Here is a 72,089-nt window from a genome sequence, read left to right on the forward strand (position 1 = left end):
AGAGATAATAAAGATTATCCACAAAGAAAAAGAAAATAAATAAGTAAACTAGAAATCTATACCTTGCTAAAGATTGAGGCTAAATACACTTTTAGACAAAGATAGCAATTTTTTTAAAAGATTTTATTTAGTTGTCAGAGAGAGAGCATGAACAGAGGAGAGAGGCAGAGGCAGAGGGAGAAGCAGACTCCCCGCTGAGCAGGAAGCCCCAGGCAGGGCTCCATCCCAGGACCCTGGGATCATGACCAGAGTTGAAGGCAGATGCTTAACCAACTGAGCCACTCAGGTGCTCCTATTTTATTTTTTTAATATTTATTTATTTATTTATTTATTTATTTATTTATTTATTTATTTGGGAGAGAGCGTGAGCACAAGCCAGGGAAGGGCAGAGGGAGAAACAGACGCCCTGTGGAGCAAGGAACCTGATGTGGGACTCTATCCCAGGACCCTGGGATCATGACCTGAGCTGAAGGCAGACGCTTATCCAACTGAGCCACCAAAGGCACCCCAAAGATAGCATTTTAGACAAACAAGGATATTCTTTAAAAACTTTCAGTAAAGAGTGAACTTTAAAATGAAGTGGGATGCAAGAGGTAAAGATGACTTAAATATGTGTTGGTAGCAGAGAGGTTATATAAACAAGATCTAACTAACATAAGGTATATTGGGAGATAATTATAGTCGATGGATTGGAATTATTTCAAATAATATGTTAAGTCAATATGATTATATTCAGTAAAATAGAATTCGAATGTGTTACATTTTATATTGTTTGGAAAGAGGATAGAAATATTAGCATTAGATTTTATTGGGTCAAATATAAAGTTAAAATTTTAAGGTAACTACACACATACAAATCAAATGTGCACAAAGGCAATAGAAGTTGGATGCATCACTTTCAAATCAGAAGATGAGAAAAATTCAATTAAAAATATTTCAAACAATTCGGGACGCCTGGGTGGCTCAGTTGGTTAAGCAGCTGCCTTCGGCTCAGGTCATGATCCCGGGATCCTGGGATCGAGTCCCGCGTCGGGCTCCCTGCTCAGCAGGGAGCCTGCTTCTCCCTCTGCCTGCCACTCCTCCTGCTTGTGCTCTTTCTCTCTCTCTCTCTCTCTTTCTCTCTCTGACAAATAAATAAATAAAATCTTTAAAAAAATAAAAATATTTCAAACAATTCAATGAAATTAAGATAGAGCAATAACTGCAAATACATTAGTAATAGTAATAGTCATAAAAATAATAAGAAATGTAAAAAGCTCAAATCAATCAGATTTGAAAAAGAACCAAATATAAATATGTGAAAAAGAACTACAAGATTAACAAATTGAATAAAAGCTGAAATTCAATTAAATACTGTTTGCAAAAGACATAAAGAAAGGTTTAAGGAAGCGTTGCAATTGAAAGCAAAAGAAAGTTACTCCAAGCAAATACTAAATATAAGAAAGCTGGTGGAGTTACAGACCTCTTGATAAAATGAATAAAGAGAAAAAAATACATATATATATTTACTTATAGTTATATATGTAAACATATACAAATTCCTAATAATATATAAATAGATGGTATATGTTAGACTTGTAAAGAATGAATTGAGAAAGTGTCTAAACAGGTTTCACTGGGAAAATACAGTAATTCAAATCATGTGAGCTCCTGAGAACAGAGTAAACAACTTATAAAGCCAAACTGACACAATTATAAGAAGATAATAACAAATCTATGATCACAGAGGGTGAATGTTACTCACTTTTCTCAATAATTGGTTTATTAAGGAAAAAGAGGGAAAGGTAGAAAGAGAGAGGAAAGGAGATAGAGAGCTAGGATGTAGATAAGAAAGACCCATATAACCTTCTTGACATGTTAAAAGTATATAAAGCATGGAAAAACTGGGGTTCTTGATGAAACTATTAAACTGGCACAAAATTCTAAAACTGCCCACTGAAAAAATCCTTCCTTATCAAGATAATCAATGATTTAACTCACTGTTAATTGGATTTTCTCACTTCCAAAATGACAAGGCATCCAAACAGATCTTAGAAAAAGATCCACTGAGTAGATCCAAAGAGAGAGAAGTAAATGATAAAAAAGAGAAGAAAATTATGTAAGAGAAAATGAAAAAATAAGAGCAATGAGATATAAGACTAGTAAACTAAAAAATTAATGTAAGAGACAAAATCTTAGAAAATTCAGTGAATTCTATCTATACTCCAATTAGAATAACAAACGTGTTCAGCAAGTTACTTGAACAAGATCAACCTACAAAAATCAACTGCATTCCTGCACATCAGCAAGAAATAGTCAGTAAAATGTCCTTATATGCAATGTCAAGAAATAATATGAAGTACTAAGTAATAAAACTAGCAAAACATGGACAAAGACCTTTCATGGAGAATAGTACAAAATGTGATTGCAAGACGTAAAAGTCAACAGAGAAATGTATAGATACATCACTTTTATATACGGGAAGTTTCAACACCATAAGGATGTCAAATCTCTATAAATTCAAAGCTGTCTCATCAAAATCACAAAAAGATTGTCTGTATAATACGAAAAACTGATTCAGTCATTCATATTGAAAAATAAAGGCCTAAAGTGCTAGTTATTCTCTTAATTTTAATCAAAGATATGACTTCTAAAATGTATATTTTCTGGTAATTACTGAAGTTTCTTGTAAATCCATATATAAGCTATTTTTTGTTAAAAATCATCAGGTATTTTAAAAGAATATGCTTTCTCTCAGCAGCATAAATTGCTTATTTATCATTTAAATAAAACAATAGCTTACTTTGTCACAAAAAGCTTTAAGGATGGAGTTCATTTCCAGATTCACTGGGCCCAGAGGAAGATACTTGACGTGGTTGCTACGTAACAAAACTACTAGAGACAAATTATTCTTTTTTTTTTTAAAGATTTTATTTATTTATTTGACAGAGACAGCGAGAGCAGGAACACAAGCAGGAGGAGTGGGAGAGGGAGAGGCAGGCTTCCCACTGAGCAGGGAGCCCGATGTGGGGCTTGATCCCAGGACTCTGGGATCATGACCTGAGCTGAAGGCAGCCGCTTAACGACTGAGCCACCCAGGCGCCCAAGAGACAAATTATTCTTACATCTGTTTGTGGAGATCATCTCAGTCAAGACAATTTTGAAGAATAAGTGAGAAAATTTGCCTAACAAAATATCAAGATTCATTCTACAGTTAAATAAATGGAAACTAGTTTCAGAGCAGTTATGTACATAATGGCTAATGGAATTAAACAGAAATTCTAGAAACATATATAAACATAGATGTTTTATATATATCAGGAATGACATTGAAAATCAGGATAAAAGATGAAGTCATCAGTAAATGGCACAGGGAAAACTAGTGTCCCATATCCAAAAGAAAAATATAATTACTTCCTCATACCAGTTCTAAAATCCATTTCAGAGGAGTAATGACTCAAATGTTAAAAAAAAAAAAAAGTCTATAAAACTTCTAGAACAAAACATTGAAGACTCTCTGTCTCAGAGTAAAGCAAAATCTCTTAATTGAGACACAGAAGGCAAAAAAAGCACAAGATAAAGCACTGATACATTTGTTTCTGCTAGTCATCCCCTCTCCATCCCAGCTTTCCTTTTAGTTCTTCAAGTTCACACCTACATCCTGACCTCTGGACATGCTGATCTCATTGCCCATACGATCCATCTAAACCCTGTTCCCAGCTTTAGCCGCAATTAACTTCAACTCATCCTTCAGATCTTGGCTTAAATGCTCAATTTCCTCAAGAAAGCCTTTCATGACATCTCAGCGTAAGAGTAATTTAAGTCTCCCCACCAGGCTGTAAACTCCTAACATCTTCCTTACTTAATATTCATTGGTGTCCATCATATGTTTCTTTGTGTGCTTGTTCTATTAACAGTTGGCTCCATGTACTACACAGTAGCCCCATTCTCATCAGTTTGTCTCCAACATCTAAAAAAATGCCTTGGACAAAGAAAGCATCCCATAAATATTTGAAAATAAACAATAAAGGGATTGGTTTCAGTAAAAAGGTGAGGAGAGGGTGGAAAAGGCTCGATGCAACTTTTATGTAAAGGTCATCTGTATGCTGGAACTTTGTAAACTGGCAGAGTTTGGACATCTGAGAAGTGTTGACCACATTTCCAGAAAGTCAGAAAACTCTAGCGCTTTTCCTACCAACCCCAATTGTTGTAATCACTCTTTCCTTTAATACTTCCTTTAAACCATTATCCCTGCCCATTTGTAATTCACTTTGGCCAGATTCCATGCTCCATTTGTCTGTGTGTTGTTTATTTCTTCATTCATTTACTTGAGTCTGGCAGAAGAGGCTTCTTCTTTCCTGGAGATTTCATTCTTATTGAGGGGAATGAAGGGCAAAAATATAAAATTTGAATAAGAAAATGTCAAATTGCAGTTAGTGATTGAAATGTTCTTGAATAATACATAAATATAAAACATAGGATGATATCCTTGAAAGAGACTGGATTACATTGGATAACCACATGTGGCTTCACTGAAGGGGTGATATTAAAGCTAATATTTTAATATGTACCTCTAAGTTACTAATGCATTATAGTGATTTGTAATGTTAGTAGCTTCTTGACAATTGTGTGTTAGCTTTAATTGAATATTTATGCAATCACTTAAAATCCTGATAGCTCCTTGTAGCTTTCTGTCGCTAAACCAGGTCAACAGATAAAAAGTTATCTCAATAAAAGTTAAATAACTTTTTACTAGTCATTAAAATTAATCAAAGGGAGAAGAATGCCAACACTGCCCTACCTTTAAATGTCTGTTTTATGAAATATAACTAGTGACCCTTATTTCTACTCCCAGCCCCTTTGCTGAATTTTCTTTTGCTGGTCTATATCTATAAAGTATACCCTTAATAAAATTAATTTATCCTATTAACATTCTCAATCAAGAGCCTACACCCAGTTACTTTTATTGATTTTTTTGTATATTTTCTAGCTAACATACAAATATATAACTCTTCAAGTGTTAATGTTCATGACTGACAGAGCTAGAGAAAAATCAAAACAATCGTTAAAAGAGATATTCTCCAGTTCATCATAGAGAAGTGCTGCCTATGTTAGTTTTCTATCCTGCTTAAAAAATTTAATGACTTAAAAAGACACACATTGACTCTCTCAGTTTATGTGGGTAGGAAGTCTGAGCATTGCTTAACTGGGTTCCCTACAAGACTGCAAGAAAGGTGATGGCCAGGACTCGTGCTTATATGAAGGCTCAACTGGGACAGATCCAATTGCACACCCATTCAGATTTATTGGCAGAGTTCACACCCTTGAGGCTGGAAAGTTCATGGTAATTCACTTCGTTAAAGCCAGCATTGAAGAGAGTCTCTAGAGTGAGTCTGTTTGCTAGGCATTTTTAACATGACGCAATCCTAGAAGTTACATCCTACCACTTTTATGGTATTCCATTAATTAGAAGCAAGTCACAGCCCCCTCTCATGTTTCATGAAGAGGGTTGCAGGAAGGTATGGATATTAGGAGGTGAGGACCATGGGGAAAACTTCAAATCTGTCCACCACATTATTTCTTTAAGTTCCTTGCTTTTGGATAAATATTTCATATACCATAAATTTTGTGCTAAAGGTCTTCATCACATATGCTATCGTCAATAATTATAGCAATCGTAAGATAACCAGTATTTAGGTAGTCCTACTCATACTTCACCTAACATATCTTTTGAAAAACATAGTCAGGTAAGCAGTAGCAGCAACAGCATAACTACTTCATGCCTGAGGAAATAGAAGCTCAGAATTATCTACACTCAAGATCACATAACCTATAAGTAGCAGAGCTGGAATCCAAACATCGGTTTCCTAATAATAATTCCAGAGCTTCAATTTATCACTTTGCTTCACTGGGAAATGCAATCACAAAGCTTGGTTTCCTCAAACTCAGCAAAATAGATGTAACTCTAAGAGACAAAGAAAACCATTTACTGCCTTCAAAATCTAGTGTATCTGTTTACCACTTAATGATTGGAGGAAATTAATAACACTTTATTCCAGCCATACGGAGGAAAGAGAGTGCAATTATCTTCTTAGCATTTCAGTGCTAGGAGCTGCTTCCTGTCTTAGCCAGCTGTTATATCTCCCTCCCACAAGGAGTTGAATGAATCCTTTTCCTCAAAAAATGCTACAAAGCAATCTCTGTGTCCCTAGCTGACTCATAGTTTAGTGATTCAGCTCTCTTCTTTCCATTGTATAATCATTCTTAAAAGAAGACTTCTTTCTTTTGAAGATTTAAATTTACTCAACAAAGTAAATATGTTTTAAACAGTTCACATAGGCTTCTTCATAAAGAACAAAGAATGATCTTTATGCAAATAAATTAATTAAATTTTACTCAAGGTGAGAGAATGTGTGAATTTCTTATTTGATATTAAGGGTAAGTTGTTTGGCCTTTAATTTCCATTGTATTCCGTTTGTAGTCACTTGAAATCTCTGGTGTTTATCCATGTTTGTTTAATAGGCCCTGGTTGGAATGTTTGTCCAATTACCTTGAGTTGCCTTCACGAGCTTTACTAGAGCAAGGTACAGGACAAAGATTTGTTTTGGAGAGCATGGAGGAGTTGAGCTTATGGGAAAAGAAACTGATTTTATGAAAATAGGTAGCGTTTGAGAATATGAACTGAGCTGATAGAGACAGGTGAGCAGTAACTGTGTCAATAGGAAGGAAAGGAAAGAGGGACTGGAGTACATGACTTTACTAAAATTGTACGCTGTCCATTTTAAAATTTTGCTCTGGATAAGTAAAAAGAAATATATTGATAAAATATGGTTCTGAAAACACGTTGAGAATTTGATAAAGCTTAGGAATTCCCAAAAAGTTCAAAGGGATCTAGAGTAGAGGGCTATTTTTGAGGTTATTTGCTTTGTTCAAAGTAATCATAATTCACAGACATCTGAAAAGCACAGGTTAAATTTATTTCTTACTTGGGCGAGGAAGAATTGCCAACAAATGCGGTTTTCTTGTTAAATGAAGAAAGAAGGAAGGCTGTTACATGGTTTGAGGGAAGTGGGACTTTATGTTAAATGTAAAGGGAGCACCATTTTGATGAGTTATAAACAAAAGAAAAGAATTCTGAGCACATGATTAACATCAAGTCTGTCTTTAAAAACCTGATTTCTTGGAAGCTATAACATTAAGATAAATGTGCAAACTTGGGTCTGCTGTGTTTTCTGTGAAAGCTCGAAATCCCAGAAGTAAATCTGAGCTGGAGACGCAGAGAGCTTGCGGGCAGTACTTGACTCACATTACTAGATCAAAATTAAAGATAGGTGAGAATACAAAAAAAAAAAAAAAAGGTAGGTCAGAATACAATGTGATCTACAAGATCTACAGTTCTTTAGGTCAGCATGGAATGTTCCATTCTTAGATTTGAAAAGATCAATACTCTTAAATTGAAAATTTAGGGAAAAATGATCTTGCTTCCAATTAACATTCTTATGTCACTGACTAGGGATCACAGAGATTCAAGCAGGTTAAAGGGATAGGGGATGCGGAGGAAGCATTAAAGGAAAAAACAATATCTAAAATCTACCAGGAAGGAAAAAAGCATGTATTGTGTTTGTGTGTGTGTTTATTGTTTTTAATAAAGAAATGAGTTTCACGTTGACATCACAAATCCTAGGAGCCACCCGCTCCTCAACAAGAAATCACCTATAGTTTTTTTTTTTTTTTAAGATTATTTATTTATTTGACAGAGAGAGAGAGTGAGCACAGATAGAAGCAGAGGGAGAAGCAGGCTCCCCACCGAGGGGGGAGCCCGATGTGGGGTTCGATCCCAGGACTCCGGGATCAAGACCTGAGCCGAAGGCAGATGCTTAATGACTGAGCCACCCAGGCACCCATTATACCATACAATTTTGAATAGAGAGCTATCTGACCACTTCAAGGTCTGCCCTTGGTGACATTGAATATAGGCTGCTTTAATGTTACTTAGGAAATCAATGGAATTAAAGAAGAATGGAAATCACCTATAGTTTGATGATATATCCAAGAATTGGTATCACTAATGTCCAAATTGAAAAAGTCTTCACTGAAATGGGAAAAAATCATATGTGACAATAAAAAAAATTTTAGCATTTCATTTTATTTACAAAAACAGATTAATTTTTCAAATAGTCCATGACTGAATGATATAAAAAACTAATTTTAAAAACAAACAGAATTTTTGATGTCAGATATTCTTTACTACTAAAAGTCATAAAATACAAATTGAAAATAGAAAGACCTACCATGTTCTTAACTAGAAAGACAAATAATAATCTTCTTAAAATTAATATAGAATTTTAATATAATCATAATTTGAGCCTCAATTTGATGGAGAGGGAGAATTAGATGAAATCAACATAATTAGTGTGGGAAAAACACATGCTTAAATATAGATAAGAACATTTTAAAAATAAAATAATAATCTTAAGTACTTTTTCTTACCACTTGTTAAAATATAGCATAAAATTACTATAATCAAAACAGTATAGGATTGTTATAGAAATAATCTACTAAATCAGTAGATCAGAGTAGAGAATCCAGAAATAGAAGCAAATATATATGTGAACTCATTTTATTAAAAAGGTTTCAATTTCAATTCAAAGAGGAAAATAAATATTAATTTAATAAATAGTGTCAATAAAACTAGCTATCTAGAAAAATCATATTATATATCACTACCTCACACTGTATTAAAAAAAGAAATGAAATGAATTATAAACTCAAATATTAAATAGATAAGAGGTTTACAGTCAATTAGGATAAAATAAGCTAAGGATAAGCATATAAGTTATAAGTAAGGAAGTTAAGAAATCATAAAAATATTTAACTGTGAAATGAATTATGCTATAATATTTCACAAACAAAATCAAATGTATCTGAGAGATTGAGTAACATGGCTACGCAAATAAAGAAAATTATCTATAATATAAAACATGGCAGTTATAAATTATAACTAAAGGTAAAAAAAACTAATGGAAATGGATAAAAATTACCTAGACATATCACAAAGAGCCATGCCAAAGGCCAATGAATTAGGGAAAACAGATTCAAACTCAGTAGTCATTGGGGAAATGGACATTAAACAAAACAGTCTAGTGCTCATTTTACCAGATTGAAAAAAAATTAAGATGTAATAAGAACCACTGGTTTTTGAGATGAAATGGAAGATAGTTCATGGGTGATTTCTGGAAATAAGTTCTACCTCTTTGGAAAGCAAACTGGCAATATGCATTTCACTTAAAGGTGCCAATCTCTCCCATACAATTATAAACACATGTACCTTAAGATACATACTACAGAAGATGTATTAAAATATCGTTTGCAGTTACAAAACATTAGAAGCTAACCGTCAACAGTGGAATGGTTGGACAAATTGAAGTTCATTAAACAGAATTGGTTAGCATTATAAACCAGCTGATTCAAAAAAATCTCTTTTTTTTTAAAGACATTTATTAAGATATTGTTTATTTATTTGACAGAGCGAGAGAGCACAAGCAGGGGGGAGGGGCAGAGGGAGAGGGAGAAGCAGGCTCTCCCCTGAGCCGGGAGCCCGATGCGGGGCTCGATCCCAGGACCCTGAGATCATGACCTGAGCCGAAGGCAGACATTTAACCAACTGAGCCACCCAGGTGCCCCTCAAAAAGATTTCTAAGAAGTATGGTTGAGGGCAGAGAGCAATGAAGCAATGTGACTTCACACAGTAAAAAATGACCACAAGTTTCTACGTATTATTTATCACTACAACTATAATTCAAGCTTATACAGCAAGCATCTAAAATGTTGTTAGCGCCTAGAAAAGGCTATGAAAAGATGCATGAGAAATAATGAACTTAGGAGTTTGGGGGGAAAAAAAAGAAAATCTGCAAAATCAATGATATTCATAAAATAGATGATAATATCATGGATATAAATGTGTGTCCATAGAAAAATGTATGAAATGAAAATCCCTAAAATAGGAATGGTATTTACATTAGAGTGGTAGAATATGTTATGGTTTCTATATTTTCTCTTATTTTTTATATTATTTAAATGTTTCATGATGAGGATGGCAAGGGAAAAAGAGAAATGATAATTTCAGGAAGACAAATGCAATTTTTATAACCTATAGTTGTAGTTCAAAAAACACGGGGACTTTATACTTAAGAGGATATAAAGTCTTATAAGGTACTTAACCTCTTATGCAGCATTTCTTCCTACAAGTAGAAACATTTTAAAAGGCCGCGTCTTTATTTTCCATACAAACTGTTTGCCTTTCGGGTTTTCATCTCCTGCTACCAGCAGGGAAGAAGCCTATCTTTTCCAAAGCTGCAGGTTACCAGATCAGCAAGACGCCCCGCAGTTGTGTAAGCTTCCATAGATATCTTGGTCTTACACCTCAGTCTAAACCACCAAGACCAAATGCCCATGCATGAGAGAGTTTTCTATTTTTCATGAATTATTTATTACCTTTCCGGAAAAGTCTGACAGCTTCCAAAGTGATATGCACTCATAAAGACACATAGTTTTCCTTTTCTTTTGTTGTATGTTCAGAATTAAAGTCCCTGAAGGCTAAAGTTAGAATCTTGTCCTAATCTAGCAATTATAAAAAATAAAGGAGAGAATGCAGAAAAATAACAATATATAACCCAAATACTAACACGTTCATTGCCTGCACTATTTTCTTTTGTCTCCCGGGAATATTAATATTTTATAAGAAATGAGCAGCTGACATACATAAACATATAGTTAGTACAAAAGAAATTATTTTGCCTATTTTGCCTTATTGCAAAAACTAAGTTCTCTCTAATCTGAGGTATTGAATTGAGGCCAAGAATAGCATTTTTGTTTTTTTGTTTTGATTCAATAATAGAGTATTTCCTGTTGAGATATTTGTTTTCTGTAAGCATATGGGAGGTTTTTTCCCACTTAACAAGTCAGACCCCAGAAAATAACAATAGCAACTTTTAATTTATTTTAAACTAAGTATTATTATCCAGATTTACTATCATAGTAATTAATGGTGACAACTAGGTATAATATTCAGCTAATAAATGTTATGCTTTATAAGCCACAGAGGAGTAAAATCTAACATGTTCCAAGGTTAAAGGAGACAGAGGAATGAAGATCAATCTGGGAAAATTTACTACCGCATTTGTATGAAGTGTCATGGATATGAATCCTGTTTCCTATCCTGCATCTCAAGTACAAAGTAATTGCTGGTGGTTTGAATTTTTTTTTTATTCTGTAAACTTCCTTTTATAGAAAATGTAAATATAATCAAGGAGAAAAACATATGTGTCACAAATAGTTTGGATTGCTTATTGATGATCTCATTTCTGTATTTAAAAGCATATAAATTATAGAGACTTTTCAACTCTGTTGATTATTTTAAAACAGAGTCATATATTGAAACAACATCTTAGATTTCTGCTGCATAAGCCTAGATTATAGTTGCCAAAATAAAACTTTAGTTTGATTCAAACTTTATAAGTTTTAAGCCCATTCTAAAATATAATTGAGACTTCTTTTGTATAAATATCACTAGAATGGTTCTTTTTCTCTCTAAAACCCACAACATATACACAAGCATATATTCACAAAACTGTTCTCCTCCACGACCCTGTAGCTTTCAGCAAACTCAACCCAAAATTTTTGAGTCCATTAAAACTCTATCAGTGTTGGAAACGTCCTAGCTGAATCGTGATGCCCTGTAGTCCCTAAAGCTCCAACATTCAGAATTTACCTTAAATTTTCTAGAACATCCTTAGCCACATATCCTCTAAATCAGAAATAATTGCTCCTTCTTTTTCATTCTACTCCATGAGTTGACACATACCACCTTGTTATTTGTGCTACAAGCATTTATTTACATCGAGTTCATCCTGTGAGGAAAGGTTTTCCATATTAATTATGTAACCTCAGTAACTAAACCCAACAGCACCTTTCACATAGAAGCCAGTCAATAGACATTTGCTGCATTTAGTTGAAGTTGAATATCTGAAATCACAGAGAAAAAAAGAAAAGAACAATAACAAAGGCTTTCAGTCCATCTTTCTCTCAGTAATAAAATTCCCAAATACATAGAATGTGTACTTTCCCATATTTCTTCAAAATGATATCTGAGTGCTCTCTCCCCTTTCTTCGTGATTTGTCTATTAACATATGGAATAATTTAGATGAACTTTAAGTATTTGCCTTATTGAGCATCATTTACCAAGTGTAGCTTTAAGCAAAGTGAGCACTTTTTCCAGAGGAACTGCTTTAAAAAATTCTCTAGACTAAGTTAAGAAGAATCCCTTAGTCCTTTATCTGACAGAATGACAGATTCACTGAACAGATCAGTATTTTTAGGGAGGATTATTTCAGTTTCCCAATCATCCAGGACCTAAAGTCAAAGATATGTGCACTGAGATTAATTTTAAGAAATGCCAAGAGACTTTTCTTGTGATTTTTAACGCAATAGTTAACACTGCTTGTCATGCACAAATTGAATAAATAACCTAAGAGATCTGAAAGTGTAGTGCCTTCTCTGGAATCTCTGTTGAGGCAAATTTTTCCTCTTACTCCCTTCCCCCTGCAAAAGGAAAAAAAAAAAGTTTTTAAAAGAACCAATCTGTCCTTAAGAAGGGGCACATTGAACTAAGTACCAATTCAGTACTGATTCAACATAACACAATAATAATAAATAAATAAATAAATAAATAAATAAATAAATAAATAAATAATAAATAAATAAAGTAAAATAAAAAAGAATCTATTATGCATATGGCAATGCACATTGGTACAAGAACTTCTCTGCATTCTCATGGAGCTTAGGCACAAGGAAGAAGAGACAGACTGTAAAAGTGCATAAGTTGTATAATGTAATTTTAAATAAAGATCAGTCCTTCAAAGCACTGACAGCAAGGGACCATGAGTGGCTGGTGGGGAGTAACATTTTCAGTAAGTTGCATAGCAAATAGAGGATGGAGTATTTCAGCAGAGAATGGAATTTAACTTTTTGTCACAGGAGGAGAAGCCAGCTAAGGAGATCAAGATACAGATAGATATTTGTGATGTAGGAGGAAAATAAAGAAACCAGAAGTTACTTGATGAAAGTAGGTCAAGTTTTTTTTTTAAACTTTTAATTATCTTTTAGTGTCCTAATCTTAAGCATTAACAAATAGCCAAGAATCACCAGATACTTGATAAAAGTTTCTTATTAAGAGAAACACTAAACAGAACAAGGAAGAAAACAGAGCATCAAAACCAGGAGTAGAAGTCCTTAAAAAATAATCAGTTGGTGCTCTCAGAGAACTCAAAGAAAAGATTATATCCAAAAGATATAATATTATATCCAAAAGCATGTTAGTACTCTGTGGTTTATAAAGTATGGGCGTGTATTATCAGTAACAAAAAGGATAAACTAAGATATTCCTCTGTATAACACACTATTAAGCAGATTGTCTTCATTTGTTAAAAACATAAAGTATATATTTTTTATGGTAAATTGTGATAGAAAGATAAAAAAACAAGAATAAATAAAACTCTTGTTTTGTTTGATATAGAGCTTTCTCTTATTTGTCAGCTGAAGTACTGTGATTCTAACAGAAAACCACAATACACCCTGACATAAAAATGATAAAGCCTAGAGTAATTTGGGTTTCCTGAGGATCAACTCAATCTATCGTTCTGGTTTTTTGCACTACTGTTGCTAAATGTACCATCCTCTCTGTGTGTCCTTCTTCCGGCTGTTTTTTTCCCTTGAAAAATGACCAAAGCATTTCTTGTGTTGACATTTATTCTTTACAATATTCAGAGGAAAAGAGTTCTGGAAACTCAATAACTTTCCCAAAAGATCCAACAAGCCTTTAATGGTGACTCAGTTGCTCAATGGGTGAGAAGGTTGTAACTGAACTAGCCTCTTGGAAGGGGACTAGAATCACCTTTACGTCATTCGCCACCTGGAGCTGAGAGCATGGTCAGGTTTTCCTGAGTCATAGGACTATATGAAGAGTAGTTGTTCTAGAAATAAGCGACATGGGGCTGGACACTGAGGAGTCAAATGTGGCTATCCATTACAGCCAGTCCATTACCCTGGAACATTATTTCACATACAAATGTATTTCGAGCATCTACTACTATTTTACTATCAAAATAATTATTTAAAAAATACCAGTTCAATAACCAAATGGAAGAATGGCAGGCATAATGGGTGAAACAATAATGGAAGAAAACAGCATTCTAAAAATTTAAACCTGAGTATAGATTTACTCTGAAGGACCAACATGTTTACCCTTGTAGAGACATTATTGCATTCCGTAGGACAGAACCATCGGTTCTTGAAGCCTACTGGTAGCCTAGTCAGGGAGAAACTATGGAATGGGAGAATTTAAGGTGGTATCATATAAGTTGAATTATTTGATAAATATTTAAGCATTTTAAGTTAACGTGAGGTTTCATAAAGCTGCCTCCCCAACTCTCAGAAATGGCAATTTAAAATCAAAGAAGGCCTTTCCTTTCTGTCTTTCTTTCCCGAAGTTGAGTTTTCTACATTACAAGACAAGATTAACAAGAAGTCAACTTTCATTCGGATGGCTAGTTGTGCGAAATCCCTTTGTGCTTTATTTCTAGTGTTTATATGACATTTAAAGCACCTTTGCTTTGTTGATAGATATTGAATACCAGTAATTGTACCACCTGAGTTAATTAGGCAACTAGAGCATGTTTACCATGCCTATCAATTTTCTGTCTAGCAGAATATCTCAAAACCAGTTAACAAGGAAGAACAGTGTGAAATGCTTGCTTAATTGTGTATACTGTATTCTCTAAAGCTAACCAATGACCTCAATTAACAAATCGAGGTTAGCGTTGTTCATTTCATTGTCGTTTTGAGGCTTCTGCGACTGCTTTCCCAAAATCAAGGCTTTATCTTGCAGAAAAGCTTTACTGGGTTTGCACTAAGCAGAGGGAGAACTGTCAAGCCATGCAGGAAATTATGTAGACTTGGATTTAACCTAAACCTGAGTAGAGCCACAAAGTACAAAACAATTTTAGCATGTTATTTTTCTTTTCAGAGTGCTTTAAGAATGTATGATTAGGAAAAACAGAATTTTATGTCTTCATATCATGAACTTCTTTGGGAGATATACCAGAATGTTAATAAAATGCTAGGTATTGTACATATAATTTTCCAGTGATAGGAATGTACTCTCTTTGCAGCTTTAAATAAGCTGTGTCATTATCTTGCACATTAGCTCCATAACTTAAAATAAACTTTGAACATAGCTCAGATATTTCCAGTGCTTGGAACCTATCATTAGAGAGGAAAAGGATGGGACTGATAGTCTTTAATCTGAGTAGACTTTTATTTGTGGAAAGTTAAAAAGATAATATACTCAGATTTTTTTTTTTTACTCTTTGTGTAAAACCTAACTTTTAAGACTAAACATAGAACAGAGGACAATATTAAATAAAGAAAAAAAATGGTTAAAACTTACTAAAATCAGACTACATCAAATAAGTTATTTAAAAATTTTTAAAAAATATTGAATGCAGAATTAGTCTTTCATATTCACAACTAAGCATGTCGTATTCTCCTCACATTATATTTTATAAACTCACACAGTGTATTCAATTTCCATTATAAGTCCTTCCAACTCTGGTTATAATGAGGAGAAACTGCGGTGTCTTGAATGTACTTTCCCCTTCCTACCTGCTTCCTAATAAGGGAAAGCATGATTTTGAAGTATGGGTTCTTGAGTCAAACAGACACGGGCTTGAATTAAATTTCTTCTTATTATTAGCTATAGAATTTTATGTGGGTTCCTTCTCCGAGACTGAATTTCCTCATATGCTAAGTTAGAATAATAATAATAAAAAGTTTTACCTCAGAGTTTTGTTTTTTGAGATACTGCTCCTCAGAAGTGTTTCTTTTATCGTATACACAGAGTAAATATTAGCCATTAATTTGTTATCGCTATCACCATCATCACTATGGATTCAAAATGAATACTGAAGTCCTCCTCCCTCTCCTGGCAGAATTCGAAGTCATAAAAACCAAATGTAAAATCGATGAGTATTAAAGATCTGAGATGTGTAGCTATGTAGATATGCTTCTTAATCCTATGGGCATTAAGAAAAATCTTTATAAAATAAACAGATATTTGCAAGGTAGGATAATCTCATGTTTTCAATCCTGGACTCTTGTATAAAAATCACACCATGTATTTAAAAAGTTCAGAATCCATGGATTTGTTCTACTTCTTTCCTCCATGATAAAATAGACTTCAGTCCCCTTAACTTGTCCTACTTAGCTCTTAAAAAAATTTTATATTGGGGCACCTGGGCAACACACTCGGTTGAGCCTCAGACTCTCAGTTTTGGCTCAGGTTGTGATCTCAAAGAGTCGTGGGATCCAGCCCCAAGTAGGCTCCACGCTCAGCGTGGAGTCTGTTTGAGATTCTTTCTCCCCCTTACTGCCCCTCCTCCTTAAAATAAATAAATAAATCTTTTAAAAAAATTTATATTAGTTACTAAGGCTCTAGGATGGCAGTTCTTTTTTTATGGGTTAGCTCCAAGAGATCTAAACACATGTTGAATTGAATGCAAATATTGGTAAGTACGGTTTCCTGCATTGTACCCCCCAAGCCACACTTGTCCTCACCTTGTTTTTTCTTCAGATTTTTCACTGGAGCCAGAACAATTTTCTGAAACGAAAAATATAATACAACCAGTACATCTAGTTGAGTAAGCCATACTAGCATTTTCTTAATTTTTAAGATAAATATCAAAATCCTTTACTTGAACTGGAAGACTCTATATGGTTTGAATTTTATCTTTCAAAGTGATCCCATTTGTTTCCTTTCACTTTCCTAAAATATACCTACTCCCTACCATTCCAACACCATAGGGCCTTCTTACGTGCTGCTCCTTCTGACAACACGCTGCCCCTTCTGAGTTCATCTGAGTTCTGAGTTCATCTGAGTTCATCCTTCAGATATCCATTAGAACATCTTCTCCTAACTTCTTTGAATAGTGTAGAAATGCTATCATACCCTTTCATAGTATCATGAAAGGCCCCCAATGTAATTTTTATAACGGTTCAATTTTAAATTTATTCATGTATTAATCCCATTAATTTCTGCCTCCTACCCCATACTACAAGTTCCTTTTCAGAAAGTATTTGGTCTGTATCTATCCACCTTTGAATTACCATCATTTAGCACAATGCAGGGGAAAATAGATACTTATTAAATGAGTGCATAAATTTAAAAAAAATTGAGAAAGTTAAAAAAACATTTCTATCTCTTATGCTTATCACATTATATTGTCACTCTGAAGGTGGAAAATTTTTCCATATTAATCTTTGAGGTTTTAGTTGTCTCATCTAATGCCTAAAACATAAAAATTAATCAGTAAGTCTTTGTTGAATGTTAGAAGGTGGAGGAGGGTCAGTAACGTATCCTCTGGACTGAGAAGATAATGTAATATGGCAAAATGAAGCAAACCACTCCACACCATTTACACAGACTTATACTGAGGGTAACTTACTGTCAAGGGCAATCAGGCTGGTGGAGGGACTAAAGATCTAAGGCACTAGGAATCTCGGTCCCTATTCTCCACCCCATCAGGACCTTAATCCTCAGCTTTTATGGAGCAAGGGGCATGGTGGTGAGTTCACAGGGTAGTTGTCTAAAGTGGTGCCTGTCTGTGGCAGAAGGAGAACAAGATGGAGGACCAAAGATGGAGTCAGTGTTGTCAGCACTCCTACACAGAATAAAGACATAAATAACGTCTAATACAGTGCTGACAATGGAGTAGTCTCTTAATAAATGATAACGGACACTTTATTACTCTCATTATTACTTTCATGATTACTTATGACCTTGAGATAAACTATAATTCAGAAGTGAAACTCATATTTCATTATACATAAACATGCAAACAATTTGGAATGCCATAGTTTATTCTGTTTTAAATAAGAATTTTAAACATTTTATTGGTTTTTAAAACTTGAGATTAAACTGAGATTATAATCTTAGCATTTGATATTTCCCTTACTTTTAAATCAAGCCTAATAATTAACTAAATGCATCAAATATAATCATGTTAATATTTCTTTGCCTAGTTTGAAAAAGATGAAAAAATAACTATTCAAAGGCACCTCCTTCTTGGAAATTAAGATAAGCGTCTTCTTCAGTATTTCATATTGAAGATACATGTTACAATTCATCTTAGGCATAAACTCCCAACTCTATAACTTCATAATACTTTTAAGAAACCTACAGTAGCTAATACAGTTGTGGAATCAAACATTAAAAAAAAATCTAGTACATCATTTTGAGAGCCAGGAAAAACATATAGACTTACCAATTTATCCCAAAGAGTTAAGTTTAGAAGCAAGAGTCTAAACTGGGGACAGTAAGTAACTTTGGTGTTATGTAATGATGCATATGAAAATTTGACTTAGAATACTTGAGGGAAAAGTAGCACTTTAGCAATTGATGCAATTAAAATCTACTTATTTTACAAAATCTTATTTCTTATTGTTTCACTTGATCAACTTCCTGCTTACCTTTTCCCCTTAAGAAACAAAAAGCTCAGTTTTGACATGATGCCCAATTGCACAATTTAACACCAACATTAATAAAGTAAGATAAATAATTTCCTCTAAATGTTATTTCACCGTTGAGTGAATTTCTGTATGGAGTAATTTCTATAGCTTTTGTAAGAATGCCAATAGTTTAGCTCATGTCTATGCCAATCTCATGCTCTTTTCAGATTTTTATAGGGGTAGTCAGAAGACCAGATTCTTTCACCTCTTCCCATTGCTAATTGTTGATAGATATTTAAGAAAATGATGAAAGCATAATAAGACTGAAATTAAACTATTACAGAATTAAAGTTCTCTTTTTTTTAGTAACATGAAAAAGGAAAGAAATACAAAAGTGATGTATTGTTTTGATACATATTTTGTTTTTTATGTTCTGCTATCCCTAATTCAGGCAAAACTTTCACAGTGAATTCCAAGAAACAAAATTAAATATCAATCTTTAACAAAAAAGCAAATAAGAATTGAATGACTTCAAGACAGAATCAACCACTTATTGAGTTTTCTGTGTTCTGAAGCAAGTTGAGACACTATTTGACAATATTTTACAGCTTTTGTCAAACCAAGCGTTTTAAAATTGTAAATGTATTGACTGAGTAACCAACTTGCAATTCTATAGGAGCAAAAGGAAATTCTTCATAAAAATGCCACTTTCATTCTGCAACTTAAAAAAAAATAGGGCAAAAGAAAAAGTATGTTCAAAGATGTTCACTTCTAGGGTATCTGAGGTCTAACTTCTGTTGTCTCAGTTATTGTTAGGGCTCTCAGCACAAACCTCTGGATTATGATGCTGGGACTAGGGCTTGCCTATCCTATTTCTGCTCTGTGTGCTGGCTTCTCTGAGTCTTTGCCGATGGACAGAAGATACTAGAAAAAGACTGGAGGACTTAGGGGGGGATAAAAGGGGCTCACGCCTTCCTGTTTGTTTCCTGTTCCTGTTTTGGCTTCTTGCTGCTCTCCGTCCCTGCAGCAACCATTTTTCACCCTGACAGTGACATTTCATTTCAGTAGCAGCAGCTGATTTCAGTTTGCACTTACCCAACAATTTCTGAACCAACCTCATCACACCTTCTGAGAGATGTCAACTTCGCAGAGTGAGCAGTAACTCCTCCTCAGACATCTGATTAGAAGACACTGAGTTTCAGCTCTGCAGATTCCCTCCTCTATCTCCGAAGTATTAATAATTTCCAACTTTTTTTTGCCCCAGCCTTGGGAAGGAATCATCATCCAGTAGCTACTGTCCCTGATGCCTCAGTATTTTCTATCTGCCTTTTCAGGCCTCCAATAAGTAGTAGCCAATCTTTATACTACATATTCCTGATCAAAAACAAAAACTCACAACAACAAAAACTGTCATAACTTCTATGTCTTGACTGGACCCTGAATGATATGGATATGGTCATGATTATGGATTAACAAATGAGCACTTGAATGCTTTTGCCTACAAATCTTTGTTTACGGACATATGAAATCCATGTTGTGAGTTCTTATGAATTTTGCACCTGAACTTCAATCTCTAGAGGCCATTGATAAAGAAACCACAGTTGCATGTAAACATTTACCTCTTTAAGTAAAAAATGAGTTACTCTTGACATTACTAACTCAGTGAAAACTGATTTCCCAATATCTTTTCATTTATCATCAATGGATTTGCAAAAAGGATTGTCTTTTCTTTTATATTCAAGTAGTCTAAACAAGCAACACCTCTAATTCTTTACTCAACTGTAGGCACTTATGTCTCTTCCCATTAAATACGCTCTTATATGCAGGATAGATACAACATCAAGAAACCCCGGGATTTCAAATGTAGCATGTGAATTTCCCTAGAAATTCTTCTTTTATTTTTTTCTAACCTAAGACTATGTTGAGTAGCTCATCTTCTTGATGGTATGGTAATTCTATACCATCAAGCATAAAATTCTATCCTACGTTACTGACCTTCCTGCCTCCCAAACTACACTGTCTACTTCCTGAAGATAGAAAGTTTTGTAAATATTATTCCTACTAAAAACAATTCAGTTAATACAATGCCAAGCTTTCTGCATGCTTTCAATAAATGTGGGATGAATGAATGAATGAATGAATGAATGATGAATTAATGGTTTTAATTAATTCATAACTAATCCTTTTGTATTACATAATAAACACTCGCCATGCTCATATATTTCTATGATCTAAACTTCAGTCTTATTAGCTTCCCAACCAAAATAATCTAATCAATAAACTGATTTCCTACTGCATGCTCTTGTATACATTTGTATTTGTGTCACATTCTAAACTGCTTCTGTAAAGTATTTCTAGCAAACTTTGGAATCATAACGATTAAATTGTGTTTGATTTAATTTAGTGTTAAATGCATTCTATTGTTTTCTAATTCTTTGGAAAATTGGTAATCCCCCTGTATAGTGTATGTGATAATTCCTTATTAATTAAAAAATCTGTTTAACAAGGACAGCAATTCCCTCTCTACAATAGATAACACAGAGTTTATTCAATAATTACTCCTTGTCAAAGTTATTAAAGTAATTTTACCTTAGATTTTTTTCAGAGATGCTTTGGCTCTGTCTGAGGTTCTAGAAACCGTCTGGTACAAATCTCCCTTGAGTTCTCTATTTATGATGTCATTTTCCTACATAAAACTATACTTACCTGCATTTTACTTTACTATTAATATATTTTACTATATTTTTCAACTTAACCTCTTGCTGGTGGTTCAAAACCTCAGGAGCTTCTTGGATGAAATCTGAAATGGGGTCCCGAACACGAACGGCAGGAAAAGACCAAAGAAAAATTCAGGCCTCACCAGACTGGTCGGTGGCAGGGTTGATAAGCAAGGGAACTTACTTAGGAGACTTGTCCAGGGTGACCACAAGATGAATTGATCTCAGCACCCATCTGCCAGAATTTTAAAAGTTTATACAGAGGCCTTAACTCAGCCCAGTCATATACCATTCAGATGGTCCCAACATGTTACTACCTCAAGGCTGTGCCTTTGGGCAGGGCATCTTGCAGCAAGAGGACAGCAAGCAAAACACACATTCCAAGCACGGGGGAAGGGTTGGGGAGGTCCCGATTGCCCAGATCCAGCTGGGGGATCAACCTGTGTCATATCCTTTCAATGACCCCCTTTAACCTTCAACCTCTAAACACTAGGAAGGCCTCAGAGGTTAGTCCATGGATCTCTTCTCTCTTCTATCTATGCTACTCTTCTGGTGACTTACCCAGCCTCTTTGTTCTAAATACCACTGATAAGCTGACAACTTCTAAAAGTACACGTCCAGCCAGGATTTTGTTAGCTCATGTAACCAACTACCTAGTCTACATTTCCATTCAGATTAATAATAAAATTTCAAAAGTACTATGTCCAATATAGAACATGTTGGACATATGATATCGCCTTTTCTACTCTTCTTAGGAAATGACAACTGCATTTTTCCAGTTTCCCAGGAGAAAAATCTCAGATTCATTCTTGACTCTTCTATTTGTCACATGTCTGTATATCACCATCCTTATTAGTTCTAGCCTCAAAATAAAACCAACATCAAGTAACTTAGCTACCTTTGCAGTTAACACCCTTGTCCAAGTCAGCATTATCTCAGTGGTGTCTAATTCCTTTATAATACTTGCAGATTCACCCTCCTCTAGTCTATTCTCAACACAGCCAGAAGGGAAATTTTTCTAAAATGTTGGCAGTATATGTCACTAGTCTGAACAAAATACTTAAATAGCTTTATATTCAAAGCAAAAGAGGGGCTCCTGCATGGCTCAGTCTGTTAAGAATCCAACTCTTGATCTCAACTCAGGTCTTGATCTCAGGGTCATGAGTTCAAGCTCCGGGTTGGGCTCCACCCTGGACATGGAGCATACTTAAAAAAGAAAAAAAAAGTGAAAGGCAATATCCTAATAATGGTACACAAAATCCTGTGTGATCTGGCGCCCATTACTTAAGAGCTTATTTCTTACCACTCTTCAATGTTTCACTCTGTTCCAGTCACACTGGCCTCCTTGTTATTCCTCCAATACACAAAGTTTACTCCTGCTTTGGGACACTCACACTTGCTATAAGTGTGCTTAGAATCCTCTTCTCATAGATTTCCTAAAGATTGCTGCATTGTTTTTCATAATTCTTTTCCAAAACGTCACCTTAGGAGTGAAACTTTCCCTGTTCACCTATTACAAATGGTAACCTAACCAAACCTCCTACCTATCAGTCCTCCTGCTTTCTTTTCATAACCCTTATTCTCATCATAGGTTTGATTTATTTGACTACTTTATGTCTCCCTTTACTGAAATAAAAGTTCTGTGTGGATGAGGTCATATTCTCTTTCATTGACTTACATATTCTCTGCCCCCGGAAGGCACTCAATATATATTTATAGCTCATAATAGGAACTCAATAAATATTTGTTGAATAATTAAATAAAGTTAAATAAATAAAAACTTAAAAATATGTCTGAAATACTGGAAATTTGTCTATTTTTCATGACATGAATTAATATCCCTTGTAAGTAGAAACATAGTCCACTATATTAATAATCTTGATCCTACAGATATAAGTTAAAATATAGAAGGCTGGACCATCTGAGAAGACATAAAACAAAATACTGGGGATGACTTCCCTTGGAGGGTGTATTGGCTAATTGTTTCCTATCATGGAAGACAGTTTTAGAAGGCTCAACAACAGATACCTTAGGAAGCTGCAATGGGTGAAATAAATGCCAGATACATAGCTTAAATATTTTTCCTAAAGTCTGAGGATTCACTTAGAAGAGAAAGAAGTATTCGCACTTGAAAAAGGGGCTTTCAAATTAAGATAGGCTCTTGGTTAGGAGGTGTGCCTATAAGAAGAGAGAAAATTTGTTTTCCATACTGCCTGCTGCTATGTGTACGCTAACTAAATATTTACTATACTCATTATTCATTTAATTATAGTGATAAAATTCTATACCAAGATCCCGGTATGTAATAATAGTAAATTGAAGAACATTGATCTTTAAAGGAGAAACTATAGATGACATACAACTGGCTCTATTTATTTTGCCAGAGGAATGTTTTCTGAAATTACAGTCTCATATTACTGAGTTCATCATGCCCATATTTTCAAAGTACCCGAGATCATGTGCATGGCAAGGTGCGAGTAAAGACATCATGAGACAGCAACTGGAATATAAGAAACAACATGAGCTCTATCTATAGCCCTTCAAAACACAGAAACTAGTTCACCTCCAAAACTCACAATTCTACAATGGGTATATTAATCAATATAATTATTTTTATCTTATTATCTTTATCACAACAATTCTTCATTTAAAATTTTCTTAGAATCCTGGGGCACCTGGGTGGCTTGGTTAAGCATCTGCTTTTGGCTCCGGTCATGATCCTAGGATCCTGGGGTACCTACTCAGTGGGGAGCCTGCTTCTCCCTCTCCCTCTGCCACCCCCCCAGCTTGTGCTCCCTCACTCCCACTCTCTCTCAAATAAGTAAATGAATAAAATCTTTTTTAAAAATTTAAAATTTTCTTAGAATCCTAAAGTGTCTTAAAATACTGCAATTAAGTCTCATGAAACTTTCCTACGAGAGATTATGTAATAATAATGCCACTTGACCTCTAAGAACTCTAAAACTCTTGGCACAAATGACATTGTCCAACAACCCCCATGCTAAGGGAATTAGCCAAACTCTAACATACCTTCTATTGGCCCAAGACCACGTCCTAGGACAACCACAGCCGCCACCACCCCCTTAAAATGTGTACTTGAGAAAGGTCAACACTGTTTTAATGTTTAATTTCATGAGGCAATTTGACTGAGCCATGGGGTACCCAGGTGTTCACTGAAGCATGACTCTGGGTGAGAGGGTGTTTTAGGATGAAATTAGCTTTTGACTGAGTAGAGAAAATTGCTCTTCCTAATGTGGGGGGTCCTCATGTGAAGGCATGAACAGAACAAAAAGCTCACTCAGCCTCCCTAGAATTAGAAGGAATTCCTCCTGCCTCACTGCCTTGATCTGGAACATTGTGGTCTGTTCATGAGGTCAAACTCAAAGGGAAACATTTTAGCTCCTTTTGGATCTTGAGCTGGCTTTCAGGCTACAACTTAAACCATTGATTTTCTTGGTCTCAGGCCTTGGGATTCAGACTGGAACTACACCACTGACCTTCCTGGGTCTCCAGCTTGCAGACTGCAGATCTTGGGACTTCTCAGTCTCTATAATCATGTGAGTCAATTGCTTATAATAAATCATATATATGTGAGTGAGTGAGTGAGTGAGTGAGTGAGAGTGTATCCCATTTGATTCTGTTTCTCTGGAAATCACTAACACAGCTGACCAAAGGATTTAGTTTGGTTCAGTCAGAACCTGACTATAAGCCCCTGACCTCTCTCTTTCCTTAGAGCAGTTACAATTTAAAAAAAACAAAACAAAACAAACAAACAAAAAACCTTGTAATTATAAATCCTTTCATTCCCCCATTGAGATATAAACCTTCTACTAGCCAAAAATGTCTCAAGTAACTGGGGGCCGTCTATCTCTTTAAAATGCAAACATCCAGGGAGATGGCTCTCCTGTCTCTCAGTTCCTATGGGAAAGTAAACCTAACTTTGGTGGGCACCTTCTCCAGTTTGCAAAACTATATCCTGTTCTAAAGATATAAAAAGTTTTTGTCCCCCAAATAAGTGACAATTAACAAACTCAATGGCTTAGTCATATTGACAAATTAAGCCCTTCAGTACTTTTCCTTTAGCACACTCTTGCATTCTAAAAACCTCCTATCTTTTGTTTGGAGGAGTTGAACCGTTTACACTGAAGTATTTCCCCTACTGCACTAGTCTGATAAAATCTGTCTTGCAAATTTTAACCAGTGTCTGGTGAATTTCTCTTTGACACTAACTTCATCACTCTATAGAACAGAAACTGACCTCGGAAATGTGCTTAAAAACAGAACAAGTGATACAAACTGATTTAAACATTTTTTTTTTCCTGCTTATTGAGCAAAGGACTCCACTTTCATTTTTCAATGGACTCCACAAATTATGTAGGTGGTCTGGGTTGTAGTGGTAATAACACTAGAAGTGGCAGTAAAAGCTAACATGTATTAAGTAATTGCTCTGTGCCAGGCTCTGACTTACATGTTCTTTGTGTATCGAGTTATTTCATTTCATAACAGAGATAAAATATACTATACTAACACATATCCCTTTTTATAGTTAAAAAACTGAGGCAACACCGAAGTTCATTACTGCGAATATTAGAAATGACATAGAGAAGAAATTGTGAAAATAGAATAAAAAACCAGATGAGAGTCAGAGTGGAAATAGAATCTAAAGGAAATAAGGAAAGCTTAGATTGAAAAAGTGATTCATGTCAAGTTTGTTTTCTTGTTTTTGTTTAATTTTTGTTTTGTTTTGGTTTTGATCTAGGGGATTAGGTGCATGGTGGAATAATAACTGAGATGGTCTTAAAGATGAGATAATAAGTCTAGCTTTCATTAAACTGAGTTTATATGAAAATGTCTAACAGGTCATTGGAAATATGGGTCAGTTGCTCAGGGGCAAAGTAAAGTTGAGGAAGGAAATTTGGAAGAACCCAGGAAGGTAATATTTGAGTTCATAGGAATACATGAGATCCACAAACAGGAAAGACATCTGAAGAAAGAAACTCAAACAAGGCTTTGTTTAAAGACCTGGAAAAAGAGGAGGCAGAAGTGGGGTCTGAGAAATGCTCTTTTATCCAGGTGCCTGCAGCGTCATTTAACTCCAGAGAGGGGAAAGAGCTTAAGTCAGCAAATTTTCAGGAGTTCTAAATATTGCAGAGAGCTCAAGGAGGGATGAAGAATTACGGAGAACCAAATATTGTAGTAAAGGATGAACATTGGTGACCATCAGGAGAGCAATTTCTGTGTGGTAAGAGGCAGGAGCCAGATTGCAAATGTTTTCAAAGGGAATTGTTGGTAAGAAACGGATGGTTGTTTGTTCTTTTCAGGTGTTGGAATTGAAGCGAAAGAATGAACAGAATGGTGGGAGAAAATAGTCAAGGAAATGAGGCCTAGGATCAGAGAGGTGTGCCTTATTTAAAGATGAAAGGACAAAAATAATTGAGGAGAGGGAGAGACAGAGACAGAAGGTGTTGATCACGGGGAGCTGCTTCTTTCTCCTCTCCTTATTGCAATCTGTCGATTCCTTTTTCATTGTTTTCATGTATTAAGTATATTGGGTTTTGTCACTTTCAAATGCATAATTTTTAGCAATAGACTTTGGCTCTCTGTATCTCATTTTCCATTTGTAAAATTAAAATTGTCTGGCCTGCATGGGTTTACTTACTCTGGGGGTGAGTAAAATGTAGAATAAGTAAGTAAAAATTCATACGTAACAATTAGACACTAAAATACAATTATAGAAAAAGTTTAAAATCATGTGTTATTATTGTCACTTGTTTCCTGCTCCTTGGAAGAATTCCAAAGAGAGCCACGAGAGTTCTCTTTGCTACTCTTATACAAGGACCTGCCTGAAAGTCAACCTCAACAGCTTCTAGCTATAAATCAAGTTTGCCGTTTTCCTATTCAACTGTGCCAACATTTTAAAACTGTAAAGGTAAAAAATAAGCAAAAATACCAGTGAAATAGCTGTAGGTCAGTTCTAATAAAAATGACTTACTTACTCTTGTTCATTTATGTATATGAACTGACATATTCACATCTTCATATTCATTACTTAGGAATCCATTCTGATTCTTATAGTGTACTAAGGTTATCATATGATTATGTGTGGCATCAATTTTCCTTCCTGCTACATTCCCTTTTTACAAGCTGTAAGCATCATAAACTTGGAAGATTTTATTGGAAAGTCAAGGTGGCAGAGTTATGGAAATGACTCAGAAATGATGCTTCCCTGCTGCAACAATGTTGATTTACTTGTAATGCTAAACACACTCCACTAAGTCATACACAGCTCTTGGGAGAGGGATGACTAATTAGCTCAGTGACTTATCCGCCCACATGCTCTGCTGATTCTGATACATTAAAACATTTTATTAGCCTGCAAGGTCAGGAAATCTTACTACTTGGGTAATATTTCTAAAAATTTAATAGCAATAGCCTGATGTTAGTTCTTTGCATTTGTAGATTGAAAATAAATCCTCAAAGATGAATAAACCCATATACTTATTTCTTAGAACTTCTTTTCACACAGAGGTCTCAACACAAAGATTAAAATGTTTAAAATGGAATAATCGTTGGCAAAGTCAGATAATTATTCATATGTTGACAAATTTAGTTGTCTAAAAACTTAGAATTCCTTAATGTATTCTACTCATTGTGCATTTCAATGTGAGATAAAGACTTGAAGTTCATACTTGTATGGGAAGTGCCCTCTTTTAGCATTTCTGACCAAAGAATCCTCTTCAGCAAATATTTCTAAAGAATGACATGTCTCAGGATGTTCAATGTGCAGCTGTCAATGCGAGAGCTGCAAACAGAACCAGAGTAACTAAATATTCAAATAGGGATTCTGTAATCACAAGTGACATTAGCCTGCATTCAAACTAGCAGCTAGAATACACAGAAATTGAAAATTTATTTTCCAGCATCATCACCATAATCATTAGTTGAGCAGAGAAATATTACATTAAATAGACGACAATGGGCCATGTTAAGTTGGGAGAATTATGTTCATCTCTTAGTTTTCTGCCATTGACTAAATCCTACAGTCGGTACACTGTCTTCTTTGCGTACAAAAGATGGCAGCATTTATTTCTAGGCAGATAATTGTCTTTCCTGCTAATCACATAAAATACCCCATACATTTGATTAGCATCTCCTACAGCAAAAGGCACTGAAGCAAAATTGTTGCGGGAAAAGGAAAAAAAAAAAAATCGGTAGAAATCAAAATAAAGCCAGAGGGCAAAGAACGAGTTGAGTAATTTATTTTTGTATGCAGAAATAACGAATTGATTAACCTGAAGCAGGAAATACTTAGGGTTCACATATTCTGCAATTTTTCCGTAAGTACCATATTGTCCCACGTTATAAAAACATGCGATGGCATTTTCCTTTCCATTTGGGGCTATGTCATCATTTTCCACTCAACTGCTCCATTCTGAAGACTACCTCTAAGAAAGTATAAAAAGTGCTTGAAGAGAAGGAAATATAAAAACAGACTTAATGAATTAGTAAATGTTTTTAAGTTTTATGTGTAAAGTTTTAACAATCCTGCAAACAAAACTGGTTCCCCAAATCCTTGGGCACAAATCACACTTTTCCTCTTTTCCTCCTCTTTCCTATGTTTCCTTGTTCTGTCACTTTTCATTCATACAAAAAGGATACAATTTTATGTACTTATTTTTTTTTGCTCAAGTTGTACAGTTCTGACAACAAATCATGGGTTCCAACTGTGCCCACATCTTAAACTATTCAACTGTGCCCATATTCTAAAACTATAAGAATAGAAGTAAAAATTCCAATAGAGTAGCTTTGAGTAAATTCTAACAAAAATAACTTACTCACCATCATTCATTTATGTATATGACCTGACGTACTTGCATCACTTTGGGTAGAAAACGACACAAAAAAGTGTATGGATGATCGGGACATTGTTGATCTGAATTCAAATTTAAGTTTTGCTACAAATCTCACTGTGTAACTTTGAGGATATATCATATTCCATCTCAGCATCAATTTTTTGAGCTGTAAAATGATGAGATTAAGTGAAATAACCACTAAGATTGCATCTAGCTCAAATGCTCCATGCTCTGGGCCCGATAACATGCAGCCAGATTCCTAGTAGATCCACGAATAAAATGTAAGTTGGAGGCTTCCACATATGCAGGGAAAAAGTACTTTTAAACACAGTTAGCATCTGAGTTAAAATGAGAAAATCAATAAACATTTAATTCATGATAGAAAATATGTTCAAGCATTCTTTCCATAATTAAGGCAAGGCATCTTGTGACTTTGAACTTTACTTCCTAGTTAGAAGCAAGTAGCCCTTCTTTAGAGAAGGCAGAGTATTTTACCTACCAAATCATCTAGCCATTAAAAAGCTCTACAGTGATGTAAGAATTTCAGATGGAAAGCAACTCTGTTCTACTCAGATAGTGTAATAACTATAGTATATCTCTATTAAGCCCCAGAGTCTTATTAATCTCAAAAAAAATGCACCTTTTCATGTGCATTGTACTTATTGAGCTAAAGTTGTGTAGCACATAGACTGTTAATATCCATTTACACCTCCTTAAACATAGCTGAATTTCTTGAACCCACAATAAAGAGTTATTTTTTAGCATATGAAAGGGAAAAAGATCTTCGGGTGAGCTAGATTTATGAAGACTAAAAAAGTCATCTAACTACACAATCATTATGTGAGTAAATACAACCTTAAGGATAATAAAATGAACATATTATGTATATCAGGATTTTTTTATTAGTATTCTAGTGAATTAGACAGAAATTGCCAACAGTTATGTGGGCAGAAAAAGGGTTATTTTTTACATCAGTAATTTATGAATGCATTCTCAAATGAAATGGAGGCACCCTAGCTTGGGATCAGCTACAACCTCACAGAAAACTCACCCCATGTTGGGATGCCCTTGAAGCAGGCTCTCCAGCTATCCATATGTAGAAGGAACCATAATATTTTTACCAAAAGGGGAAAAAAGGGGCGCCTGGGTAGCTCAGTCGTTAAGCATCTGCCTTCAGCTCAGGTCATGGTCCCAGGGTCCTGGGATCAAGCCCCGCATCAGGCTCCCTGCTCCACGGGAAGCCTGCTTCTCCCTCTCCCACTCCCCCTGCTTGTGTTCCCTCTCTCGCTGTGTCTCTGTCAAATAAATAAAATCTTTAAAAAAAAAAAAAAAGGCGGGGGAAGAGCTCAGGATCTTCATGCTTTGTCCAAAAGCAAATGATCAACAGAGAGATGGTTATAAAACATCTGGCCTAAGGTCTTATCTACCCCCAGGAATTCACTTAAAACCTTGTACACAGAGATTTTTAAAATCTGTCTTTTTCTCTGTTACTGAAATATGCTTTTTAAAACATGTAATACATGAAGAGGAGAATATGAACTACCCACTTCAGGGCAGTTACTTCAGGTCATTTTAAACAGCATATATAAACATATAAGAGGACAGTGTTGGAGAGTAAGTGTGAGAATGTCCCTGAGATCTCCTGAAAGTGGTTCAGAGCAACTTAGAGTTTCTGGATTTCTTTTGATTTGCAATTACGAATAGAAGCAGAGACAGTTTCTTCTTATCAATAATATGACCTTCATGTCCAGGCTTGTTTGAACTGAAGAAACATAGGTCATACTTGGTAGGAAAAAATAAATAATAAAACAAAACTGACATGATATAACCCATATATCTAAGTTTTCCTGTTGTCCTCTAGGAAAGATGCCAAAAAAGTAGAGTATGAAAAGAATTTATATTGCTTGTTCAAGCAGCAATCATTAAGCCCTGAGCTATTTTCCAATTTGAAAAATGATGGGGTTGCTCTCATGGAATATAGAACGCTTTTAGAGAAGGAGTACACATTATATGTATGTATATTCCTTTGAAGGCGTTATGCTTTCTGGCCTCTATGCAGAATATATAGCTTAACTGCTTCAGTCTCTTGAGCCACAAAATGAGACATGCAGAGATCAAACACTTAATATTAATTCAGCTTTTATGCTATAGCCTGTATAAGTTCAGGTTCATAAGTCTGTGAAGGGGAAGATGTCATAAACAAGAAAGTAGTGACGAGTCACATGAATGTGCAACCCGTTGGCCTATTCAAACTTTGGTTCTGAATTTAAATCACCTTTGAAAATAAGAAATGTGAACATAAGTGAATTTAGACCATGGGAATAAGTGTTGTGTTAAATAGTCAAAAAGTAAATAAAATTCCTGCAGGAAGGTAAAAATGCACAAGTCCAGAACTAAAAACTAACCAGGAGTCTACATTTCCAAGGCTTACACCTCCATTCTGGTAGTGACCCACACTTTGACAGAACCCCTTAACAAATTAATAGATATGAGCTGAAGAAAATTCTACATTTCTTATTGCTCTTCAGGTTGGCTAAGTATTTATACTGTGATATCTATTTTAAAACACTTTTCCTACCACCCCTAGAGGATTTGAAGACTTACACTGTTTTAGAAATGACAAAAAACATAATACTTATTTTGGAAGCAGAACTACAGGTAGTTTGAAGAACGGTCTAATCCAAAAACTTTCATGCATATTGTTCATTAATTCACTTATTCACTCACTCAAAAATTATTTGCGAATTCCATGATGTGACCAGCACAGTACCATGGACACAAATATATAAAAAAATCTTGACCTAAGCCCTCAGGGAGCTCAGAGTCTAGTCTGTTAGCCATCCATCTATACAAAGAAGTAAAACAACATGTATGAGAAAAGTAGTAGCACAGAAGAGGAAGATGTTTTTCTGGGGTAGAAAGAGAAGAGGGAAGTGTGCGGAATCCCTACATCAAATCAAATACGCTTTGCTCAGCTTCCTGGTATAACTGCAATAGGCTTCACTCAGTACTTGAAGAAGAAACATATATTCAGCTCAATGCCAGCTTACGACTGAGATTTTGCTCACTTCCCAAGCTCCTCTATGGAACGCTGGTGAGGTTTTGAACCACAGAGAGATGCACACATAACTTCTGCCTCCACCAGGCAGGCCTGTGGGAGGTAAACTATATATTCACTACTCCCACGATGAGGAGAAAATAATCAAAAGAGCAGCAACATAACTCCTATTCTATTTTCAAATCTCACTTGAATACATATAATTGGTGAAATCAAATTTGCACTCAGAATCCTAGCTGTTAAAATAGATGATTTTACTTTTCCAGCTTCTGCAGCAAAAGGAGAAGGTAGTGGACACTTAGATAATCACTACTCAGCATCCACTAGAAAAAAAAAAAAATCCTAAAAAGAAATGGCATGGAAAAGTCAGAACTTTTAGCATCTTCCTTTTCACACATAAAGCGTCTCTTACTCTTTAAACACATAGTCAAATTCTATTCTTGTCTTTGATAGTTCCCTCAGTAGCCTTCTTCCATAGAAATTGTGTATGTTGGGGGGAAGGTGTGGGATTAGAAGAGAAAAAAGAGAGGGAGGGAGAGAAAGAGAAAAAACTTCATCTCACACTGGTAGTATACATCTGTCTTTCCTTCAAACCTTTGAAATTGTCCCTTAGAGTTTGAAAGCCTTAAAAATCCCATTACTTATGTTCTAATCCTATTGTTTAATGTGTTTAGTATGCTCTCTGTGGGTGAGGAACTGTCACCAATCCATTTATGTAGAGACAAATCTTTTTGTATTTTCAAATGGCCCTGTTTCTATTCTTCTATTAAAATGATTGTTCTCCCAACCTCCATTAGTGATACAAACTCTCAGTAAACTAGGAATAGAGGGGAATTTCCTCACCTTGATAGAGAATGTCTAAAAAAAATCCCACAGATAAAATCATACTTAATACTGAGAAACTTGAAGCTTCCCCATGAAGACCAGATAAAAGGCAATGATGTCCTTCCTCACTACTCTTTTTTAACATTGTACTGGAAGTCCTTTCTAATGCAGCAAGGCAAGAAAAAGAAATAAAAAGACATACGTATTGGGGAGGGAGATATAAACATGTCTTTGTTCACATATGGCATGATCATCTCCTTAGAAAATCTGAAAGAACCAAAAACAAAACAAAACAAAAAAACCTCCTGGAACTAATAAGCAATTATAACAAAACTGCAAGATACAAGGTTAATATACAAAAGTCAATTGCCTTCCTATATACTAAAAATAAACAAGTAGAATTTGAAATTAAAAACACAATATCAATTACTTCAAAAATAAAATACTTAGGTATAAATCTAACAAAATACATATAAGATTTATATGAGGAAAATTAGAAAACTGATGAAAGAAACAAAGAACTAAATAAATGGAGAGAGAGTCGGTATCCATGGATAGGAAGACTCAATATTATCATTGTGTCAGTTGTTTCCAACTTGATTTAGAGATTCAGTGCTATCCCAGTAAAAATCTCAGCAAGTTATTTTTTGGATATTAAAAAGCTGATTCTAAAGTTTATATGGCAAGGCCAAGACCCCAAAAAAACCAGACAATATTAAGAAAACAAAGTAGGAAGCAAAAAGTACCTGACATCAGGACTTACTATAGAGGCTACAGTATTTATGAAAGTGTGGTATTAGCAAAGTAATAGATTAATGGAACAGAACACAGAGTCCAGAAATAGACCCACATGAATACAATCAACAGATCTTTGACAAAGAAGCAAAGTCAATACAATGAAGTACAGAGAGTCTATTCAACAAATGGTGCTGGAACAACTGGATATCCGCATGCCAAAAAAAAGTGAATCTAGACCCAGACCGTACACTCTTCATAAAAATTAACTCAAAATAGATCAGACCGAAATGTTAAAACACAAAATTATAACCTCCTAGAAGATAATATAGGCAAAACAATGATGACTTTGGGTATGGTGATGCTTTTTTAGATACAACACCAAAGACATGATCCATGAAAGAAAAGAATTGATAAGCTGGACTTCATTAATACTAAAAACTTCTGTTCTGTGAAAAAACAATGTCAAGAGAATTAGATGATAAGCTACAGACTGAGAGAAAATATTTGCACAAGAAATATCTTCTAATGGACTTTCATCCAAAATAAACAACTCCTGGAGTGCCTGGGTGGCTCAGTCGTTAAACGTCTGCCTTTGGCTCAGGTCATGATCCCGGGGTCCTGGGATCGAGCCCCGCATCCAGCTCCCTGCTCGGCGGGAGGCCTGCTTCTCCCTCTCCCCCTGCTTGTGTTCCCTCTCTCACTGTGTCTCTCTCTGTCAAATAAATAAATAAAATCTTTAAAAAAAATTAAAAAATAAACAACTCTTAAAACTCAACTATAAGAAAGAAAAAGCCCATTTAAAAAATGGGCCAAGGACTTTAACAAACACCTCACTAAAGAAGATATACAGATGACAAATAAGCATACGAAAAGGTGCCCATAGCATTACACCATTAAAACAACAATGGGATGCCACTACAAACCCAATCAGAATCTGGAACACTGACAACATCAAATCCTGGCAAAGATATGGAGCAATAGGAACTCTCATTCCTTGCTGGTAGGAATGGAAAATGGGACAGCAACTTTGGGAAACAGTTGGCAGTTTCTTATAAAACTAAACATATCCTTATCATGGTACCCAGCAATCATGCTCCTTGTTATTTGTTCAAAAGAGTTGAAAATGTATGCCCACACAAAAACCTACACACAGATATTTACAGCAACTTTATTTATGATTGCCAAAACTTGGAAGCAAGCAAGTTGTCCCTCAGTAGATGAATAGATAAGGAAATTTTGGTACCTTCGGAGAATGGAATATTATTCATCAACACTAAAAAGAAGTGAGTTATCAAGCCATGAAAAGACATAGAGGAAACTGAAATGGTTATTACTAAGTGCAAGAAGCCAAACTAAAAATGGTGCATACTTATCACATTCTAGAAAAGGCAAAACTTTGGAGACAATAAAAAGATCAGTGGTTGGCTATGGGTGAAAGGGATGAGAGAGAAATGAATAGGGAGAGCACATCAGCGTTTCAAGGAAGTAGAAATACTCCATATGATATCATAATGATTAATATATGTCATTAGGGATTTGTACAAACCCAAAAGTGAACCCTAAAGTAAACTATGGACTTCAGGTAACTATGATGTATCAATCTAAATTCATCGTTGGTAGGTAACTATGATGTATCAATCTAAATTCTCGTTCGTAACAAATATACACACTGGTGGGGAAGGAGGCTATGCATGTGTGAGGACAGGGAGTATGTGGGATATCTCCATACTTTCTTCTCAATTTTGTTGTGAACTTAAAATGGCTCTAAATATATAAAGTCTAAAAAAAAAAAAAATACTGTTCTCAAAGTACAAGATTACCTCTACAAAGGGGAATCCAGTCTGCTTAGATCAAAGAAAGCTGGAGAGTGTTGACTAGGAGTGGGTTCTTGAAAAGGCAAAAAATGTTTAATAACTACTAGTCAAATGAATGGGTACTAAAATCTGAGTTTGTGTTTAATGTGAGGGTGTAAATGTCTATATTTCTTCTAGAACTTAGTATATATATCCTTGTCTAGTTATTTCTGAGCTCCAAACACAGTGCCTACCATATGATTAGCATTTAATTAAAATGAACTAAGTAAAATAATGTCTATGGGAATGGCCAATGACATTAGGAACCTATTTATTATACTTGTGGTGGGATTTAAGAATGGAATAATAAACTCTTAACAGAGTGTTATGACTAATTCTCTGCAGCAGTGTCCAAGTGCCTGCTATCCTGAGGTTAAAGTGCACAGTGATCACTCATTCATACAGGGTAATTATTGCAAAACAAAACAAAATAATATAATATTTCAGGGTTGCCTTCCAAAAGAGAAAATCAAAATGAGTAGAATTAAAAAAATCTAAATTCATCACGTCCTTGAATTCTCTGATGGAAATATTTTATATCAATGCAATGAGTTAATAACATCTCCTTTAAATTTTTCAACTTGATAAAAATGTATTCAGGACTTTCCCGGCCTTACAAGAAGCAAGTTACCAAAGCTATTTAAACTTACTATTTTACAGTTTAAGCCCTCTAGGTACACAGTGCCAGAATTCTAAAACTGGAATTCATGTGCCATGATTAGGTTTCCAGTAGTCTATCAAATCATGAAATTGGTTGGAATGATGCATATCCATGATGTTCATATTTTAGGAGAGGGGATAGGACTTTCACTGAATTATTAAATATGACTGTATTAGGATTCTCCAGAGAAACAGAACCAATAGGTTATATATATTATATAATATTATTAAATACATTATTATATGTAATTTCATTTATACTTACATTTATATTTATATTTAAGTGTTGTATTTTAAGGAACTAACTTATGTGATTATGGAGGCTGTGAAGTCCCACAGCCTCCCATCTGCAAGCTGGAGACCCAGGAAAGCCAATGATGTAGAACAGTTCACGACCAAAGGCCTGAGAATTAGAGGACAATGGTCCCAGGACAAAGGCAGGAGGAAACAGATGCCCAGCTCAAACAGACAGAGAAAGAATTCAACCGTCCTCTACTTGTCTCTTAAGCATCCAACTCTTTTTTTTAAAGATTTTATTTATTTATTCATGAGAGACAGAGAGAGAGAGAGAGAGAGAGGCAGAGGGAGAAGCCGGCTCCCAAGGAGCAGGGGCCCGATGCAGGACTCGCTCCCAGGACCCTGGGATCATGACCTGAGCCGAAGGCAGACGCTTAACCATCTGAGCCACCCAGGCGCCCTTAAGCATCCAACTCTTGATTTCAGTTCAGGTCACGCTCTCAGGGTTGTGAGATCAAGCCACCACGTCAGGGTCTACCTTGGGCATGGAGTCTGCTTACAATTCTGTCTCTCCCTTTGCCCCTTCCCCACCTCTCTCTCTTAAAAAAAGAAAGAAAGAAAAAAATTAACCCTCACAATGTCTATGATCAACAAAACACTAAAGACCATTGAAAACTCATTCAACTGTACTTATTTCACTAAAGACTGAGTCACTTGATCTCTTCTTTTAATGAGCAAAAATCTGATAGTCAATCTTATTTCTCTCTGATTCAATGTCATTTTCATTTCAGACTAAATTTTGGTTTTGTCTTTAGTAATTGCCTCTTCCAATTATGCATGTTCTTCCTTACAATTTCAGCTCCCTTCTTGACTTTAGCTACCATTTTTATGCTGTTGAATCCTTTCTCTTTATCTCAATCTCTGATCACTCTCTTATGCTACAAAAAACAAAATGTAACTACCTTTCATATTCACCCATATTGTATTCACCATACATTCAACATTCACCCACTCAAAATCTATTGTGACTTCTTCATTCCCTATAACAATCAATGTCATCCTCCATCCAGTTTCTCAAGGTCATCTGTAAGTCATGCATATTATAACTTCTTCCTTTGTTGCACACAATCTCTTTAATTTTGTTAAATAAATAGCTCTTGAATCTTCTCTCTTTTTACACTGCCATATCTAAGTTTAAGCTCTTGCCAAGACTTATTAAGCAGTTGCAACTTCTCCTAAGTCCACTCAATTTCTTCTAATGTCACCAGAATACACTACACAAAAAACACATTTTCCAGCTAAACATATTTTCTTGTGTTATCAACTCCTAGCACTTACTGTAGAGGCCACTTTTGGGCAACAGGCTTGAACAGTGGAAACTTGAGTAAGGTAGAAAGGCCCACAGTGACCTCAACCCCCTGACTGAATACAAACAGGATCATTAAGTCCATTTTGAAATCACCATAGGCCCTAACTAACCAATGAGAAACTGACAACCAGGCACAGTTACCAAAAAAGGGAAAATCCCATACATCCTCATAACTCCTCACTTTCGCCCTTTAAATAGAGCCCCCACCCACTGCCTCATGGCACACAGTCTCTCCTTTGCTGTCCTGCCAGCTATTCCCTTGTGGTGTCTTTGTTAAACTTCTATCTCCTTTGTTATGCCTTAGGTGAATTCTTTCACCACCCAATCTACTGGCTTCTACTAGATTGGTTCACCCCACATTCTGGGTCCCCCATCCGATTGGAAAGACACCATCCTTACCACACTGTACTACATTTTATTTTATTTATTTATTTTGCATTCCTGCTTACCTCATTAGATAGTAATGCTCAGTATCTCACCCACCTTTCCAATGACTCAATTCATCCAGTGCATATAATGTACAAATAATACTATAGCAAAGATGGCTGGCTGTCTACAAAATTTGTGCTTCCCCTTCCATGGTGTTGAGCTTGTGTGGGGAGACAGCTGCCCACCTGTGGACCACATTTCCAAGTGTCCTTATAATGCACGTGACTAATTCTCAACAGTGAAATTCAGTAGAAGTGATATATCACTTTTAGGCCAGGGCTTTTAACAATTTGGTGTATTCTACTCTCATTTTTATCTTTCCCTAGATGAATACAGAAAATTCCAAGGCCTTGTAGGAAAAAAAAAAGCTAAAAGATGGAAAATCTCTATTCCTGAAAGCACAAATTGGAGGGGAGCTTCCATCCTGCAAGAAAGACATTCACTGGGAACATAAATAAGAAGTTTCTCTTGTATTAAGACATATTTGTTTAAGGTGTTATGGCCACTAATTATTCCAACCAATATAACTAGATAGTCATTTAAGTATTTTGAAATAAATGTTTATAATATACCTACATTTTATACTTTTGCATAAATGGGTGAAGGCAGCAAAACAGGAAAGCATTCCTCCTTGCATTTCCCAAAATATGGTTATAGTATAATGATCTGGCATTCAAGATATATACTTCCAATATAGAGGAAAAAAAACACTGAAGAATATTGATTTAGAACATATGACAAAATTTGCATCTTCATAAAACTTCTCCATTTTAATAGATTTTCACTTTAGCACAGAATTGAAAGTACCATTTTGCTCAAGTAGTTAAAAAAGAACAATGCAAATAATTAAAGAGAATCTAGACTACATTGACAACTAATTAGAGCAATGAAAGCATTTGGATAAGGGCCCAGTTAAAACTACCCAAGAAAAATAGACTAAGCTATTTGAGTAACCATATTATGCACATTGCTTCTTCATATAAACTGCATGAGTATTTTGGGCTTGTTTATTTTGCCCAGTTTGTATGTAAATGGTTTTTCCCACTTTTGCATTGTCAGTCATTTCAGTAAAATTGAATTAAGTGGGAAAAGAAAATTTAATCAAGAAGTTTCCCCTCCAGCACTCTATTCTTCCCATTATACATTAGAAATTTGTGAGATGAGATTTATGTATATATATATAAGATATATACATATGTGTGGTGGTGATGAATCAGTAATGTAGAGATCTGTTTAGAGTTGAGTTTTATGTAGATATACACATTAGGTCTTTTTGAGTATAATACAATTCATGATCACAATCCAATAATTACTAATTTTTATTGGTCTTACTATCTACAGAAGTCTGAAGTCCACTTGGTTCTTGGTACTCAAAGTTTGAGCCATGGACCAATTGAATCAACAACACCTGGAGCTTGTTAGAAATGCAAAATCTCAGAGCTCCTGGGTGGCTCAGTCGTTAAGCATCTGCCTTTGGCTCGGGTCATGATCCCAGGCTTCTGGGATCGGGCCCCACATCGGGCTCCCTGCTCTGTGGGAAACCTGCTTCTCCCTCTCCCACTCCCCCTGCTTGTGTTCCCTCTCTCACTGTGTCTCTCTCTGTCAAATAAATAAATAAAATCTTAAAAAAAAAAAAGAAATGAAAAATCTCAGGTCTGACCCTGGTTGATTATACACATGTTAAAATTTGAGAATCACCGCTCTAGGCAACAAAGAGGAAATGAAGAATGTGTTCATGACAGCTCTAAAAGGATTGCACTACTCTGAAAAAAACTTTTTTATTCTAGTTTAAATAAAATACTTCCTGAAATTAGGATTTTTGTGAGTAAAAATCTAGGCTAAGTCATTTGCCTCTTTAGCCTTTGAGTACTAGCATTAAGCTCTCGGGAAAAGAGGCAGTATCTTGTTATATAGGCTTTGTATCAGTTATGATGTTCCCAGCTAAAAATAGTGAAAAAACTCATCTCCACTATTCTTAAGTAGTAATAACATCCTGAGAGTACAGCATAGGGCAGGCCTCAAAGATGACTCAGCCCAACAGCTCTGGCTTCCGTTGTTGGCAGTTCTCTTGGTTTTACCTTCCTTCCCACGTAGCTTCATTTGGAAGCAGGTAAAGAGAGCAGTGAAAGCGACAGGTCTTGCACATGGCAAAATGATTCCAGATTGTCATGAACAGGCTCTGAAGGCACACACATGAGTTGTGTCTTTCCACAGTGTCAGCTTTATTCAGTCATAAAGCAAAGTTAAATCACAATTATAAAGCAGGTTCAGGATTCCAAACTCAATGACACTTCGCCATGTGATTCAACTTGGCTTCTTACACCGCACAAAGAGCAGGACAGAAGACAAGCCACACAACAAACAAGGTAACAGAAGGGTTCAGGAAGTTAACCAAACAAACTGGAAGTCAGTCTATGGGCCCGCAGTTGAGCTAAGGCCTCAGTCTGGTCCGGGTCAACTCTCGGCACTGACTGCTTCTGATGTTCAAGCAGTGAAGGATCTTGGTTCTGTTCGGAGACCATGGAGATCAGTTGGACAGGGCCTTCAGCAGCAGTTGCCTTTTTTAAGTGGTCAGACGTAGAAACGTCAGGTCTGAAGAGTCTGACCGTTTGCTGCCAAAATCCTTTCCTTTTTAAAGGGATTTAATCAGTTTTGGGTCTCTGCAGACCTCCTCCGGTTCTGCTTGCTATCAGTTCTGGGGTGTCAGCTGACGTTGGTCCCCTGATGTCTCCTAGCTGCAGTACCTTAACTGCTTGTGTCATTGCTTGACACAGGCCCCTGCTTGGCATGAGAGACTCCATTTTGCTCTCTACACAGATGAATAGAGGCTACCTTTTCTTGTGATTAACACTTAAGGAAGAGAAACATTTTCTTAGAATTCCCAAATACCTCTTTGCTTTTCATTGTTTCTTTAGAATAGCATGCCCCTTGCAAGATCGATCCTTGCCAAGCCCAGGAATGTGATTCATTCTTTGGCTCAGACCAGAGTTCTTGCAACAGTGATCGTCAAGGGCTTGAAAGTATCTTGATTGACCTATTGTCTTGGATCAATTCCTCCAAGTGTTTCTCAAGTTCTTCATCAATAAGGTGGAGGGATGAATGTTGAGAAGCCAATCACAATGTTTACAAAATTCTCTACTTCTTTTATAAGACTCTCATAATCCAGCCTCTCTCTTCTTATTACCATTCCCCTGGTCATATTGTCACATGATCGTCTGACACTTCTATTAAAACTAGCTGATTAAACATGACACCTGTACTACTGTACGGTCTCCATTATGTCCAAAGCTTTGCCCTGACTCTTTGAGGGATGAATCTTTTTTTTTTATTTGATAATTTTGTTTTGTATTTTTTTACCATAATTCCCACTCCAAAGAGTCCCTGAGGCCACCCAATCAAGGACAACTTCCATGCCCAGGAATTTCTACGATCTATATTTCTCATTGCAGAAGCATGCTCTGAGCCAGCTCTTCAGTAAACTGAGGCCAATGTTTACTAAGTGAGAGGAAATTCTGTTGCCTTTTGGATGACCAGCTTGAATGTGTTCCCCTTAGTTACTGAAAGATACTTTGCATTCAATGATGCCAAAACAACCTAATAATCATATCATCTCTTTTGGCTATGCATCTATGGCATCCAGAAGCACAGGTCCAGAGCAATAGAGGGCAAGATTCTTTGAAATCTCAAACACATTCCAGTGTCAAGAAAATCTTACGTACCAGGGCGCTACAGTGGCAATTTTATTCTTCCTCTCTGTTAGCAAACTAGGCGTTTTTGCCTGCTTAAGCCTCCGGCATATAGTAGGTCTTCAAAATATATTTGTTGAATAAAAGAATTCTAACCTTGAGTAAACTGGCTGAAAGTTCCATATTTTTAAAAATGGCCCATGTATTTTGCCTCATAAATAATGATCATCGCTGAATATTCCAAACTAGGATGTGAAGTTAGTAGTAGCACAGTGAAGAATCTTTATGACATGTGTCTATTTTCTTGGCATTAGGACTATTTTTTCTCTTATTTTAAGGCTTAGAATTAATCACAAGGTCTATGAGTGAAACATAAACAATAAACAAAGATATTAATTACAGGAGTTCAAGTAAGCCAATTTTTACTGAAATTTGCCTGACGTGAGTCCATAGTAACAGCTTGTTAAGTGAAGATATAAATTGTGTTCCCTTCATAGTTAATATACATAAATAAAATATCTGAGGAATTAATGATATCCACAGTGTTTCAGAATATCTAGAAAAATTTTCCCCTTTAGATCTGATCATTTCCTCCATCTCGTCAGATGCTATTAATTTCTCACTCTTCATTCCACACTGTCCACCTGGGGAGACTTTCGAACTATACAAGTCCATAGTAATTTTTTTTTCATTTCTTGTAGTTTCACAGCCCTTATTGACTAGATATTGGTCTTTAATAGTGTGTGACTATCAATCTTCTTTTGTCAATATAATTCAAATTTCTCAAGAGCACAGTAAAATCAACATACTTACACCCTACACAGGATGGAACATAAAATAAGCACTTAATGAAAACTAATTGACCAAAAAAGTAAATCACCAAAATGTCCATTTTCTTTTCTTCATTTTCAAATTAAATTGGACATTTACAAAGAATATGGTAACAATCATTGTGGTTGAAAATTATTTGTTCCACCCTTAAAATCACCTCCATATTTCCAGCCTCACCCTTCTCTTTGTAGTTGGTTCAATGATGCGCCAATGGTGAATTCTCTCCACATGGCTCGTACTGTGCTATTGTTATTCTCCTTCCTCTAGCGCCCTGTCCACCAGTGACAGTAATAATCACACATCTAACAACTGTACTCTTTTTCCAGTGCTATCTTTGCACAAATACTTCTAATATTTGCCTAGTAAAGAGTGAACATATTAAGAATAAATTAAGTAAATTATATTTTAAAATATAAAAATATAAATAGAACCCCATTATAACATAACTCATTGTTAGATGAGGATCATATTGCAAACAATGTCCCTGGAAACATCAATATCACAGAGAATAAAATTATTGGAGACAGAAATTTACACGGTAAGTTGCCTGTTCCTTCAGAGGCAGTATAAAGTTTTAAGAATAACACAGAACTGGGCTTACCAAAGTTTGCTTCCTTTGAGCCTTGATCTAGAAGACATTAGCAAGAGTGTCTTGAAAATGTGATACTCACGTAAGACTGGGAAATGTTGAACTTAAATCCCTCTTCTGTGGATTCAGGTGGTGTTGAAGGCTCTGAGGTGTATACAGAAAGGAAACTCCTTTGAATATATTGGAACTCCAGAATATAAGTTTCAAATTTACTCAAGCACAAGGGAATATTTCCATGGAAAACCTATTAACTTGTAGAGAGGTGTTTTGAGGGACATCGGCTGGGGCAATGCTGAGGTAGTTAAAATGGATTTGTACTGGAAATCAAGAAAGCTAATTTCTAATCTTGGCTGGGTAGCTCCAGGGCTTAGGAATACACACAATTACTGAAAGGCAGACACGTGCATTTCGTTCCAATTAAAATAGCCTCTTTTTTTTTTTAAGATTTTTATTTATTTGATAGAGAGCACGTGCACAAGCAGGGGGAGGCAGGCAGAGGCAGAGACAGAGGGAGAAGCAGACTCCCCGCTGAGCAGGGACCCTATGCGGGACTCGATCCCAGGACCCCGGGATCATGACCTGAGCCGAAGGCAGACACTCAACCAACTGAGCCACCCAGGCGCCCTTAAATGCATTTCATTCAAGAATTTAAAAAAAATACAGTATTGATATTTCTGTTTGAATACTTTCAGTTTCAATAACTGCAAACCCAATTCAAATACATGCCCTGAGGCTTGAGCCAGGACCCCAGTGCTGTTACCAGGCCAGGCCACACTTTTTTTTTTTTCCTTGTCTCTACTTCTCTACTTGGTCTTCTACTTTATCTTCCCTGTGTAAACTTCCCTTCAGGGTCTCAAAATGCTTTTTCCATCCACTTGGTTGTATTAGTCCTTTTTCATATTCTGCAGATATGGGAGAGTATTTTTCCCCAAAATATTCAGCAAATTCCGATTTACTCCAATTAAATGAAGTGTTATATGTTCCATGAACTAATCACATTGGCCAGATTTTGAAATGCTACAATAGGGTTTATTCTAGGTCATGTGCTTCTACCCCTGAAAGCAAGAATGGGATTAGCTTCCCTCAAGCTACAAGGATCTCCCAGTGATAAGTGGGGATTTTGAAGAATGGAAAATATGACACGGACATGTGTGCAGCAATAAAAATTATCCTCTTCATTAGAGAAGAATGCAAGAAGGATAAAAATTATACATTTATGAAAAGATAAAAGCTTAAAAAGAGAAGGGTAGGAAATGAAAATAATTAAATGATCTCAGCTGAGTCCTTAAAAATATATGTGTCACATGAATAATAGACATTGCCATCTAAGCATGTCTTTTTAAAATGTAATCCTCACTCTGTAAGTGAATCAAACCATTCCTTTATAAGAAACTAATCTGTGCTTTCTGAAAGACATCAAAATGCCTACAGAAATTGGACTGTTGCTGATTTGCATTGAAACTTTAATTTGTAACACAATTTCCAAGAGTGAATGACACAATAACCAAATAAAATGACGTTTTCCACAACTTTTTCACATCCTTAAGAAAAATACACTTAATTGTATTTTCTTTGATTTTGCCAAAGAAATTTTAGTGCATTTACTCACACTTTGAACACCCATAATAATGCTGTTAATATTATATTAGATGTGCAAACTTCTGAATTGAGAAATGTTAACTCTTATCAGTGATTGATTATATTTTAATAATTGGAAAATTTTTAGCTTACTTGAATTCACAGAGAACAACAAAACATTTATGTATCTATTGGTACTATGTAGAAAATAACAAACATTTTTTAAGTCGTACATTGTATAAAAAATTGCATAAAGAGGGCGCCTGGGTGGCTCAGTTGGTTAAGTGACTGCCTTCGGCTCAGGTCATGATGCTGGACTCCCAGGATCGAGTCCCACATTGGGCTCCCTGCTCAGCAGGGAGTCTGCTTCTCCCTCTGACCCTCCCCCCTCTCATGCTCTCTGTCTCTCATTCTCTCTCTCAAATAAATAAATAAAATCTTTAAAAAAATTGCATAAAGAATGCTTACTTACATAATCTGTTATATTTGCATGGAGATCAAGAGTATCAGATTCAGCAAATTATGAACTGCTCTAATAACGTATATCTTTAAAACCCAGAAAAGAGAGTCTCCTACCCTTTGTCTTATGAACAAGGCACAAGCCTGGAAATAATCCCAAATCAGATGGGATGGGTCTGGTTTAAACCCTCTAACTTTTTCTTTTTTTTTTTTGAAGCTCTGGTCTCTGGTGCTTTGTTAAAGCCATCTCATACAGGCACCTGCTCTGTGACATCCCTGCATGAGGTGCTTGCATGGGGGCATGGGGCAGTGGGTGAGACCCACCACTGCCCTCCCAATGCAGGAAGCGCTCAGCATCCTGGTTCTTGAAGGATATTCACGTCCTGGAGCATCTCTTCGTCAACCTTGGGGAATGAGCTCCTCCTAATGGAAGAAGGTGGATCACCTACAGATTGTCTTAGCACTGCTTTTCCAGAACACCCCTCATTCTAAAATCCAGAGAAAGTGCCACCGACCCAGTCCTGACATAATTTTTAACAAGTAGGCCACAATGACCCAGGAGGAAGAAGTCTGACAGGATCCCTCAGGAATGTCCCCAAGGAGAGGGAGTGCTCTGTGCCTGGCTCTACACCTTCCTTGCTGGGACCAGGTGTGCCCCTCAGCCCTGAGGTCTGACCGTAAGGGGTTGAAGTGTGACCTCAAACCACCTCGCTTCTCCCCCTATGTTAGATTTCACAGATGCGGCAAAAAGAAGGCCTTCAGCTGGGCCTGGACCAGGGGTCTGGGGAGCTGTGCAGGTCTGGCCACTGGAAAGCCCCCTACTTTCTTTCACCTGCTGCCACTTCTGTCCTGCCCCACTCTCCCCATCCTTGGGGGCTTGGGCTTTAAACAATAGCTAGTTCCTTCACGTCAAAGATAAACACTCCTTCTTTGACAAAGACAATTGATAGAAGTGTTGATCTTAAGTGAGGTGCTATGCACATTTGGCATTAAGCCCCCAGCTTCTTCCATCAGAACAGCTTTGTGCCCCTCTTATTTAGAAATTTTCAAGTAACCACTGCATCAAATCTTATACTCACACAATGCATTTTTTTTTAAATGTTTGGGGTTTGCCTTTGTCAACCTGGATCCAAAGAATATGGAAGAATTCTTTGTTCTAAATGATCCGGTCGTTTATTCTTTGATCTCTGTGTAATTCAGCTGTGCTCATGCCAGGTTAAGACTCGGTCAAAGGCTGATAAAGGCTTCTTCTGGATTGAAGCATCTTGATAATATCTGTCATAAAGAGCTATGCCCAAAGACCTTTATATTCTGTAAACTGCAATGGATATGGGCTTATGTTCAACTTGCTGTATTTACAGTGATGGCAGGTGGGGGATGACACGCACCGCATTTAAGCTTAAGAAGCAACAATTCGCCGAACACACCCCTTGTGCTCAGCATCGTGCTAAGTTTAAGTGTAATGGGGTTAGAGAAGAAGTGAAAATGTGATTTTTAAGGAGTGTGCACCACAGGGTGACAGTGCTACAGAATGAAAATATGGCAAACAATATAAACAGTACAAATGCTAAATTGTGTAGTTAGGGAGAGCTACAGGCATACTAGGCTATAACATTCACGAGAAACCCTGTATGATAAAAAAGACCGACTTTCTTCATATCATTGTGCACACCTGCAACATAGTGATTTCCTCACTATTGTCTTTCCTTGCCCCCTCCATCTCTTATTCTTATTTTGCATTTCTACAGAATTTACCAAAGTGATAGACACATAGAAGACCTTCAATAAATGATTATACCATGGGTATGGGATATGAGTATGAGATGTGCCTATTAGAGGGTTAGACATGTTCTTACCAAAAAAACAGTTGTGTGTTTTCTCACCTCTTCAGTAGTCAATGAGCTGGAGTGACAACTGTGACATCTTCATTCTGCACTCCAACAATGTTTGTAAAATAGTCTACCAACCCTTCTCCAAACTTGAACATGATATCAGTAAACATTAAAAGCACCAACAATTAATTATACAGGTGGAAGAAACATTGTATGTTCAGAAAAATTCAGTTCCACTTAAGATAGAAATTCTATCTTAATAATGCTACTACCTCTCTTCAGATAAATATTTCTCTATTTGGAAGATTCTGGTCAACATTACATGCCAATCCTACTCTACTTTGGCATGACAAAAACAGAACAAAGATATTTATTTCACAGAAAAAAAATACGCACGTTTTCTTGTTGCTACTGTGATGGAAATGTGTCTGGAATTCTTCTTTGTGTACTAATTTTAACATATTTCAGTGTTATCCAGATAGTGTGAGCCTTCATCATTGTGATAAGCCCATCCTATTTGCACGTATGAACGATTTTTTTTTTAAAATGACTAATATAAAACAATGGAGAATGAACTAGACAATAACACAACAAGTAGTCATTTAAATTCCCAGAAGAGCTCTCAGTGATTTGTCCATCATTCACTGTTCTTTGCAGTTTAAGTAAAATATTACAGTAAATATCTTCCTCACCCCCCAAAATCAATTTTCCTTTACAAACATATTTTATGGTAAAAAGAGCAATAGTTCTTGATATGTGAATAATAAAAATATCTGCTATCATCTCCACCCTGCCTTGTGTTTTTCTTCTGCATATGGACAGCAGAATAGTTTGCATGAAAATAAGAGGAGACTAAAATTATCATGTATCATAATTTTGTAAGAGCACTATTTGGCTCTCAGATTTAACAACAGTAAACAGACAGTGTGGGCGAGACTATAATGTCTACACCTCTTTAACACAGGGTTATACTATTCTTGAACTTGGTTGCTTCATGTTGTCAAGATTTCAAAAACTTATTTAGTGTTTTAATTAATGCTTCAGATTTTACATTTATAAAAATTGGCTTTATAGAAAGAAAATGGCTTTTTTAGTTTCTCCTTCTAAGCCCAGTTGTCAAAATTGCATATATATCAAAGTTACTCAGTCTGGGAAGGAGCTATCCGATGGAGTGCTGTACTCGTGTTTTGTTCTTACATCACCTTTTCTAGGAGTTGGGTTGCATGCTTAACAGTACGAAACAAAAGGGACTATACAAATTGGAAACAAGAAGATCACAGCTAGCACAGTTCTCTCCCATACAGAGATTGACTTCTTCCTTTCGTTATTTGTGAAGTTTTCCCTGCATAATCTTCAGAGCTCCAACCAGCTGGAACTTTCCAACATTTGCTGATATCTTAGAAACAGCTTTGTGTAGAGATTTTCCCGTATACTACAAAAAAAAAAAAAAAAATTATAACATTAGAAAAAACACTTGTTCCAAATTTGATGGAGGTATTCTATTGGGTGGTTGAAAGTTTAGACAAAAGTTAGTCATCAGTGACCAACGTTTCTTGTAGATTCTGATTTTATTATATCTACCTTTCACCAGAAAGCTTTGCAAGTTTTTACCCTATTAAAACAGAAACCTAGAAACTTCCTAGGACTAACAGAAATAACACTAATATTCATATAAGCACATGCACTTTACAAGTAATTTCATACTCTGTATTTTATGTGGAAACAAAATTACCACCAGAAGTGTGGTGGTATAAATCTTGTTACTATCCCCGTTTTATATGCAAGAACACTGAAACTCAGAGAAAAACCAGACCAATCCACAACACTACTAAATTGGAGATCTGGGAAACAATCTAGTTTTTTTATTCCACATTTTCAACACTTCACTCCAAAAGTAGACCTTTTCAGAAGCTAATTTACCATGTAAGACGCTTGTTTTTCACACGTTAAATCTCAATTTAATATTGAACTCAATTGTTCATCCCTTTATGTTGGTGTCTATGAATATGTGCTGGATTATGTCCGCAGCCTATAAAACATATGCACAGAGAATAATTAATTAATGAAGGAAACTTTTTAAATGTAAGTATAAATACAATTTTAAGAGTAGGAGTCTTGGTTACAGACCACGAGGGTCTTTAATCATCAAGATATTGAATGTCATACTAATAACTTTTATATGAAAATATCCTTAGCCATAACCCAATAAAAATCAGGCAGGCTTTCTCTGATTTCTCCAGTCTTTAATGACGTATTTCTGCTCTGAATTTGAGGTTAAGGCGTAATTCAACAGCTAATTACATGTGGTCTTTGATTTCTCACTTGTGTTTCAGAAGTATCTCATCTCCCTGACTAGACTTTAAGTTCCTTGGAAGAAAATATCCCCACAAACTCTTCTTTTGAATACTAGAGATTATTTAGCATCAGACCTTGTACATATTAGGGGATCAGTACAAATATTTATACTTTATCAGATCATAATAAAAAAGTTTCTTTAGTGATCTTTTGTAAATTATCATAAACAGATGATAAAATATGAGTTTTTAAAATCATGCTCCTTGATTACTACTATTCTGTCATTCAATCTGCAGCTTACTAGATGCTGAAAACATATATGATCCATTTGTTTTTTTTGTTTTTTTTTGTTTTTTATACATGATCCATTTGTGATAAAACATGCAAAAAGTCTTAACATGGGACTATAACTTAATATAAATTAGTTTCTACTACTTGCATGAGAATTCAGTCTCATAATGAGAATGCATATCCGGTAGACCTGCAAAGAAAATTCTTAGATATGTTGTAGAGCAAATAGGGACCCTGGTTACATTTGGAAGTTTGGAAGTGGCTTATGTTCAAAGAGAACAATGCCAGGAAAAGTGAGTCTGATTTTCCTTCACTCTTGACTGCTAAACTGAATCACTGTGCAAGTTATAGAACACAAAACTCAAACTGCTTTAAGAAAGACATTGGTTTATCCACATTGTGGAAAAGTCCAGAAGTAGAGTGAGTTTCAAGTATGGTTTGATTAGGGCTCTTACTCCGTTCCCCTGCAATTCTCTCTGCTCTGTCTTATTCTAAATATGGAATTCATTCTCAAGCAGGCTTCTGTCACCACAACAAAATTATTGTGACTTTTAGGCATGACATATGCGCCACCACGATGTTTTCCCCATCAAAGATGATGCAGTTAAATTGCTTATATTATGGTTCAGCTGATACCTGGGCATGAGGAAACATCAGGGGAGTGCCTTATTGGTGATGGAATGATCCACGATTAATTATCCATGATTAATTTTTACAAATTAGAAATCAATCCTAAACTGGTGCTCAGTTCAAGCCCAACGATAACTCATAAGAACAAATGCTGGGGAGAAAAATCACAATGACCTCTACAAGAAACAAAACTGATTGTTTCCTTACATAGTCCTACTTTTAGTTTCATGTAGGTTATTATTAACCTCAACCCATAATGATATTTTGAAGGCCCTCAAAATAACTCAGAAGTATGATTGCACTGGACCTCAGGCTTCACAATAGCCATGCTAATGATATGTGGGCATGACCTCTCCAATAACTGGGACCTCATCAATACATTTTTAGAATTCGATTACATGTAAATATACCTGGAAAAAATCCTTAAGTGAATATTTATTTTTGAATTAATTAATAAATCTTTATATTAAAATCATGCATCAAAAAATGTTATGTCCTGAGGCGCCTGAGTGGCTCAGTCATTAAGCATCTGCCTTCATCTCAGGTCATGCTCCCAAGGTCCTGGGATCGAGTCCCACATCGGGCTCCCTGCTCAGCGGGAAGCTTGCTTCTCCCTCTCCCACTCCCCCTGCTTGTGTTCCTGCACGCGCTATCTCTCTGTCAAATAAATAAATAAATAATATTTAAAAAAAAAGAAACGTTATGTCCATTTTACATTTGAAGAATATGTGGTTTAGTGTGACTGAATAACTTGCTAAAATTCGTACAACTAAATGTGGGAGCAAAATAGCACAAACAGATAATATAAACCTAGGTCTCTTGTTAATCTATTATATTGGACATAAGAGCATGCATAAAAAAGCAGGACCTAAAATACACACTCTAAAATATTTAAGGTTATGAAGATAGAGCAAGAATATAAAGATAATAAATACAAAATGAATCACTTGTATAGCACTGTTCTTAGATTATATATTAAACTTCATTATGTAGTTTTCCACTTAGCAGCAAGGAAATAAGGAGAGATAAATATCAGCCCCTCATTTTAACAAAAGACTGAAAGGTAAGGAAGGGAGAAAAGGCGAAAGAAGATACATATCGCTATTTGTGATCAGGTTTTTTCATGGTGGGGATCTCTTTAGTTGCTCTGTCTACAGATGTATGTACAAAAAGAAATGGGTTTAAATCAAAGCAAGAAAAGTATCCTTTTGACAAATTTCTTTCTTGTTTAGAAAACAGAAATGTCTCCATTCCTGGGAGACGTCCCAGGTTCTCTATCCCTCCTGCGGCACAGATTCCTACTTCCACAGGCTCTGTTCTACCTGACTCTCACTGTCTCCGTCAATTTCTCCCTCTCCAATGAATTAGTTCCAGAAGCAAACACGCATCTTTTTCTTTTGCTTTTTTTTTTTTTGCTTCCTCTAAATAGTTTATTGCCAAGTAGTTGCTTTTAAATACATTCCATACAATCAGATATGTGATGGGGAGATGAATCATGAGAGACGATGGACTCTGAGAAACAAACTGAGGGTTCTAGAGGGGAGGGGGTGGGGGGATGGGTTAGCCTGGTGATGGGTATTAAAGAGGGCACGTTCTGCATGGAGCCCTGGGTGTTATATGCAAACAATGAATCATGGAACACTACATCAAAAACTAATGATGTAATGTATGGTGATTAACATAACATAATAATAAAAAAAAAACACTAAAAAAAGCATATGTATCCCATCACATATCTGATTGTCTTGAACATATTTAAAAGCATCTACTTGGCAAAACTGTGCCCTGACCATCCCCCTCCAGCTACTGACTCCTTCCTTTTCTCTTTCCAATGCTTGTATGTACTCACTGTTCTTTCATTTTATTGCACCAGTTTGAACCCTTGCATGTAAAACCATTGTCCCCGGGGTTCCACTGACACTACAAAAACCAAGGTCAGGAATTGCTCTAAGCTAATTCCAACAGTCAATTTTCAGTTACTTTACTTAACCTATCAGCAACATTTGACGAATTTCATTCTTTTTCCTTGAGACGCATCCTTGGCTCCTTGGACATCATTCTCTTTTGAGTTTTCTTCTTTATCATGCTCTTCCCTTCTCAATTTCCTTTTTTGGTATTTCTCAATTACCCCAACCACTGTATGTCGACGTGAACCCCCTCCGCAAATATTCCATTTTTTTCTATACTTATTTTCTATGTGATCTTATCTAGCCCCTTGACTTCAAATATTATTTATATGCTAATGATTTCCACATTTGTATGTAGAGCCAGAGCCTTATCCCTGAACCTCAAGCGCATAAATTCAGCTGCCAACATCAATCCTTAGACGTCCAAAGTTCTGATCTTCTCATCTACCCCAAACCTGTTCTTCTCAGTCTATCACTATGTCAATAAATGGGAACTTCATACTTTGACAGTCCCATCCATCAGCAAACCCTGTTAGTTCCATAGTCTAAATGGAGCCACTCACTACTTTGAATGTTCATCCAAATATATATGTAACTTGATCTTTTATCTCCATTAAAGTCTATGCTTAAATGTCACATTTGAGTGAAGCTTTCCTTGACATATAGCAATTATTATATCTGAAAAATGGAAGTTTTTCTTGTTTTTCTGTTTAGTATTGACCTCTCTTGACTAGACTGTAAACTCAGTGAGGAAATCATTTTTTTCCCTATTTTCCTCCTTCTCTATCCTAATGCCAGAATAATGTCTGGCATGCAATAGCTTGTCAATAAATATTTTTGAATAAATATATAATTATTTCTCTTCAGTGCCATTTGATACTTAATCAAATACTTCTTTAGAAGCTTTTTAAGTTGGGGCGCCTGGGTGGCTCAGTTGGTTAAGCGACTGCCTTCGGCTCAGGTCATGATCCTGGAGTCCCGGGATCGAGTCCCGCATCGGGCTTCCTGCTCAGCAGGGAGTCTGCTTCTCCCTCTGACCCTCTTCCCTCTCATGCTCTCTATCTCTCATTCTCTCTCTCTCAAATAAATAAATAAATAATCTTAAAAAAAAAAAAGAAGCTTTTTAAGTTTTTCTTGGAGCTTTGGTGTGAGAAATTTCTTGTAAATTGCTGAGCCTGTAACTCCACAGCTCAGAATACAAAGCAATGAACAGAGTAGATGCTTTATTCATGTTTGAAGAAGGTAAGAGAGAAATGGAATTGAGGAGGAAAGGAAGGATAGGAAGAAATTATTCTGAAATAGGAAACAGGTCCCTGCTTGTTGCTTAAAGCCACTACAATATTAGTTATTTGTTGTCACCAAATAACCTAAGTTATCCTGATACATCACTTTAAAATCTTCATAGCCTTTTTACCTAAATGGCCAGTGTGATCATGATTAGCACCCTGAGGGTAATGTGCCTATATTATTTATTGTCTAAACCAGGACACTTTGAAGTCCTAAAACAGAGTACTAAAATAATTACAAGTATATATACTTTTTGAAATATTTATTTTTTGACTGAAAATGTGTTATCTCAGAAGGCTTATGTAATACTTCTGCTTAAAAATTATTTTCAGAAATACTTACTTTCATTAAAAAATCTTTAAATTAAAAAGAAATAGCTATTTCCAGAAATTAAACTGTCAGCAAATATAAAAACAAAAATGTAAAAGAAACTATATATTAAGATCTAATTATAAATTAAAACTGAAAAAGAACAGAAAAAATATCCTTGGTACATAATCATACACTTTAGTTTCTTAACTTTATCTCTTTAATATTGTATTTGTTGTATTTAATTTTGTATTTTTTAAAAAAATGAATTTTTTTCAATATGGTCTTACTATTCTTCTTTGTTCTCATTGAATTACCTGAAATCTACTTCAGAATTAAAACTTATGTGTAAATCATCATCACTTTCAGTTGGTTTTGTGTCAGTTCAGGTCCTTCTAGAAGATGCCAAGATGGATTTATATCTGAAAAATTATGGAGGATAAGGGAGGGAAAGACCAAGGGTTGGCAGGAAAAATCTCAAGACCGTGATGCAGGTCAGATATCTGTGAAAGGAAAGATTGAAAAAATGAAGATACTATAGAAAGAGCACAGGTCTGGGAAAATCTAGCGAGGCTGCTCATTGTGTGTGCAAAAGGACCCAGCTCTGGTGCTTCCATCATGCTCAGTTATTGGCTGGTGTCTTACTCTGCTCAGACTGCTATAATACAATACCACATCCTGGCTAGCTTAAACAATAGAAATATATTTCTCACAGTTCTGGAGGCTGGGAAGTCTAAGATCAATATGCTGGCAAATTTGATTCCTGGTGAGAGTTCTCTTGTTGGTTTGCAGATGGCCACCATTTTGCTGCATTCTCAAAATGGCAGAAGGAGAAGGAGAAAGCAAGTGTCTCTGGTGTCTCTTCTAAGGACTCTACTTCTGTTAGATCAGGGCCCCATCCTTATGACCTCATTTAACCTTAGTTACCTCCTTACAGGTAACGTTATACAGTCACATTAGGGATTAGTGCTTCAACATATAAATTTGGAAGATACAATTCAATTCATTGCAGCTGGATTGATCTCAGAAGAAATATGCCTCAGCGTGAATGCCGCAGTAGATCCCTAGGTGGCAACTGGAGGCTGTAAGACAACTACTCTCCTTGCAGCAGTTTCTTTGAAAGGAAAATATGAGTAGCCACACTTTTTTTTTTTAATCTTTCCACAGAAAGCCAATATGCTCAAAGTAAAATATTCTAAATTCAGTTTTTATATTAAAATTCATAAATATTGTACCCCTAAAATATCCACACTTAATATTATTGGTCTCCATTAAAAGTACATTTCTGGCAAGATGGCGGAGGAGTAGGAGACCTGGATTTCATCTGGTCTCAGGAATTCAGCTGAATAGGGATCAAACCATTCTGAACACCTACGAACTCAACAGGAGATCGAAGAAGAGAGTAGCAACAACTCTCTGAACAGAGAAGCGACCACTTATTGGAAGGTAGGACGTGCGGAGAAGTGAATCTGAGGCGATATTCGGGAGGATAGACGGCGGGGGAGGGGACCTCCGTCGACCGCTTCTGGCAAGTGCTAGAGCCGCGGAGCACAAGATCGGAACTTTTAGAAGTCGGCTCCGCTGAGGGACGTCACTCCAGTGGCTAAGCGGGAGGTGGAACCCTCGCGGGACAGTGTGGACTCAGGACCCTCGGGTCACAGAAAGACTGGGGATGCCTGAGAGCGGCAGAGCTCCCAGGTATCGGAGCGGGAAAGCCAGCTGCAGAGACGGAGCCAAGGCGTGGGCTCACAGCTCGGGGTGGCCATACACTGTGATCCGCAGCCCAGTTGGGCCACTGCGCCTCCAGCAGGGACCCAACAAGCAGCAGAGCCGGGGAGACTCCCCTTCCTCCCCTGGGAGGAGCGGCGTGGGAGCGCACAGCAGAGATCTGCTGGGTTTGGAGACTCCACACGGGGTCGGGTGCCAGAGATAGAAACGCTCGGTCACAGGCCGGGTGAGCATGGAGTGCGGCCGGAGACCGGGGAGACAGGAGTGATTGACTGCTTTTCTCTGGGGGCGCACTGAGGAGCGGGGTACCGAGTTCTCAGCTCCTCTGGGCAGGGAGTGGGAGGCCACCATTTTCACCCTGATCCTCCAAAGCTGTACCGAGAGCTTGCAGGGAACAAAAGCTCCTGAGAACAAACCCAAGCAGCTTGCTTAGCCCAGACCGACAAGGGCGGGGCAATTCCGCCTCCGGCAAAGACATTTGGGAACCACGGCAACAGGACCCTCCCCCAGAAGATCAGCACGAACAGCCAGCAAGCCAAGACCAAGTTTACCGAACAAGAAGAAGGGGAGAACTCCAGGGCTGGGGAATACTGCACATAGAATTCATGGCTTTTTTACCATGATTCATTAGTTTTTCAAAGTTAATTTTTTTAACTGTTTTTTTTTTGTTTTTTTGAATTTTTCTTTTTCCCTTTTTCAACCAACATCTTATCAATCCCTTTTTTAAAAAAACATTTTTTATTTTTCATTTTTAGAGTCATATTTTATCCCTTCATAGTAGTTACCCTTATTTTTGGCATATATATATAAGTTCTTCTCTCTTTAAAATTTTGAGATACAGTTTCTTCTAACAGATCAAAATATACCCTAAATCACTAGTGTATGGCTTTGTTCTAGTCTCCTGCCTGATCACAGTCTCTCCCATTTTTTTCTTTTCTTTTTTCTTTTTTTTTAAATTTCTTCTTTCATCTTTCAAACAACTTCTTATCAATTCCGTTTATAAAACCTTTTATAAGTTTCATCTTTTCAGTCATCTTCCATCCCTTCATTGTATCAACCCTTATTTTGTACATATATAAGACTTTCTTCCTTTAAAATTTTAGGAGGCACTTCTGTCTAACAGACCAAAATACACCCAAAATCTAGTGTGTGGCACTGATCTATGCACTAGCCTGATCATATTTGATCATATTCTGTTTTTCTGTTTTGTTTTGTTCTGTTTTTGTTTGTTTTTATCTTTTTCTTTCTCTTTTTCTTTTTTTCTCTTTTGTTTTTCTTTCTTTCCCTTTCTTTTCCCCTGGTTTCAAGTCTTTTCTGATTTGTATAGAGTATATTTGCTGGGGACATTGTTAACCTGTTAGCATTTTGTTCTCTCATTTATCTGTTCTCCTCTGGACAAAATGACAAGACGAAAAAAATCACCTCAGCAAAAAGAACAAGAGGCAGTACCGTCTGCCAGGGACCTACTCAATATGGACATTAGTACGATGTCAGACCTAGAGTTCAGAATCATGACTTTAAAGATACTAGCTGGGCTTGAAAAAAGCATGGAAGTTATTGGAGAAACCCTTTCTGGAGAAATAAAAGAACTAAAATCTAACCAAGTCGAAATCAAAAAGGGTATTAATGAGGTGCAATAAAAAATGGGGGCACTAACAGCTAGGATAAATGAGGCAGAAGAGAGAATCAGCGACATAGAAGACCAAATGATGGAAAATAAAGAAGCTGAGAAAAAGAGAGATAAACAACTACTGGATCACAAGGGCAGAATTCGAGAGATAAGCGATACGATAAGATGAAACAACATTAGAATAATTGGGATCCCAGAAGAAGAAGAAAGAGAGAGGGGGGCAGAAGGTATATTGCAGCAAATTATAGCAGAGAACTTCCCTAATGTGGGGAAGGAAACAGGCATCAAAATCCAGGAGGCACAGAGAACCCCTCTCAAAATCAATAAAAATAGGTCAACACCCTGACATCTAATAGTAAAACTTACGAGTCTCAGAGACAAAGAGAAAATCCTGAAAGCAGCTCGGGAGAAGAGATATGTAACCTACAATGGTAGAAATATTAGACTGGCAACAGACCTATCCACAGAGACCTGGCAGGCCAGAAAGGACTGGCATGATATCTTTAGAGCACTAAATGAGAAAAATATGCAGCCAAGAATACTATATCCAGCAAGGTTGTCATTGAAAATAGAAGGAGAGGTAAAAAGCTTCCAGGAGAAACAAAAACTAAAGGAATTTGCAAACACAAAACCAGCCCTACAAGAAATATTGAAAGGGGTCCTCTAAGCAAAGAGAGAGCCTAAAAGCAGCATAGTTCAGAAAGGAACACAGATAATATACAGTCACAATCACCTTACAGGCAATACAATGGCACTAAATTCCTATCTTTCAATAGTTACCCTGAATGTAAATAAGCTAAATGCCCCAATCAAAAGACACAGGCTATCAGATTGGATTCAAAAACAAGACCCATCAATATGCTATCTGCAAGAGACTCATTTTAGACCCAAAGACACCCCCAGATTGAAAGTGAGGGGGTGGAAAACCATTTACCATGCTAATGGACACCAAAAGAAAGCTGGGGTGGCAATTCTTATATCAGACAAATTAGATTTTAAAACAAAGACTGTAATAAGAGATGAAGAAGGATGCTATATCTTACTTAAAGGGTCTATCCAACAAGAAGATCTAACAATTGTAAATATCTATGCCCCTAACATGGGAGCAGCCACTTTTATAAGGCAATTAATAACAAAAGCAAAGAAATACATTGACAACAATACAATAATAGTGGGGGACTTTAAAAGCCCCATGACTGAAATGGACAGATCATCTAAGCAAAAGATCAACAAGGAAATAAAGACTTTAAATGACACACTGGACCAAATGGACTTCACAGACATATTCAGAACATTCCATCCCAAAGGAATGGAATACACATTCTTCTCTAGTGCCCATGGAATATTCTCCAGAATTTATCACATCCTAGGTCACAAATCAGGTCTCAAACAATACCAAAGATTGGGATTATTCCCTGCATATTTTCAGACCACAGTGCTTTGAAACTAGAACTCAATCACAAGAGGAAAGTCGGAAAGAACTCAAATACATGGAGGCTAAAGAGCATCCTACTAAAGAATGAATGGGTCAACCAGGATATTAAAGAAGAATTAAAAAATTCATGGAAACCAATGAAAATGAAAACACAACTGTTCAAAATCTTTGGGATACAGCAAAGGCAGTCCTGAGAGGAAAGTTATAGCAATACAAGCCTTTCTCAAGAAACAAGAAAGGTCTCAAATACACAACCTAACCCTACACCTAAAGGAACTGGAGAAAGAAGAGCAAATAAAGCCTAAACCCAGCAGGAGAAGAGAAATAATAAAGATCAGAGCAGAAATCAATGAAATAGAAACCAAAAGAACAGTAGAACAGATCAACGAAACTAGGAGCTGGTTCTTTAAAAGAATTAACAAGATTGATAAACCCCTGGCCAGACTGATCAAAAAGAAAAGAGAAATGACCCAAATCAACAAAATCATGAATGAAAGAGGAGAGATCACAACCAACACCAAAGAAATACAAACAATTATAAGAACATATTATGAGCAACTCTATGCCAGCAAACTAGATAACCTGGAAGAAATGGGTGCATTCCTAGAGATGTATTAACTACCAAAACTGAACCAGGAAGAAATAGAAAACCTGAACAGACCTATAACCACTAAGGAAATTGAAGCAGTCATCAAAAATCTCCCAACAAACAAAAGCCCAGGGCCAGATGGCTTCCCAGGGGAATTCTATCAAACATTTAAAGAAGAATTAATACCTATTCTCCTGAAACTGTTCCAAAAAATAGAAATGGAAGGAAAACTTCCAAACTCATTTTATGAGGCCACCATTACCTTGATCCCAAAACCAAAGACCCCATCAAAAAGGAGAATTACCGACCAATATCCTTGATGAACATGGATGCAAAAATTCTCACCAAAATACTACCAATAGGATCCAACAGTATATTAAAAGGATTATTCACTATGATCAAGTGGAATTTATCCCTGGGCTGCAAGGTTGGTTCAACATCTGCAAATCAATCAACGTGATACAATACATTAGCAAAAGAAAGAATAAGAGTCATATGATCCTCTCGATAGATGAAGAAAAAGCATTTGACAAAGTACAGCATCTTTTATTGATCAAAACTCTTCAGAGTATAGGAATAGAGGGTACATACCTCAATATCATAAAAGCCATCTATGAAAAACCCACAGCAAATATCATTCTCAATGGGGAAAAGCTGAGAGCTTTTCCCCTAAGGTCAGGAACGCGGCAGGGATGTCCACTATCACCACTGCTCTTCAACATAGTATTAGAAGTCCTAGCCACAGCAATCAGACAACAAAAAGAAATCAAAGGCATCCAAATCAGCGAAGAAGAAGTCAAACTCTCACTCTTTGCAGATGATACTGTATGTGGAAAACCCAAAAGACTCCACCCCAAAACTGCTTGAACTCATACAGGAATTCAGTAAAGTAGCAGGCTATAAAATCAATGCACAGAAATCAGTGGCATTCCTATACACCAACAATAAGACAGAAGAGAGACAAATCAAGGAGTCGATCCCATTTACAATTGCACCCAAAACCATAAGATACCTAGGAATAAATTTAACCAAAAAGGCAAAGGATCTGTACTCAGAAAACTATAAAATACTCATGAAAGAAATTGAAGAAGACACAAAGAAATGGAAAAACGTTCCATGCTCATGGATTGGAAGAACAAACATTGTGAAGATGTCAATGCTACCTAGAGCAAACTACACACTCAATGCAATCCCCATCAAAATACCATCCACTTTTTTCAAAGAAATGGAACAAATAATCCTAAAATTTGTACGGAACCAGAAGAGACCCCGAATAGCCAGAGGAATTTTGAAAAAGAAAAGCAAAGCTGGCGGCATCACAATTCCGGATTTCCAGCTCTATTACAAAGCTGTCATCATCAAGACAGTATGGTACTGGCACAAAAACAGACACATAGATCAATGGAACAGAATCGAGAGCCCAGAAATGGACCCTCAACTCTATGGTCAACTAATCTTTGACAAAGCAGGAAAGAATGTCCAATGGAATAAAGACAGTCTCTTCAACAAATGGTGTTGGGAAAATTGGACAGCCACATGCAGAAGAATGAAACTGGACCATTTCCTTACACCACACACAAAAATAGACTCCAAATGGTTGCACGACCTAAACGTGAGACAGGAGTCCATCAAAATCCTAAAGGAGAACACAGGTAGCAACCTCTTCGACCTCAGCCGCAGCAACTTCTTCCTAGAAACATCGCCAAAGGCAAGGGAAGCAAGGGCAAAAATGAACTATTGGGATTTCATCAAGATAAAAAGCTTTTGCACAGCAAAAGAAACAGTCCACAAAACCAAAGACAACCGACAGAATGGGAGAAAATGTTTGCAAATGACATATCAGATAAAGGGCTAGTATCCAAAATCTATAAAGAACTTCTCAAACTCAACACCCAAAGAACAGATAATCCAATCAAGAAATGGGCAGAAGACACGAACAGACATTTTTCCAAAGAAGACATCCAAATGGCCAACAGACACATGAAAAAGTGCTCAACATCGCTCAGCATCAGGGAAATCCAAATCAAAACCTCAATGAGATACCACCCCACACCAGTCAGAATGGCTAGAATTAACAAGTCAGGGAATGACAGATTTTGGCGGGGATGTGGAGAAAGGGGAACACTCCTACACTGTTGGTGGGAATGCAAGCTGGGCAACCCCTCTGGAAAACAGTATGGAGGTTCCTCAAACAGTTGAAAATAGAGCTACCATAAGATCCAGCAATTGCAGTACTGGGTATTTACCCCAAAGATACAAATGTAGGGATCCGAAGGGGTACATGCACCCCAATGTTTATAGCAGCAATGTCCACAATAGCCAAACTGTGGAAAGAGCCAAGATGTCCATCGACAGATGAATGGATAAAGAAGAAGTGGTATATATACACAATGGAATATTATGCAGCCATCAAAAGGAATGAGATCTTGCCATTTGCAATGACATGGGTGGAACTGGAGGGTGTTATGCTGAGTGAAATAAGTCAACCAGAGAAAGACATGTATCCTATGACCTCACTGATATGAGGAATTCTTAACCTCAGGAAACAAACTGAGGGTTGCTGGAGTGGTGGGGGGTGGGAGGGATGGGGTGGCTGGGTGACAGACGTTGGGGAGGGTATGTGCTATGGCGAGCGCTGTGAATTGTGCAAGACTGTTGAATCACAGATCTGTACCTCTGAAACAAATAATGCAATATATGTTAAGAAAAAAAAAAAAAGAAGAAGATAGCAGGAGGGGAAGAATGAAGGGGAGTAAGTCGGAGGGGGAGACGAACCATGAGAGACGATGGACTCCGAAAAACAAACTGAGGTTTCTAGAGGGGAGGGGGTTAGGGGGATGTGTTAGCCTGGTGATGGGTGTTAAAGCGGGCACATTCAGCGTGGAGCACTGGGTGTTAGGCACAAACAATGAATCATGGAACACTACATCAAAAACTAATGATGTATGGTGATTAACATAACAATAAAAAAATTTTTAAAAAGTACATTTCTTTGACAAGTATATTATAGAATATAAACTTATCAAATAAAATTATTTTTATCAAAATTAGATCTGCAAAATAATAGGCATTTTCAATTTTATTCCATAATTATGTAGAAAGAAATGTATAAAATTAAAAATAAGAGTTCCAACAAAGATACCTTCTGTGGATCAAGATGTCCAAAATCCATTTATAGAATTATAAAACATAAATCCCATACATAATTTCAGTTACCAATTAATTTTTAGTTTCTGCCTTGATATTTTTGGAATAAAGTTCAATGTCCTTTTCTTTGAAGGTTTTGTTTTAATAGTGGCACAGTGCCTGATTCATGGAATAATTAAAGATCTCCAACTGATTTTGACCAAAATGCAAACCAAGTTGAAAGATGTCTTAAGATGTCCAATATCATTGTAGGACACGGAGGGTCTAAGTTCTTCTAGGTTCTGCTTAGACGTTCCTCTAAGGGTCAAACATTTTAAAATCTAATTGGTGAAAAGCAGCAAAGAAAGCACATGTTTTCGTGAAGATACATTATTTTGTATTCAACATCATCCTTGTTTCAAAAAATGTGTAGTTACTCTGTGTGTGTATCGTATTCTAATATTTGTCAGTTTTGACAACTATAGCTTCTATTTTGATTGGTAGTATATCACAGCTTGGTTATAGACAATTAGGAATTGTGTGTACAGCTCAACTAATTCAAAGTACATTTCTGCTCCATAGAATTCTTAATTCATTAAGGACATCAATTTTTGCCATGATAACTTCTTCAAGCACAAAAAAAAAAATGGATTCTTAATATCACCGTAAAAGCAAAAAATTTTAACAGAATTTACAATAGTATTTGCAATAGTAGCAGATGCTTCACCTTCAATAGAATGAAATTCAAGTATCTTTTCATTGAATTGGTTAGAAAATTAAATCATTGTGCTTAGTTAACTGATGTTTTGTTTGCAGCATGCAATGACACTGATATAAAAATGATACTATTTAGTTTTTTGAGAAACAACAAAATTCTTCTAATAATGTAGCAAATATATTAATACATTTCAACCCAACTTGTAAATGTATAAGAAACTTGGAAATTACAAAATTTAATTTAGAAGAACAGTTTCTGATCAAAATAAAAAATCATGTTTTCTATACCAATGTAAAACCACTTTATGGGGTTAAATCTTCCCTGGGCATTGTCTTCTTTAAATTCCAAACTCAGCACTGTTGCTTCCTCATTATATTTGTTTCTTCTGAACTGCATGTGGTCAGCAACACCACTATGATCCCCGTGGTAGATGGTAAATATCAAAATACTTTATGCAAGTTGCATGTTGAATATTCATGTTTTTGTGCAAGTTGCACATTGTCATATTCACTATCTTAATATTTCATCAAAAATGTATTTTCATTTGCATTTAATTCATTCCTGTTGAAAGGGTTATTGCAAAATTTGAAAAGAAATTGTTACCAAAAGTAAGATAAATCGCTGTTGATTTACACCACACAATATGTGAAAAATCACTCTTGCAAGAGTTTTCAGGCTACTCTCTATGGCAAAGCAGCTTGGTCCCTATTTCCTGAATTTATCTTGTGAGTACCGAACCTCTGATTTTCCATGTTTACCACCGGGCCCATTAATTGGCAGCCTTCCTGCATCTCTCAAGCCAAATATGGACCATAGCACAATTGGCTGGCATGGTGGCAGAAAGGCAGGAACATCAGCTCAAATACCTCACCTTCTACCACCCCAGACCAGGAGTTAGTTGACTAGCTGCTTGTGTCTGAATTCATTTCATCAGGGAGTATTTTACATGCTGGGAAAATGTCAGGAAAAGAGAGGGAGGTATCTCAGTTTTGTTTTCTTTTGTTTCGCACATTTAACTAGATGTTGAAATGAGTTCTTTCTTCACAACACATGCATTTCACGCAAGTGCTGGAAGACACCACAGCAGAAGCCGGAAGTACAAACTGGAAGTTAATCAAATTTATCCTGTTTTACTTTAAGGCAAATAGTAATAATCCATCTTTAAAATAGGAAAGGGTTAGAATAAAGGCCAGGTATCAGGCCTCAACCAAAACATGACACTTTTTTACCTTAGATAACTGTGGTAGTAACTGATTTAGGCTGCCCTTTATTTTTAACCTTTTTTTTTATTCTTATTCTCATAACAGATCCAGCCTATCTCTTGTATCATACATATGAGCATGGGACCCAGGTCCGACCAATCATAATAGCCAGGGATGATGGTGTGATCCAGGTTGAGGCAACCAGTCAAGTGTGAAACTTCCAGCTATAGTTGTTGCCAAAGACTGTCTCTCTCCCCAGTGTCATGAGGCTGAAGGGGATATGATTCTGGAGCCGCTGATGAGGTCTTTCTTACCATGTGAAAGGAGCAAAGCTTATGTGGTAAAGAGAGAGACAGAGAAAGGGACTGAGAGAATTGACAATGTTGGGTCCTGGGTCCACTCTTGACTGACCCTAGCTCTACCACAATTCCCAGGGAAGAGAAAGATTCATGTCACAATTAGCTTGCTTTTTTTTTTCACTTAAAAGTGACACTTAAATACAAATAGATATCTATCATTCCCATTTTTCAAGTAAAGATCCTAAATAATGGAAATGTTAAGTGACACGTGCCCATTTGGCTAAGGGGGAAAAAAAGATTCTAGCATACATCTTCATAACCTGAATTTGTAAGGGAATACTACTTTCTATTTTATGTGATTTATAAAACCAAGTGCATCTAACTAAAAGAAATGGGTCAGTTCTTATAAGAAAAAATGAATTCAGCAAAACTTTAAAATTACCTTAAAATAAGATAATAACTTTATGATAAAACACTAATATTTGAAATCTTCACAATCCTTGAATGTCTTTCAAAACCTTCTCAGAATAAATGTGCTTCAGATATATTACCTATTACATTACACCTCTCCTTGACTGGCACATTATAGTTGTTAGAGAAGTAACAATGTCTAAATCTTTAACAAAATAACTTGGTTATGACTAGTCATATTATTGTGAAATTCTAGCCTCGCCTAGGTCTTTATGTTACACTAGTTGATCTTTCCTCATCTCCCAAATTCAATGCTATAGCGGAGTTGTGAATTCCTGGCAGTTATGAATTATGACAGGATAAGTAAAATTCTCTCCTTAGTAATTGTTCAACTGATCCTATTAGCTAGATTACATTATATCATAATTAATTTCAAGGGAATTCTTGGAAGAGAAAACATCACTGAGGTCATGTGGAAGAAACTGTTCATATATGAATGGGATCTGTTCCTTTACTGTGGCAATGGTGGGAATCTTTGGGGGTTCATTATCTGACTAAAACTTTGGAAACTTTAAATAATACATTTTTAAACCAGTGTTCCTTCATTTTCCATCCTTCCAGTTTACTCTAGTCACTGAGTTACTGAACAGCACCAGCAATGAGAAAGCTTTCCAAAAATGAGGCATGGTAAAGAATGTATCCCTGGCCCATCATATGCAAATCCTGGGCTGCCCGATTGTTTCATCTCACATACCAGTTCGGCTCACTCAGTGCTGATGGCACTGGCGTGCCGTCATGACAAGAATCATGAAGCCATATCTAATCTCAAAAGGAAGGGTGCCATAGTAGGATGACTGCAAATACTCCACCTAAGGGACTCACTTCCGTGAGGTTTCCACATGTTTAATTCTGATCTAATGTGTTTCAGCATTCTTGGATAAGGGGAGACACTCATTAAAATCCAGGCTTAAGTTATCTGTTGATGCCTCAGTATTGAAAGGCTAATACCTGCTGGAAATGTAAACTTGGCAAATGTTGCTTTGGTGCCAGGCATCATTCCACTGGGTATTTTCCTAATATGAGACGTAGGAATGGACTTTAGACCTGCTGAATCTTGGATTGGTTAAGGGGTACTTTTAAGACTTTTTTTTTTAGATACTTCAAAGTCCAGCAAGGTTAAATCACTTCACTTAATTCATATAATTTTATGTCATTGGTAAATGGCAAACGGATTTGAACCCAATTCCATCAGGCTCTAAATCTTCTTGATTCTTTTCACTATACTGGGTTAACTATCCAATGACATAAGGGCCCTAAAACTATATAATTTTAGAGGAAGGTAGATAATATAAATATGCAATGATGGTCTTGTATTAGATAGAGGCAGGACTATAAGAAATATTGAATTTTCCTTCTCACTCAACAAGAAAACTAATAGTACTAGTGCTCTACTAAATAGCAAATGGCATTTTGTCTCAGTATTAGGATGCAATAGGAAATGGTGGGTACTGTGGAGAACTACAGGGAAGGTAACCTCAATCCAGCCAGTAGTCGGGATGTTTGAAAAAGATTCACTGGTGTTAAATTTTCTTTTTTTTTTCAAGAAAAGTTAATTATTCACGTATGAAGTAAAATCTCCCAGTTCTAATTAAGAATACAATATAAATACCGTGTGGGTGAACACTGTATGAGTCAAACAAAATACATCTGTGGACAATCTGGGGCCCTCCGGCTGCTGTTTTGCAACCTCTGATAAGAAAATACACTCAGTATAGCACTTAGATTTGTTAAGGGCGAAGATATCACAGGAAACCAAGACAGGCAAGGATGGGATAAACCAGTAAAAAATGTTTCCAAATGAGTTTATTTCTCTTCTTCCCCTTCTAGTTATTCAACAGACAGGATATAAAGCACCAAGGTTAACATCTTTTAAAAGGGAGTCCTGGAGTCCTGTTAAATAGATTCTGTTTAATAAATTAGGAATATTTGTAATCCATTTATACATATTTTTAAATTGTGTACATCATTCTAGAAAGTAAAGCTAAAGACATGGTGTTACAGTAGGATTATTCAATGTTGTTAAATTTTTAGCAGTTTTATTTTAAATTTAGCAAAATTGTAGAAATAGTCTATATAATTCAATAATTCCAAGGGGACTTCTAAAGACTTGAATGTCCTTTTTAGACTGATTGTACTAGATAGATTTATGTATATAGATGTAAAATAACTAAATGTAAACACACACACACACCTGTGCACTAAGATACACACACACACACACACACACACACACACACACACTGTAAAGTTTCACTCCAGGGAATTCTAAGAATTTATTTCTTGTCATATTCATATGGCACTACAAATGTGCTACTTTTGACATTATTATATTCTGTTGATGCATGACTATTGCCACCAGTAGCTTGAGTCTCCATAATAATAATAATAATTCAATCCAAGCCTGGCTGATTCTAATAGATATTCAACTACATCATGTTACCTCATTCACTTTTGCACCTCTTATAAATCTATACCTGACACATGATAGATATTCAATAAATATCAAAAGACTGAATAAATACATAATTACCTAAATGTATGCCTCAGACTGGAGCAAATGGAAGGATCATATCAGTGTGAGAAGCACTACAGTATAGTGGAGTGTGTATAGACTTTGAAGATAGAGTTCTAAAATTAAAAAAAAATTAATAAAATAAAATTTTAAACTTATGAATACCAGTGAGCTTACCTCTGAAATAAAAGAACTCAGATAATTTACCTTTTATAAATATCCTCATAAGACTGTGGTGAGGAGACCATGGAAATGTCACAATTCAGGACGCTCTTTCTCTTTGTCTCTTCTTCTGTGTTGATCTTTTTCTTCTAGATAATGTTATCTATTATTGAGCAATGCCTATAATTTCATTTATGAGCTGACAGCATGAATTACAGCTAAGCCTGTTAAGGTGTTCATCTCTGTCGGATATGAACTAGAAAACTTGTGGCATTAACTGGGCTAAAATGGAATGTGCAAAATTTAATCACCAAACTCCTCTAGTCCCCCAATCTTGCCCCTTAAAATGTTCTTCTTTTATTTTTTTAAATATTTTATTTATTTATTTGAGAGAGAGAATGAGATAGAGAGAGCATGAGATGGGGGGAGGATCAGAGGGAGAAGCAGACTCCCCGCCAAGCAGGGAGCCCGATGCGGGACTCGATCCTGGGACTCCAGGATCATGACCTGAGCCGAAGGCAGTCACTCAACCAACTGAGCCACCCAGGCACCCAAAATGTTCTTCTTTTAATCAAATTTCTAATGTAAGTTTGCAGGCTTTCGTTTCAGAATTTCAAGTAGCATCTGTAGAATTTGATCTGTATTTGCAGTACTAAGTCCAGAGACTAGAAAAGGCTAAGAGACATTTACCTCTCTAGAAGGGAATGGTTCGTATATATCCATCATGGAAATAGGTAGGGAACAAAAATTAGATTTCTAAACTTTGAAAAGTTTATTTAGTTCCAGGTCTCTTATTTCTGAAGACTTGGGACCTCTGGGACCAGAAAGGATCATCCTGCAAGCATTATAGATCAATGGACTTGTATTCCATGGAGATGGAACATGACCTGGTTTACTGTGGTGCATGATAAAGGCGTTGGATGGAAAGAGAGAAGGGAAGGAGGAGAAAGTCAAGGAAGGAGAAAGGGAGTAATTGCAGGAGGAAGGAGGGTGGAAAAGAGGAAAGAAAGAAAATGTACTTATATGAATTGGCTGGATCAATCACTACAAGACATAGCTTTTGTAAATATTGTGTTATAACGTCCGAGAAGAAATTTTATTTAATATGTAAGATAGTATGCTATCTTATAAAGGATTTAATATTAAGATACAAATGTAGATAGCATCATGGCATAACAAAAGGAGAACTACAAAAATGATTTTTCCCCTATTGTTCCTACTCTGCTTTTTAAGTACAAACTGTAGTAGGCTCTGCGTTGTCACCAGTCTTTGAATTCATGATACCAGTAATATTCATTGTAATTCTGGGCTACAGGTAATAGGTAAATGTGTGTCCCAGAGTTTCAATTTTTTGAGAAAACATTTACTTTCTGGTTGAAAAAGCTCTTAGGTTTAGGAAGAAATGAAGCAAACCCATACCTTGGCTCTGAATTATTTGGAAAAAAAAAATGTGCTTACAATCTCAAAATGGCAGAACTCCGTTACAGCGTGAAAATAAGGCAAGGAGTACATTCCTTTTACTGTGAAGACAGCAAATATATAAGCTTCACTGGTTTCTAGTTTCCTTTTATGAAAATAATATCTTGGTGCTGCTTCAGGGTTACATTATTTAAAAGACATACTGTATGTGCAAACTGAGAGCCTGTGAGGCTTTTCAAAACATGTGTCTAAAACAGAGCTGTTCAGTTTGACGGAGCTTCAAATGCCAAGAGATTGTGTTGAATGCAAAATCAAGTTCTGAAAGTGAAGAGCAGAAAGGTAATTGGACGGACTTGAAACCTGACAAAGTTCAGCACTGCCTTGTCTCAAGATGGCAATCAACTCATCTCAGACTCCTCTCAAGATTTTTTAAGTGATGTTTTGGGACTTTCCCTAAAGTTTGGTGCAATACTTAAATCTGAATGGTAGATCCTTGTGTACTTTTTTAATCACATGTACTATGCTATCATGTAATGTATTATATCAATGTAATAATTTAATACTCAAATTCTAGGAGCTGGAAAACATGTTAATATGTTGACTTCTGTTAAATACATTGATATGCATATTCTGATAATACTCATCGATATGCTTATTGGTGAAAGCTGAATAGAAAATGTGAAAATATAGCAAGCATACTCCAGTCACATTCTGGATAGCATTCAGAAAAAGAGACCTTTCCAGTATCTTCTCTCCTTTAATTCCAGAGCCTACCACAGAACTGAGAAGAAGTTGAACTTCAATTTATATTTAGTTTATGGATAATGAATGAACAAAAGTAAAGAATCATAATTAAAGTATATCATGAACATATTAAAAATCAGAAATGGATTTCTAATTAGCATTTGCAGGCATAGAGGTAGTATGTCAAAAATGCATTAAATCTGACTCTAGAGATGTGGGGCAAAGGATTGTTCAGCAGCCACATCTCCACATTCAGTCTCTGCTTTCCCAGCCTGACTTCTAAACACAGAAATACCTGACCAAGAAGCATAAAGATGGTAATGTGACTTTATATTTAAGCCTTAAATTTGCTCTGTTAACTAAAATTAAGGTGATAAAATTTCCATGTGAAAAAGAGGCCTAGCCATGTTGCTCTATCTAGAGGTACCTAGACTGTGAGTCATTCTCAAATTTTCCTTTTCTCCCACCAGATGCACACTCTAGCTGGGCAATGGGGATAGGATTCCCTAGCTTATTTACTCTATAGTCCTAGGTTTCTGCTCTCTAATGCCTGCTACCCCGAGTCAGCAGTCAGTCATCCCTTAAGACATATGGATCAATGAACCCACATCCCATTAAACTGAAACATGATCTGGTGTATAATAAATGTGTTGGAAGGAAAGAAAGAAGGAAGGGAAGGAAGATGGAGAGAGGGAAGGAAGGAAATATACTTAATGTGAATTGGCTGGTGCAATTACTACAAAGCACACTTTTTGTAATACTGTGTTATAATATATCTGGTAAGGAATTTAATTTTATATGTAAGCAATTTGCTATATTATAAGAATTTAAGATTAGAACTAAGATAGTTGACAGATAGATGATGATAGATAGATAGATAGATAGATAGATAGATAGATAGATAGATAGACAGATAGATGATAGATGATGGATACACATTCCCAGCTCTTCTATTTACTACCTATGAGACCTTGGACAACTTAACGTCTCTGAATGTCAGCATCCTCATAAAGTTGATAAATATAAGATACACATCTTAAATCTTTGTTGAGGGAATTAAGGGCATTCACCTATGTGAAAGAGATTGGCCGGCACATCATGGACACTCATCTCCCCAAATCTCCTTAATACTGAGAATCCAACACTTTGTTTTATTTGACATCCATAAATTTTCCATTTGTGACTTTATATAGAGACCATTTTGAATCTCAAGTCTCTAAAGCCCAATTATGAGGGGATGAAAGAAGAGGGTACTGGCTTGAAATGTAACCAAAGCTCTTAAATTACATTATAAATGGTAAAACAGTAGCAAAACCCACTCTGGCTATAGGCATCTAATCATCCTTAAAACTAATAACAAGATTTACCTGAAAAGTTTATCTGGCTCAGTAAGGCAATTTTTCTCTGACTAAATGTAAGGAATTACATCCATTAGGAAGTAATATGTGAAAAGAAAAGAAATTTAGGTTGAAATGTCTGACTGCTGGAGCTATGCTAATCTTTCAACCCTTCAACTTGATCTGCTTTACAATGTATCCCTCTTTGTTGCTTATTTCCCACTGAATGAAAGGGAGGCAGGTTCTTCACAATGTTTTTTTTTTTTTTTACGGGGGGGGGGGGGAGGGGGGCAATGCCAAAGATCAAATATCCTAACTCCTAATGCAAGCTGCAATTCCTACCAGCTCCTCTTCAGTTTCCCATTTAGTTGGCTTCTATAGAAAGTTATAATTTTTTATGTGGTTGGGTATGAGTGGCATTGAGGAATATTCTTTCCATAGTCATCATATAAAAAGTTTTTTAAGGAAGCATACTAAAATTATATTTAGGATGTATAGGAGTATTATTTTTTTTTTAGCTAAATGTGTTTCAGAGTAACTCCACTGTCTATTATTTAAAGAAAATGAGCAGAAACACAGCCACAGGTGAACTTCAGATTTGAGTATTGGGAACTGGAGTTGACAGCATAAAACATCAGTCCTAGGACAGCCCAACATTTAATAAATTACTGATACTGATGTGCACATGGGATTTCCAGTTTCACAATTTGAAAAAACAAACAAAACACCCGAAAGTCAAGATG

At 36.2% G+C, this 72,089-nt stretch overlaps 1 long non-coding RNA gene across 1 annotated transcript; it reads right to left on the reverse strand.

Moving 5' to 3' along the window:
• Window positions 1–4,183: 4,183 nt before the first annotated feature.
• On the reverse strand, window positions 4,184–40,454 carry LOC113925728. The gene is made up of 5 exons (XR_003521033.2): window positions 40,359–40,454; window positions 17,539–17,695; window positions 16,652–16,694; window positions 15,875–16,110; window positions 4,184–4,351 (listed from the first exon to the last, which is right to left on the reverse strand). It is a non-coding gene; the product is annotated as an uncharacterized LOC113925728 (long non-coding RNA).
• Window positions 40,455–72,089: the final 31,635 nt, after the last annotated feature.

The sequence above is a fragment of the Zalophus californianus genome, chromosome 2 (assembly GCF_009762305.2).
Source record: "Zalophus californianus isolate mZalCal1 chromosome 2, mZalCal1.pri.v2, whole genome shotgun sequence".
NCBI classification, from domain to species: domain Eukaryota; kingdom Metazoa; phylum Chordata; class Mammalia; order Carnivora; family Otariidae; genus Zalophus; species Zalophus californianus.